Source organism: Dipodomys spectabilis, unplaced genomic scaffold (assembly GCF_019054845.1).
Source record: "Dipodomys spectabilis isolate Male_0828 unplaced genomic scaffold, ASM1905484v1 ptg000187l, whole genome shotgun sequence".
NCBI classification, from domain to species: Eukaryota; Metazoa; Chordata; class Mammalia; order Rodentia; family Heteromyidae; genus Dipodomys; species Dipodomys spectabilis.
Window position 1 is genome coordinate 2,209,696 of NW_024870864.1, and position 70,528 is coordinate 2,280,223.

General features: G+C 49.1%; 1 protein-coding gene and 1 non-coding gene across 4 annotated transcripts; both read left to right on the forward strand.

The window, feature by feature from the left end:
• Nucleotides 1–3,385: 3,385 nt before the first annotated feature.
• LOC122121400 lies at nt 3,386–3,492 on the forward strand. Its single transcript, XR_006149941.1, has one exon. It is a non-coding gene; the product is annotated as a U6 spliceosomal RNA (small nuclear RNA).
• A 19,485-nt stretch (nt 3,493–22,977) lies between these two features.
• On the forward strand, nt 22,978–37,073 carry Prom2 (prominin 2). 3 transcript variants are annotated; one of them, XM_042695549.1, is made up of 24 exons: nt 22,978–23,341; nt 23,850–23,899; nt 24,357–24,559; nt 24,654–24,774; nt 25,037–25,100; nt 25,323–25,412; nt 25,725–25,927; nt 26,280–26,354; nt 27,211–27,274; nt 27,490–27,649; nt 27,897–28,049; nt 28,784–28,907; nt 29,777–29,868; nt 30,008–30,092; nt 32,126–32,272; nt 32,752–32,823; nt 33,501–33,593; nt 33,714–33,767; nt 34,066–34,146; nt 34,281–34,349; nt 35,096–35,185; nt 35,383–35,489; nt 35,796–35,868; nt 36,074–37,073. In XM_042695549.1, exons 1-23 carry the CDS (start codon nt 23,101–23,103, stop codon nt 35,857–35,859), a joined length of 2,502 nt encoding a protein of 833 aa, XP_042551483.1. In that variant the 5' UTR covers nt 22,978–23,100; the 3' UTR covers nt 35,860–35,868; nt 36,074–37,073. The 3 variants fall into 3 exon arrangements, with proteins under 3 accessions (XP_042551483.1, XP_042551481.1, XP_042551484.1); XM_042695547.1 differs by having other exon boundaries at nt 36,885–37,073; XM_042695550.1 differs by having other exon boundaries at nt 36,889–37,073.
• The last annotated feature ends 33,455 nt before the right edge of the window (nt 37,074–70,528 follow it).

The following is a 70,528-nucleotide window of genomic DNA, read 5'->3' on the forward strand; positions in this document are numbered from 1 at the left end:
ATCATAGTGTGAAGCCATACTGGGCAGAAAAGTCTGTGAGATTCTTATCTCCAATTAACCATAAAAAAGTCAAAAATAGATCTGTGGGTCAAGAGGCAGAGCACTAGCTTTGAGCAAAAATAAAAAAACTCAGGGACAGTGTCTAGGCCTTGATTTCAAACCCAGGACTGACACACACACACACACACACACACACACACACACACACACACACACACACAAAATCAAGTGGTTTTCCCAATGATGATACCACTTTACAACACAACAATTTCAACAGGGACAAAAGTTCTAATTTCTCAACACTTTGTAATTTTTATCTTTAAATTTTTTAACCATATTGTTCATGTGAAATGGTATTTTATCGTGACTGCAATTTTCTTTTCTGGTGTTGGAGATTGAACCCAGGACTTATCTCATACTTCCTAGCTCTCTACTAGTTCATCTATGTACCCACCCCTCATTCTTCTGACAACTAATTCTGTTGTTCCGTTTTTTAATGCAGTACAGGAGCTTGAACTCAGAGCCTTGCATTCATTGGGCAGATGCTTTCGCACTGAAGCACATATCCAGCACTGTTTTGAACTGGTGCTTTTTGAGAGTGAGTTTTGCTTCCTGCCCTACGTTCACCTGGACCTCAGTCTTCCTGTCTTATGTGATCCATCATAGCTGGGATGATAATCACATACCACTTGTAGGTTAGGAAGGAGTCTTGTGAGCTTGTTGCTCAAGCAACATCTCAGCCTCCCAAGTAGTTAAAATTATGGATGTAAGCCACTGGCATCATCACTTTTTTGATGTTTATGGGGCCTGAACTCTGGGCCTGGGTGCTGTCCCTCAGCTCTTCAGCTCAAGGCTAGCACTCTACTACTTGAGCCACAGGGCCACTTCTGGCTTTTTCTGCTTATATGGTGGTGAGGAATGGAACCCAGGGCCTCATGCATGCAAGGCAAGTGCTCTACCACTGAGCCACCTTCCCAGCCCTTTACTGAATATTTTGATATCTTAATTTTTTTAAATGGTTGAGTTTTGAAAGGGTACTGAGAATTGAATCGAGGGTTTCATATGTTAAGCATCTATGACTGAGTTATACCTCCAGTGTTTGAGTTCTTTTTTTCTACCCAGTCCTGGGGCTGAACTCTGAGTCTGGGCACTGTCTCTGAGCTGCTTCTCAAGGTGAGCATTCTATTACTTGAGCTACAACACCACTTCCTGCTTTTTTTTGTGTAGTTTATTAGAGATAAGAGTCTCACAGAATTTCCTTCCTAGGCTGGCTTTGAACTATGATCCTCAGATCTTAGCCTCCTGAGAAGCTAGGATTACTATCTAGGATTATTTTTGGAGATTTTATGGACTTGAAACAAGTTCTTAGATACAGTAGTCTTTCCTTATCCACAAGGATATGTTTCAGACCACCCCGCACCCAATGGATGCTTGAAAACTTAGGTAATATCAAACTTTGTGTTTTTTGTAGCTTCTTTCTGGTATATATGTTACAAGTGTCCCTAATCCTGTGCTTTAGAGCTATGATTAAGTAAAGTAAGTGTTATTTAGGCATAAACACTGCAAAGCATCAACAGTAAATCTGACAACCAACATGGCTACTAGGTGACCAATGAGCAGATAGTGTATACAGTGTGTATACACTGAACTAAGGGGTGCTTCATATTCCATGGTGGGCTGGAATGGATTGGATGGCACAGACCTTCATCATGCAGCTCTGATCAGTATTCAAGTAAAAACATGAATTGTTTATTCCTGGAATTTTCCATTTAATACTTCCAGGTCATTGTTGAGTATGGGTAGCCAAAACTACAGAAAGTAAAATCACAGCTAAGAGAGTCTGAACTTGTCTTTCTGTACTGAGAATAATATTTCCCATCATCCAACAGTAACAAATTGTGGAGAGCAAGAATCCTTTATTTTTATTTTTTGTGGTCCGGTCGTGGGGCCTGAACTCTGGGCCTGGGCACTGTCCCTCAGCTCTTCAGCTCAAGGCTAGCACTCTACCACTTGAGCCACAGTACCACTTCCGGCTTTTTTCTTTTTGCTTATGTGGTGCTGAGGAATCGAACCCAGGGCCTCATGCATGCAAGGCAAGTGCTCTACCACTAAGCCAACTTCCCAGTCCCGCAAGAGCCCTTTATGCTGGCTCCTCTGGCCTTTACTTTGGCATGCTTTCTCTCTGTCTCTGTCTCTCTCTGTCTCTGTTTCTCTGTCTCTGTCTCTGTCTCTCTCTCCCTCTTCACTCTTCTGTCTCCTTTCCCTTCTCTCCTCTTTTCTCCTCTCTTTTCTTTATCTTGGTACTAGGGCTTTAACTTAGAGCCTGGATACTGTCCCTTAGCTATTTCATTCAAAGCTGGCTGGTACTCTGCACATCAGCTTTTTGGTGGTTAATTGGATATAAGAGTTTCACAGACTTTCCTTCCCAGGATTGAACCATGATCCTCAGATCTCAGTCTCCTGAGAAGCTAAGATTACAGGTGTGAGCCACTGGTACCCAGTTTCTCCTTGTATTCTCAGATGCACAAATATTTTTTTTTTTTTTGCTTTCTTTCTTTTTTTGTAGGTCTTAGGGTTTGAACTCGGCTTGGGCACTGTCTCTGAGCTTTTTTACTCAAGGATCGTGCTCTACCATTGAGCCACAGCTCCACATCTGGTTTTCTGGTGGTTAATTGGAGGTAAGTCTCATGGACTTTCCTGCCTGGGCTCGCTTTGAACTGCGATCCTCAGATTTCAGCTTCCTAAGTAGCTAGGATTATAGGCATGAGTGACCAGAGCTTAACCCACTTTCTTCTTTCCTTAAACCAAATCTGGAATCAGACATCCTGTTTGTGAACTTGTTCATTATATTTTCCTCCAGCATTCCTATTTTTAGTGCGGTGACTTTTAGAGAATATTTCCTTCATCTAACACTGACATGATCCTCTGTGTTAACACTTATTATCCTTCTTCTGTGGTTCGTGTAGAATTGGATGCTGCCCAACTTTCAAAATGAAAGGAAGCTTTCAAACACTACTGGTGGAAATGTAAAACTGTTACAGACACTTTGGAAAGTGGTTTGGCATTCTCTTATAAAGATAACTATTGACCCAGCAGTCTGACTCCTGGATGTCTGCCCAAGAGAAATGAAAACATACATTTTCAAACATGATCTTAGTCATGCTATTCATAGTAGCTCAAACTGGAAATAGCCCAATGTCCATCAACAGTATAAGAGGAAAACAAATTATAGAATGTTCACACAGTGAACAACTACTTGACAATAAAAAGAATAAGATACTACTACACAGGTGAATTGCAAAAACATCAGTTGAGTGAAAGAAATCAGAGCACTACAGTCTCCTGTTATGTTTCCTTTCTTATGATACTCTAGAAAAGTAAAACAGTGCTCATTTTGGTAACACATATACTAAAATTGGAATGATACAGAGAAGATTAGCATGGCCCCTGCGCAAGGATGACACACAAATTCGTGAAGCATTCCATATTTTTTTGGGTCCGGTTGTGGGGCCTGAACTCTGGGCCTGGGCACTGTCCCTCAGCTCTTCAGCTCAAGGCTAGTGCTCTACCACTTGAGCCACAGCACCACTTCCGGCTTTTTTCTTTTTGCTTATGTGGTGCTGAGGAATTGAACCCAGGGCCTCATGCATTCAAGGCAAGTACTCTACCACTGAGCCACCTTCCCAGCCCCAGCATTCCATATTTTTAGACACTATGTTGAAAACAAACTTTACAACTTCAGGCCCGCGCTTGGGGGCAGGGTGGGAGGGGGAGGATCAGGTGAGGTGGGGAGGGAAGAGATGGTAGGGGAAAAACAAAGGAGGGGGTAACAATGCTCAGTAGGAAATATACTCATGTAACTGTAACCCTGTAAAGCTGAATTCGGAAATCCTTACCCAAAAGACCACCAGAGACCATCACCAATGTAAAAGCAAAGGAGTCTTTATTGCAAGCTCAAGTTTGGTCCCCCCTTCCCCCATACATGGCAACAGTCCATGACGCTGAGAGGCCCCAAGCCCAGGGTTACAACACTTTTTATACATTTCTTAGGGAAGGCAGGGCTTTGCATACATCATAACTTCTTGTAACAAATGACTACAAACCGTGGGAAAATCATAAAACAACTCTATAGTATGATTGGTGCACTACAAAGCGGGAAAGGACCAGAAACAAGTTGTTGGTTAGATCAAGGGGGCTGAGTACTTTAAACTGGTTGGCTTGCACCACAGGGGAGCCTCAAGAGGACACATGCTAATCTGCAGGGTGTCTGGTTTAGATCCTGGTCACCGACCCCAGGAGGGGCAGTTCTGGAATTTCAGGTACCTTGACATACTGACTTGAGAAAACACCATCTGTGGTTCTGAGAATTGTTTGTGCAAGGTTTGCTGTCCTAATTCCTACCATTGGGGCTAAAGTGGGTCGAGGGTTAAGTTGCAGAACTGAGATGGGGGTCTTAAGTGAAATGGAGTTGCTTAGGTTCCTCAACCCCTCTGTACAGTATCTTTACAATAAAAAATATATATATATAAAAGTAAAACAAAAAAAAAGGTAAAACTTAGCAATAGTGACAATTACAATGTCCTGAGGGAAGATAGCCTGGGAGGGACACAGGGATTTTCTAGGTAATGAGAATATTATTTTGCTTGGGATGTGGATTGCATGAACATATATCTGACTCATGTATGTAATATATAAAATTTTGCTAAAATTTATATAAACCTATGTGAATGTGTGTGTGTGATTTGTGACTCTAAGTTTAAAATTAGATATTTTTAAAACCTGGCATGGCCATGTGTCATTGGCTTACACCTGTAGTCATAGCTATTCAGGAGGTTGAGGTCTGAGGGTTAAGCTTCAAAGCCAGCCTGGGCAGGAAAGTCTCATGAGACTCTTACCTCCAATTAACTACCCCAGGAAACAAAAACAAAACAAACAAACAAAATACCAGAAGTGGAGCTGTGGTTCAAGTGGTAGAGTGCTAGCCCTGAGTAAAAAAGCTCAGGGACAGCGCCCAGGCCCTAAGGTCCCAGGACCAACACACACACACACACACACACACACACACACACACACACACACACACACACACACAGCCTAGCCTGGTGGCCCACTGTGAGAGCCCCCAAAAGCCGATCTATGAGACTCAAAAGGATTGGGATGTTGGAATGTCTCCTCCCAACAAGAACACTCAGAATGCTGAGAGTTTCCCCAAATGGTCAATCAGTCCTGCCTTGAAGAGAATTCAGATTTCTATCCTGAGTGTAGGCTAATTCCACACCAAATTTTCTGGAACCTTGGGGCTAGTCAAAAATCTATGCTAACTGTAAGACATTTACTGCTTATACCTGCTTCTTCAGATAAAAAAAGTTATTTATCACTTGAGTAAAATTATACCACATGATTGGTGCTTATGACTTCAAGGATATTGTGACCTCACTTTCTGCATGTAATCCCTTGTACCCTACTCAATAAATATCTTGTAAAATGGACCGTGGACACCTGAAGTTGGTGGAAGACTTCAGGCCCCTGGTATTCCAAACCTCGATTCCATGATCTGGTGTCTGTTACTGTCTTGTCCCAGGTTGCTGAGGGACCTGTAATGTTGGGAAGCATAAGCTGAAAGATTGTTGTTCAGGCTCACCAGGCATAAAATGAGACCTTATCTCAAAAATAACAGGAAAGGTCAGAGGGCATTGCTGAAGTGGTAGAATTCCTACTTAGCAAGCACAAGGCCTGAATTCAAACCTCAGTACTATAAAATAATAGCAAATAAGGAAATATTAACAGCCTAGCAAAAGCTTAGAGTTAGCTGACTATATAGAATTTGCTTAACTTCAAGGGATTTGTGTGTGTGTGTGTGTGTGTGTGTGTGTGTGTGTGTGTGTGTGTATGTGTGTGTGTGTGAAATCCTGAGCCCTGGGGCTCAACCTTGGTTTTGCTATTGTTTAATTCATTTGCCTATTAAGTACTTCTCTGTAGTTCTGTTATTGTCACCAGGTGGCAGTGTTGATTGATCAATCAGGCCCCAGTCTGCTCTAAGAGAGCAAGAGACCTGTAAGGTCTGAGCAGCCGGGGAGGACTGACTTCATTGTCATTGTCATTGTCAGTCCCCTTTCAGTAGACCTATTTAATTCGTATTGTGTATGTATGCCTATCCTGGGGCTTGAACTCAGGACACAGGCGCAAATTCCTGAGCCTGTGCTCTACCACTTGAGCCACAGCTCTACTTCCAGCCTTTTGGTATAGTTAATTGGAGATAAGAGTCTCACAGGCCCTGACTGGATTGGCTTCAAACCTCATTCCTCAGATCTCAGAGTTCTGAGCATCAGGGATTACAGACGTGAATCATCGTTGCCCAGCTGGAAAACAACTTTTATGTGTTCCAAAACCATATGTAGGTTGCATCTATGGCAGCCCAAAGACCTTGCTGTAGGCTGCTGAAAGAAGAGTTCTCAGATGCTTCTAAAATCTAACCTGCTGAAATGCATGGTGTGTGACAGCATGGAATCCTGTGGAGGAAAAATGGAAAAGATTTCCTCTCAGTGGTTCTTCCAGCAGAGCATTTCTTTTTTTTTTCTTTCTTTTTTTTTTTTTTTGCCGGTCATGAGGCCTGAATTCTGGGTCTGGGTGCTATCCCTCAGCTTTTCAGCTCAAGGCTAGTGCTCTACCACTGGAGCCACAGCGCCACTTCCAGCTTTTTCTGTTTATGTGGTACTGAGGAATTGAACCCAGGGCCTCATGTTTGCAAGGCATGCACTCTACCGCTGAGCCACCTTCCCAGCCCCCCAGCAGAGCATTTCTTTGGCTTTCCCACTTCCATTGTATTGGAGAGCCCTGAGCTCCCTTGATAATTACCAACACCTACCGAGTATGTGTCATGTGCCAGGCTCAGGTTTTTGGTGCCTGGGTTTTTGGGGTTTTTTTTGTTTTTGTTTGTTTGTTTTTGTGCCTGTACTGGGCCTTGACCTCAGGGCCTGGGCACTGTCCCTTAGCTTTTTCACTCATAGCTGGTGCTCTACCACTTGAGTTGTAGCTCCACCTTTGCTTTTTGCTGTTTAATTGGAAATGGTTTCAGGGACTTCTCTGCCCAAGCTGACTCCATATCTTGATCCTTAGATCTCATTTTCCTAAGTAACTAGAATTACAGGCATGAGTCACTAGCTCCCAGCTTATTTCACACACACACACACACACACACACACACACACACACACACACACACACACCACAATCTATTCCTTTCCCTTTTCAATAATTTTCCAGACATAGGCTAATACCTGCTGCTGCTTCCTTCCCTGCATCCCTTAGTCTGAGACTGGATAGGAGAGGTGAGCATCCCAGCTTATCACCTAGTTTCCCAGTATAGCAGGTCCATAAAGTTGTTGGCATAGAAACAGCTTGAGGCCTTAGAATGGGGGAGGCAGATCAGAGCCTAAGGTAGAGAGATACTACTGACTCTTCCCTGTTTGTCAGAGGGGAAAAGGATCAGCTCATAGGAGGTGCCCTGGGGAAGAGGCTGAGGAAGTCTCTTGGGATCCTGAAATGAGAGGCTTTGCACTGGAGCTTTTTGGCTTTGTCTGAAGATAAGACTGGAGACTACATGTTGAAGGTTTGTTCTCCAGTTCATGGTGCCACTGGAAAGTGGTAGAACTTATAAGAGGTGGGAATTAGGGGAGGAGGGCATGCCTCAGAAGGGGATATTGATATTCCAGTCCCTCCTCTTTCTCTGTCTTTGCTTTCTGGCCACCATGATGTGAGTGGCAGCTTCTACTTCATACTAGTACTCAGATGTGCAGCCACATAACCAAAAGCAACATGATCAGATGCTAGTGGACTAAAACCTTCCAAATTTAGGGCCAAAACAAACTTTTCTTCTTTGTAAGTTGATTTATCTCAGGCATTACATACATACATATACCCCTCCTGATGGTCCTGTCTCAAGCAAGTTCTTCATATGTAGCACCTGGCCTGAGCTATATCCTGTCCAGCCTGCTCTGAGAATGTGAGCTGCCCAGAAACACATGGTCAACTAGAACAATGGGCAGAAACATAAGTATACCAGCCAAGGAGAGATGCAGCCAAGCAGATAGGTATTCAGGTGCCCTGGGGGCCCAAGCCTTGGTTAAGCAGCTGGCGGCTTAGCTGGTGGAAAACTATGGGAGGGCACTTAGGTCAGATTAGAAGAGCATGTCCCTCTGTGGAGAAGGCCTGTGGCACACTGGGGACAGAGACGTCCGCCATGTGCCTATGTTGAGGGGTTGAGGAGGTGTGACAGGGTTCACTGGACACAGCTGATGCCAGATTCTGACTAGCCTGTAAAGAAACCTAGAATGCTCCTAATAGTGTCTGTGGTTAGTATAGTGTGGATAATGTTTCAATAAGTTAACTCCAGGCCTCAGTGCCTTAATCCAGTAAGGATTCATTTTTCACTCTGGTCAACCTCTGATGCTAGCAGGTGCAGAAGAGGAAAATCTTCCTCCCTGTGTAGGGTCTTAAGAATTAGACTCCTCAAATTGTCTGAAGAATTAGGTTGATATAGGATAGCTGAGCAGGAGTAAAGCATGTGAATTGAATGTTTTACATGACACGAGAGCCTTTGAAAGGAAACAAAGAGCCACCAAAATGTCCATGTTTTGTATTACCTTGAACAGAAAGAGGCAATTGTAGAAAATAGACTAAGTTATGTGGAGAGGCAAAGGAAGATAAGAAGCATTTTAACAAGGTCTGTTTGTGGAGAATTCTTCTGGCTCTAATCCCTTCTTGAAGAATGTTCCTTTTCTCTGGTATGAAGAGGACATCTTTCACTGGCAAGTTTTATCTGTTGTTTCAGGAGCAAAGAGGGGAGATTAGAATTCCCTTCTGGTATCTGTTATTCTTCAAGTTGCCTTTAGCTTGAGATGATCTTTATATCCTAGTGGCAAATTTGGAATGGTGTATACTGCTATCCTTCACGGGAGTTGAAGTGTATTTGTTTGCTGTGTATCAGGAAAGGAGTTGGTTTGGCAGCTCTATCAAGATACAGGGGTCCAGCCAATGGGGATACCCCCAAGCTTGTCACATCACCATCTCACCATGTAACTCCAAGGTTCCCACTGCAGGCACAGGAACCTGGGACCTTGTAAGGGTTTAGACCTGGTTTGGCCCCAAAGGTTCATGTTCTAGAAACAGGTCCCTAGTATGGCCATGTTAAGATGTATTTGGACCCTTAAGAGATAGGGCTCAAGCTAGGTTGTTATTGGCCCCTTCCACTTTCTGACTCCCCGTTGTGCTGTTGATTCCTCTCACAGGTACTCCCACACTCTATGATGCCGTCTCCCATGAATCAACATAACCAAGGGGACCTTTAGCAGAGCCAGAGCTGTGCTGTTTGAACCAAACTTAGCTTCCAAGCTGAGCTAGCCTCAGGTATTTTATTCCAGTATTGGAAAGTGGACTAATGCAGGCCTCACACCAGCTTTTCTATGCCTCAGCTAAGTAGTAAGCACTTCTGCTTATAGCCTCTTCATAGAATTAATCATGTGGCCCCAACCCATCTATAATGGAGGCTGTGATGTGCAATCTTCCCAGCATCTGGGGAAAAGAGATGAAATGGGCTTGATGAGCCCGGAGCATTGTCTTGGCTGCAGTGGTCACCAAATAGTTGGGAAGATATATATATATATATATATATATAGTGTGTGTGTGTGTGTGTGTGTGTGTGTGTGTGTGTGTCCTGAGATTTGAACTCAGGGTTTAGAAGCTGTCTCTGAGCTTTTTTTGCTCAAGGTTAGCACTCTATCACTTGAGCCACAGCTCCACTTCTAGCTTTTAAGTGGCTACTTGAAGATGAGAGTCTCATGGACTTTTCTGCCTGTGCTGGCTTGGATATGCAATCCTCAGATCTCAGCCCCTTCAGTAATTAGGATTATAGGCATTAGCCTGGCCTTCTATATTTACTTTTACTTATTTTGGCAGTGTTGAATATCAAGCCCATTGTAAATTCAAGGTAAGTATTCTATCACTAAGCTATGTCCTTGACCCTTGGTATTTTCAGACAGGGTCTTAAAGTATTGCCCAGGTTATCCTGGAACTCACAATCCTTCCACCTCAACCTCCCAAGTGGTAAGATTATAGGCATATACTACCATAAACAGCCAAGACGGAAATTTATTGTGAGAGCATTGAGTAACCGTATAGTATTTTAAGTAGGGGAGTATTATGATCAGGTAGCTTCACCTATGAGCTGTTCATGATAGTACGGACAAAATGTGAGCCTCTGAGCTTCAGGACAATCATGACACTGCCTTGGGCTCACTAGAAAGTGCAGAGATCCAAGGGTGGTCCCCAATGTAGCAGATGCTGTGAGTCTGGAGAATTTTCTGCCACAAAGTGGGTCCCAGTGGTACCCCGATGGGAAGCCCAAGCCACTCTGAAAGGGGAACCCCTAGGGAGCCTGATGTCTTCTCACCCAGGAAGAGCCCTGTTGGACCATGGTGTAAGGAAATGAGTTTGGTGGAACCTGGATCATTGACTGATGCTGGAAGCCTCTACCTCCATGGTTGATGCCAAGATCCTGAGGCTCTGAGCTCCCAACATGCCCCAAAGCCCAGGCCTCCTTCTTCCTGCTTTGATTCTACATTGCTGCCCCTGCTGCCTGTGCTTCTCTGGGCTGCCGGCTGCCTGCTGAGACTTGCATTCACCTGGTGCTTTGGTATCTGCACTCACCTGCTTATCTAGTTCCTTTGTGCTCAGATTGCTGTCATCCCTTTCCACCAAATTCCATCCCATTGCTTCACATTGGCCAACATAGTCCCAGCCCCCCTCCCTGACTGAGCCTAGACCTTTAATTCTAGCATATTCCATATCTCTTCCTCTCCAGGATCTGCTAGGCTGACATCTATAGTCCCTATTTTTTCACATCTCCTTGTCAAAAGCACAATCTTCATTTCTGTGAGTGAGTGAGTGTGTGTGTGTGTGTGTGTGTGTGTGTGTGTGCACGTGCACGCGCGCGCACGTGCATGTGTGCATGTGTACCAGTCCTGGGGCTTGAGTTCAGGGCCTTAGCTTCCCCCCCCCCCCCAATGCTCTCTACCAATTGAGCTACAGCTCCAGTTGGAGCTTTTTGGTGATTAATTGGAGATAAGAGCCTTACAGACTTTCCTGCCTAGTCGGCTTTGAACTGCGATCCTTAGATCTCAGCCTCCTGAGTAGCTAGGATGACAGGTGTGAGCCATCAGTGGCCAGCCTGATCTTCATTTGGGCCCATGCCTTTCTCACCCAAGGCCACTCTGGCCATCCTGAAATTGATCCACAAGGCTGCAGAAGATCACACCACAGTTCTCCTATTGCACTGGCATTAGTCCACATGGTCTTCTGCCAAAGCCTTGATTTTGAAACCAATCTCTTGATTTCTCATCTTCCTCCAGAGCCAGGAGGACCCCCTCCTGTAAGAACATAGAGCCTGTCAGTAGCAAATCCATATCTCTGCCTTGGTGGTCCAGGCCCCACCTCATCAGCGAGGATGACGCTTTCTGGCCAGTACTCATACTTCCTATGTGCAGGTGGCTCCCCTTTCTATTTTATCTATGATAGTCAGCAGCGGATTGGTGGAGGCAGGCATCAACCTCAGAGGTCAGCAAAGCTAAACCTTCCTTTTGCATCTGAGGCAGTTAAAGACCTTGCTCATGAGATCAATCTGGATCCAAGCTGATTCTCTCTGTGTCTTACATCCTTGGAGTACCCAGAGTTGGCAAGCAAAGGGCACACAGAGGCTCTTGAATTCTAGCCCCAAATAGAGCCCGTGTAGCATGTTATCAGCAAGTTGCAAAGCTGGGCTCTAAAACAGGAAGAAGACTCAACAATTGCTGTGGTTTGGCTGCAATCCCTAATGGCCAATGTGAAAGTGAGGAAGAGGGGGGGACTTTTAAATGGTGATTGGAGTCTGACACTGATGGTTTATGCATATAATCCTAGCTACACAAGAGGTTAAAATTAGAGGATCAATGTTCAGAGCCAGCTCTGGCAGACAAATATGAAAGGCTTATTTCTAATTAAGTGGCAAAACATTGCAACTGGAGACGTGGCTCAAGTGGTAGAGCACTAGCCATGAGTGAAGGGTAAGAACTCAAGGTCCCAGGTTCAAATACAGCCATCGCACAAAACCAAAAGAAAACAAATGAATGGGGGCTAGGAATGTGGCTTAGTAGTACAGTGCTTGCCAAGCATGCACGAAGCCCTGGGTTCAATTCCTCAGCAGCACATACACAGAAAATGCTGGAAGTGGCACTGTGGCTCAAGTGTTAGCCTTGAGCAGAAGAAGCTCAGGGACAGTACCCAGGCCCTGATTTTAAGTTCTACAACTGGAAGAAAGAAAGAAAGAAAGAAAGAAAGAAAGAAAGAAAGAAAGAAAGAAAGAAAGAAAGAAAGAAAGAAAGAAAGAAAGAAAGAAAGAAAGAAAGAAAGGAAGGAAGGAAGAAAGGAAGAAAGAAAGAAAGAAAGGGAGAGAGAGAGAGAGAGAGAGAGAGAGAGAGAGAGAAAGAGAGAGAGACAGAAAGAGAAAGAAAAGGAAAGGAAAGAAAAGAAAAGAGGTGATTAGGCTAGAAGGGCTCCTCTCTTGTGGTGGAGGCCCTTCTCAAAAGAGAGTTTTAAATTTCAATCAGTAAAATACTACTGCAAACAATAATAATGAGTAAAGGTTTTTGAGTAAAGATTTATTGTTCTCCACTTTCCAGTGTGAGGTCCAGTAAGAAAGCTCATACATGACAACACCTCCCCCTTGAAATCCCAGCTTCCAGAATTCTGTGAAATACATTTCTGTGTTTATAAAGATTCTACTCTCAGTTGTTTTGTTATGACTGAGGGACAGAGCCAGGAGAAAGTCTCCTCCACAGAAGATGGGGGAAGGGGGTTGAGAACTGTGATGATTCATATTGATATTTAGCATGGAGCTTCCCCTTCCTCTGTGGCAATTACCCCCTCTCACCCCCAAGCCACTAGTCAGACACTCTCACACAGGGCTGGGATATAGATCAATGGTTAGACCACTTGCCTAGCAAGCATTAAATTTGTGTTCAGTCCTCGATATGTGTGTGTGTGTGTGTGTGTGTGTGTGTGTGTGTGTGTGTGTGTGTATGAGAGGGAGGAGATGGAACTGGGTACTATCGCTCATACCTATATTCCTAGCTACTCAGGAGACAGACCTGAGGATCATGATTTGCCTGCAAAGAAAAGTCCATGAGACTCTTATCTCCCATCACCCAACAAAAAGCTGGAGTGGCCGGGCGTTGGTGGCTCATGCTTGTAATCCTAGCTACTCAGGAGGCTGACATCTGAGGATCAGGGTTCAAAACCAGCTCAGGCAGGAAAGTCTGTGAGACTCTTATCTCCAATTAACCACCAGAAAACTGGAAGTGGTCCTGTGGCTCAAGTGGTAGAGTGCTCACCTTGAGCTGAAGAGCTGAGGGGCAGTGCTCAGGCCCAGAGTTCAAGCCTCACAACTGACAAAAAAAAAAAAAAGGCTGGAAGTGGAGCTGTGGCTCAAGTGGTAGAGTGACAACCTTGAGAGAAAGACTGAGTGAGAGCACGAGGCCCTATATTCAAGCTCTAGTACCAGGAAAGAAGGGGGGAGGAAGGGAGGGAGGGAGGGAGGAAGGACGGAAGAAAGGAAGGAAGGCTGGGCTGGGAAGGTGGCTCAGTGGTAGAGCGTTTGCCTTGCATGCCTGAGGCCCTGGGTTCAATTCCTCAGCACCACATAAGCAAAAAGAAAAAAGCCAAAAGTGGCGCTGTGGCTCAAGTGGTAGAGTGCTAGCCTTGAGCTGAAGAGCTGAGGGACAGCGCCCAGGTCCAGAGTTCAGGCCCCAAGACCGGACCCAAAAAAAAAAAAAAAAAAAGGAAGGAAGGAAAGAAGGAAGGAAGGAGGGAGCGAGGAAGAGAAAGAAAGAAAAGAGAGGAAGGAAGGAAGGAGGAAGGGAAGGAAGGAAGGAAAGGATTCTCACTCAGTTCTTTTAGTGGAAATTCATACAGGAAGCAAAAATATCAGCTCCCATATTTCAGATTATGACCAGAAACAAAGAATGAGAGCAAGGGGACACAAAAGAAGCCTGCCCTGACCCCAGGCTGTGTGGAGGAAGTGGCCTTGCAAGGATGTACATGCAGAGCTGTGGCTGGTAGCAGCAGATCCCAGGGCAGGAACTCAGGGCTCCTACTCCTCCACACTGAGATCATCTATCTACTCAAGCAGGACATGTTGTACTACCCTGAGCACTGAAGAATAAAGAACAAGAGGGAAAGAGAAAGCATGAATTGTGTGGGTCCCTGTAATGTTTATGCTCCCCGCCTTGCTGAGACCATGTGTCTCAGACCACCTGTAACTACATGTGGCCTGATGATCAAGTGCTGGTTGAGGATACCAAAGGTTCAAGGTCTGGGAACATCTAAGAAAAATGTTTAAAGAAAGTTACCTGAGCCATGAGTGGATGCTAACCTCTTCCAATCATTCTACAACCTGGTATAAGGATATGATGACTGGACTTCCAAGAGCCATTTTTCCTCATGAAATAATCACAAATTATAACAGTTACTTAAAAACTGCTCTTACTATCAAGCACTGCCTCCTTTACTTAGGCCCATGAGTTAACCAGAAACAACATAAAAAGCTTGACCTTTCTGCTTCCAATTTTTAGTTGTTCCCTTTATTCTGAGTCTTCCCCTCTCGTATCTTGGTTTCCAGAAAGGACAGGGCTAAATGATGACATCTTTAAGACAGGAATCTAAATAACCTCAAGAAAAGAATAGTAGATCCTCACAGGACAGACCACACCCACAAGTGGGGACAATTGCCTATAAGGAGGAGGGCCACCCAGGCACCAGAGCAGTCATCTCCACTCAAGTGATAACTGATAATTTATCTGGAACCCCTCAGTAAACCAGAACTGAGACAATCATCAACTGGGACAAACCTTGCTTGAGACTAATTATACATATGCTCCAATTCTTCCTTTATTTAACTCTTAACCTGATGCACCCAGCAGGCAGCAAAGACTTGTAATTCCAGCACTTGGGAGGCTGAGGCAGGCAGGAGAATGGAGAGTTTGAGGCTAGCCTAAACCACATAGCTACTTCTAAGATAACTTGAGCTACATAGTAAACATGGGGCTTTGAATTCTAACACCAGTACCATAAAAAAAGAAGAGAAAAGAATTGAAAAGAAGAAAGCTCAAGAAGAAAGCTCAAGTGCATGTCTTTACAGGGAATATAGGCTAGAATGTTTATTTTGTCTCTTCCTGCTGTGTGCCCATGTCATATAATGACATGTGTCTTTTCTCTGACCGTCACCACTACCTGTCTTTTTATTTTAAGCATTGGAGCAAGTGGCCAGACCTGACGTGGAACCCCTGGAGTTGGGCCTCTGGCTGAACTCCTGCTACAAAACTAGAAACCTAATGGCCAGATTAAGAGGAGATGAGTGCTGGTGGCTCACATCTATAATCCTAGTTTCATAGAGGCTGAGATGTAAAGATCAGGGCTCGAAGTCAGCCAGGGAAAGAAAAATCCATGGGACTCCTATCACCAATCAACCATCAAAAAGCTGCAAGTGGAAGTGTGGCGCAAGTGGTAGAGCAACAGCCTGGAGTGAAAAAGCCAAGCGAGAGCGTAAGGCCCTGATTTTAAGCCCCAGTACCAACATACATACATATACACGTGATAGATTATTAGACTTTGCCAGAGAACCATGCAGATAACCAGGTACAGAGAAAAAAGAAAGGTTTATTGCCAGGAAAAGGGCCGGCAAGACCCCTTCTCACAAGGGAAAAGTGAGAAGAAGCACCAGCTATTGTCTGGGGTGACCTATAGAACCTAGAAGGTTTAGGAGGGGCTCGAAGGGGCTAGGAGGTGGAGAGACTGGTGTGGACATGAGGGCCACGGGCTTCATCATGGCGGACTGGGATTTATGGCTGCTGTCTGAACAGTAGATAAGGGGTCCTGCCACTGCCCAGACCTGAAGGTCACTCTAAGGGGCTTCTGTTGCCTTATTTGGTGGTAGCTTCCCCAGAGAAGTGCCATCCCAAGGTAAAGGGGGCTGGAGGCTGATTATTTACTGCCTTTACTACATGGGCCTAGTGTTGCCTAGGAGGGAGCACACTAAGCTGTGGAGAGGGGAAAGAGTATACTAAGCTATGGGAAGGGAGCTCATTTCGCTAGCAACACACATACACACATACATGCATACATACAGTAGGGGAAGACCACAAGACCAGATTAGAGTGGGAGAAAGTGACCCAGGAGTTTGGGGCTACCTAAAGTCTGAATCCCTTTGCCATCTGACTGCTTAATGCCCTGTATTCTCTCTGAGAGCAGCTGGGACACAGGGGCACTCCTCCCAGAACACACTTTCTTCCTGTGTCATCCCTACACTGTGGGTGCTGAGCACCTACAGTCCTAGCCTTAATCTTAAGGTCAGGGCTGTCTACCTATTGGTGGCTGGAGAAGGCAGGGGCACAGATGGCCACTGGCAGGAATGGAGTTGTGACAGCTCCTCCCTCACCCTGCACAGAAACTTCAGGACTGTGGAAAGTAGGGCTACCTTGCCAGGATTGGGGCTGTTCATATGGCACAGGGCCCAAGATTCCCTGGCTCTCCGTCTTCCTATCCCACCAGAACTCACAAACATCCGAACCCCATCTATAGAGTTTCTCATTTGAGGCTTTTAGAGTGCAACACAGCATCTGTGATTCTGATGAGTAGCCCAGGCTGCTCCCTTACCTTTATGCAAGTGCTTCTCTGCTCTTGCCTCCTGTCTTGCTATCTGAGCAGCAAGGTCTCACTTCTGTGACAGTTCCCTTTCAGGCCCCTAAAAATAGTCCTCTAAACTGAGGGTGTGGGGGAGATGCATATTATCAAGAAGAAAAGGTAATGGGGGTGGTGCTTAATAGCTAAGCCGCTGTCTCTGGTTCTCAATAGCTGGCATTTCTTTAGGTAAGAGGATGCAACCCAGAAGCCCTTCCCACAGCTTTAATGTCACTCCCTTGTGTTTGGGGGACACAGAGGATCACTTAATCCATCCAACTTGTCACTCACAGGGAAACATGCCTGCATTTTACGTTTTCAATGAACAGGCATTCTGTGTGGGGTAAGCACACAGTGAGACCCCTGTGTGAAACAGCATCCCTCATGAAATGGAAGAAAAGCCTTCTCTCTCAAAGAAGCTCAGGAATGCAAGTGTCTGATTCCTTCCAGCAAAAGGTACCTGCTTCCTGAGACATGCACCATGCAGATGTGCCCGTGAGGGGTCCTGCTGCAAGGGGTGCAGGAATGTCAGGGACCTCTGGGGCCAGGCGCCTATGTCCTCTCCCATGGGGAGCCTAACACTTGACCCCCCCTTCTCAGCTGCTAGGAAGGGGAAATGCTTCTGGAAAGTGGATGAGCAGATGAGATAACCAGGTCTAAAAGGGATAGAATATGGGTGTGGAAGGGGCAGAAGAACAGAGCGGATTCACACTTCTTGGTCCCTTTAGTGTGATCTTTTCTCTGACTTGTTTGTCCCCCCTACTGGGCATTGGAGTGGCCTCTATCCTCAGCACAGGGCTGAGGTACCCTTGGTCCTGCCTGGATGCCAGCCTGTGCTCTGCCTCAGTTAATCTGTTCATAGCTGTCTCTTTAGGGAGTCCAAGTTTCAGGTTGCTGAGAGGCACAGAACAATGGCTCTCAAGCCACTGCCAGATCTTTGACCTCTTGACCATCTAGTATTATGAAGGCATCTTAGGTGTCTTACCACATTATTGACTTGTGGTCAGCTAGCCCATTTGGGTCTCTTTGTCTCCACAAACAGCAATCTAGGAACCTGTGGGTGAACCATTACAATTCTCAGCCTCCGTGCTGGGCTGTGGGTTTGAGGCCACCATTGCAGTCAGCCAGGATCCTTTGGATCCTATTTTGTCGGCAGGGCAGGCTGTGCACCCTTCCCCATGGTTCAATGCAGTCAGCTATTTTGAAGAGATAGTTTCTAGGTGCTGAAGAGAGACAGGCTCTGATCAGGGGCAGACAGTGCCACCAGAATCTTCCCAGCAGCCTTTGGAGTCTCATTTTTCAACCCAGCTGGTAGCATACAACCCAATCTCGTCACTATTGCTAGGTGGGCTCATCTGCAGCATTTACCTACCCTGACTTCCAGCTAACACAGCAAGCTACAATGGAAGATCTGGCTCCCTAAGGGTGTGTAGGACACAGCCAGGAGAAATTTTGGTTGGTAGGAGGATGTCAGATGGCATACCCAAATGTCTGGAAGATGCTATTTTCATGACCTTCCTGGGTTGTCAGGACAAAACAGATGAATGGCATCTCTGGAGGTGCCAGCAAATAACCTTTCTTTGCACTTTTTTTTTGCAGGGGAGAGGTCAGACTTGGGGCTTGACTCAGGGCTTGAGTGCTATCCTTGAGCTTTTGTACTCAAGGTTAGTGCTCTACCACTTTGAGCCACAGCTCCACTTCCGGTTTTGGGGTGGTTAATTGGAGATACAAGTCTCAAGGACTTTTCTGTGTGGTTGGCTTTGAACCACGATCCTCAGATCTCAGCCTCATGAGTAGCTAGGATTACAGGCAAGACCCACCAGTGCCTGGCTCCTTGTACTTGTGTTGATGGGAAGAGACAGGATTAAAGATGTTGCTATGGTTTGGATAGGTTTGAGTTTGTTTCTCTAGAGTTCATATGCTAGAAGCATTGTTCCCAAGCTTCTACCACCATGTTGAGGGTGTGGACTAATTACAAGTGAGGCCTTGTGAAAGGCCATGAGGTTATTGAGGGCATAGTCCTCTGAAGGGATCCATGTTGGCTTCCTGAAGTGAGTTGGTTCTTTTGAGAAAGAGAGCTATTATAAAGGAGAAAGACTGCTCACCATTTTCTGGCTTCCTGTCTGTCCATATGCTCTCTTATGTAGGTGTTTCCAATGTCATGAGACAACGTGCTATGAGACTCTGATTAGAGCTAAGCAGAAGTTCAAACCATGCTCTCGGACTTCCAGACTCTAAGCTAAGTAAGTCTTTTCTTTTCAACTTACACAGCCTCAGGATATTTGTTATAGCAACAGAAAATTAGTAGTATTAGAATAGGACCAGTGGTTTATCACCAATAGTTGCCCATTATCTTCAAAGTAAGGCTGGGGGAGGGGGGAGGCGAGGAAGAGCTTCTGTGATGCTACTAGATAGCAATAGGCCCCTCAATCTTGAGGCCCTGCAAACCAGACTCATGTTCTTTTCTAACAGTGGCCAGGGAGGGGGCAGGGGTAAGGGGCTGATGTAAGTGTCAGATGCGACCCAGCCCCTGAACTTGAGTCAAACCCTCTCCTGACTATGGAGTGAGGGCAGAGATGAGGCTCTGGGTGATGAGGTACAGTACTACTTGCAGGTCAATAAGCTTGAGGTCTGGCTTAGGCAGGAAGGTACTGTCCTCTCCTGCGGCACAGAGAACAGCAAGTCTTAAGGAAATGGTGACCCTCTGGTCCTGGGGGAACACACCTGGCCATGAAGAGGGTGGAGCGCCTGAGGGTTTAGCTGACTTGAAGCCTTCCTACAGCAGTCTTTCTGGAAGAATTCATTTAGTACTAAGGCTGCTGCTTCTAGACGCTCACCTACCATGGGGGACCAGAGTAGAGCCATCTGCATCTACCTGCAGTCCACCCACCCAACTCTGACAATTCCTGACAAAGCATACCTGCTGCCTTCAGGCCCAAGCTCAGTAGCCATACTGAAGCCATACCTGGTCTGCAGTCACCATCATGAAGGATTCTCAGTACCTTGCTAAAACTCTCACATACTTCACCTGCAGTCTCTCCTTGGGCCTTACCCTAAATTTACTACTTTGTCAGACTCATAAAATGCTCCAGGCACAGGCTGTACAGCAACGAGCCTCTTCCTCTCCATCCTACCTCATGACACCCCTCCTCTCAGGCTGTCTCTCAGCATGCACAGACTCTTTGTTTGTTTGTTTTATCTTGCATGTTGTCTCTAATTCCTGGGTCCAAAATGTCTTTCTGCTCCAACGTTCCAAATAGCTGGGACTATAGGGTTGTGTGATAGCATCCAACTTATCTCATCTACTCCTGATTCAGATTTGCATTCAGGCATTCCAGCTAAAGAATATCCTAGATTTGGGCTGGGAATATGGCTCAGTGGTGGAGCATTTGCCTTGCATCCATGAGGCCCTGGGTTTGACCACATACACAGAAAAAGCCAGAAGTAGCGCTGAGGCTCAAGTGGTAGAGTGCTAACCTTGAGCAAAAAGCAGCTCAGGGACAGTGCCCAGGCCCTGAATTCAAGCTCCAGGACTGGCAAATGCATATATATAGATATCTATATCTAGATATAGATATAGATAGATAATCTTAGATTTAAGACAGCATTTTTCAATTTTACAGTGTTGTAATGGTGTCCACAGATAATTGTTTGTCACTTTCAGCACAGTATTCAGCAAATTATATATGACACCTCTTTATCATAAAATAAGCTTTGTGTGAGATGCTGTTGCCCAACTGTTGCTAAGGTAAGCATTTAATTATAGCAACAGTTCTATTCCTTTCTCTGCCCTGTGCCAGGTCTACCCTCACCTGCTCTCCCAGATGGGTTGGGGCAGAGGGGGCAGAGCTGACCAGCCAATGTGACCATGGATTGTCCTTTCAGAATCCTGCTTGGGAAGGAAACCTGGGTGTTGGCTCCTGGCCTGGACACTGACTCAGGAAAAGTCCCATCTTCCATACTTCCACCTGTCATAAGGGGAATGGATTCCACAGCTTCATCAGCTTTCCTATGCCTCCAGGCTGAAGAAGAGACTTGGCATAGTTTTAGTTTTCTTGGAGAAATCTTAACTTCAAAGCCCAATGTTTTTATTAGACATTTATGAAAACAATAGCAGCCAGTCCATGATTGGCTTAATTATGATAATTGAGGAAAGAGAGTGGGAGGATGAAGGATCTGCTTATTTCTAGGTCCTTAAGGATTTCAGTCCTCCCCACCCCCACTCCACCCACCGCCTGTGTCTGGGGCCTAATTTCCATACCATTAGCATCCAAGTCAGGAAAAAAAAAATCCTCAATGTCAGGTGGTTTACACAGGGCTGGGCAAGGGTTGTTTCCAATTCAGTAATGATGGAAGTTAAAAAGTAATCTAATGGAGTAATTGTTTTTAACAGCTGTAACTAGAGGAGAAGAGACAGGATCAGAGTCCTTAGAGATACCAGCCTGTTTTCTTTTTTTGTGTAGGAACTGGGGCTTTAACTCAGGATCTGGGCACAATCCTTTAGCTATTTTTTTTTTCTCAAGCTAGCACTCTACCACTTGAACCATAGCTTCACTTTTGACTTTTTGGTGATTAATTGGAGATAAGAGTCTCCCAGACTTTTCTGCTAGGCTGGCTTTGAACTGCTATCCTCAGTTCTCAGCCTCTTGAGTAGCTAGGATTACAGGCATGAGTCCCTGGCACCCAGCAGAGTATATCAGTCTTTCTAATGGAAGCCTGGAATGGGGCAGGACTCGAGCACAGATGATTGGCTGGGGGCGGGGGAGGGGCAGAGTTTCAAGTGAATAATCTGGTTGGAAGGCTGTGGAGCAGGGGTGAGGTGGGCACAACCTAACGTTAGGTTTCAACAGGAGCACAGTGAACAGGGGCATCTCTCCATATACTAGGGTTGGACCTCTAGGGGAGGTATGGGTACTCTGTGGGCCACAGTCTGCTCCCACTAGACTAGTGTTAGGGTTCTCCCAACCCATTTCTCACTGCAGTCCTGATCCTCATCTCTGAATCATCCTTTGATGATATCCTGTTTCTGGTGTGCACCTCATTATTAAAACTATGTCTTCCATGACCTGTGCAGCCCTGAGAAAATTGTGGAGGCAACAATAGCAAGAGTAAAAAGTCAGTCTTCTGCCAGCCTAGCCCTGACTCAAACTTCAGTAACCTCTCTACTTCCAACTTTACCAGGGCAACCCAGAGTGTCTGTGGCTGTCACTCACCACACAAACCAGTACTTAACTAGTGTCTTAGGCTGACCTTTGGGCTTCAGGAGCCACCAAGTCAGCCTCTTTTATTAGGGCTCTCAGTGAGGTGGAGTTGTCATGGAAACGCACCCACTTCTTTAAGCACAAGTAACACATGTTCAATGCACAGAAATGATGATGCACAGGTGAACAAGAGAATTGAAAATTACCCATGATTCCACCTGGGGATGAGCCTCATCCCATCCACTGTTCTGTAGTCTATTACCTGCCCCTATTAATGTATCATGAGGATCTCTCAGGTCAAAAGAGACATTTTCATCCTGTTTTCTTTGTTTGATGGCCAAGCTTGTTACATGAGATATTTATTCCACCATGACTTAGTGGTAGCCTTTGAGACTATTTCTGATATCTTGAATAACGCTGCCAGGAACACCCTCCATCCATCCAGCTGTATTTTCTCACAGTCTGCTTAGTTAGAGGTGAGCTTCTTTTTGTGCTGGGCAGATGGGCATTTACAAATCAGAGACCTGTGGAGACGCATCTCTGGGCATATCCTTGATTAGTTCATTTAGCTGGTGGCTACATTGGTTACACCTCAATTCTCCACAAGGACTGCACCCGTCAGAGTGAATGCTTGCCCTAGATTGGCCTGGTAGGGGTCCTGGCATAACCCATGAGAACAGAACAGGCCCCAAAGGAATCAGGGAGCCTGGACCTGAGACTTTGGTCCAGGGCCTTATTAGGTGGCTGTGTTTTCCCACCTTCAAGACTGGCCTGCTAGGGCTGGACCTGGAATATAATACTTGCAATTGGGCCACATTAGATAATTCAGAGGTACTAAGGTGTCTCCCTTATGTATTTGGGGAGGGGAAAGGGCGCCTGGCTTCCTGCACAGACAGTCAAGGGCATTTGGGCCAGGCCCTGCCCCCTACCCCAGGCCTCCGCCCCTGCCCTTCCTACGCTCCCGGCGGGTGCCCAGGTAGCTCTGGAGCCCAAACCAGTCGGGCCGGTTTGGAGGGCCACTGGGACAGAGGGAGGAAGGCTGCCGAAGGATGCACGGCCTGCCTTGCGTTCGCCCGCACCCTCTGCAGCTTGAGCCAGTCTTGCCTGCCCCGCGGCCCACCCACCCGACCCCACGATGCGTGTGCCGGGCCTCATGGTGTCCCTGCTGAGCTTGGAACTGGGGCTGGCTCTGAGCCCACCCCACGCGACAGCCTCGGACTGCGGGTACCTCGGCCCAGCCGAACGTCTGACATTCACTCCGGCTGCCAGAACCCGGTGGCTGGCCCCTCTGGTCCGCGCGCCTGGGCCCTTGGACCCTCTCTATGGCACCGTGCGCCGCTTTCTCTCCGTGGTGCAGCTCAACCCTTTCCCTACGGGTGAGTGACTTCCTCCCTCCCTCCTTCCCTCCCAGGCATCTGTGCCCATCCTGTCAACGGGCACTTGGAAGGCAGGGTCCCCTGAATACCCTTCACCTTCTTTATCCCAGAAGTTCTGGGAGACCAGAGGTAGCTCCTGGAGAAGGCTCTGGAACCTTCTTCTGTAACTTTAGGCAAGCCACCTTTCCTCTCTGAGCTTGGACTTCTCTGACTCAGATGGTTAGACCTGCTCATTTTCCAAGCCCAGCAACACTAGGGATTCCCTGGAGGAGGGGAAGGGCTTCCAGGCCAGGCCGGTTCCCTGCCTTTGCTGGGTGGCAGGGCCTAGCTTAAGGCCCAGGAGGACTGCTTGCCCAGCTGTCTCCTTCTGTGGTAGCACTGAGGCCCAGTAAGATGGCACAGCGCCACGTGACATGCCTTCTCCAAGAACCCACCTTTGGCCTAGAAGTGGGCAAAGGGCAGGGCAGTGATTGTCTCCAAACCTTCAGCCTGGCTTTTTTTCTGGTAGAGTTGGTCAAGGCCCTGCTGAATGAGCCATCTTCAGTGAAGGTGGATGAGGTGAGAGTCAAGGGGCAGGTGCTGGGCCAGGGAGGTTGGGATGAGCAAGGGGGCCCCCTTCTTGTTCAGTCCAGGCCACTTTTTAGGTGCTTGTCAAGTGTGTGTGTGTGTGTGTGTGTGTGTGTGTGTGTGTGTGTATGCGTGCACATGTGCACACATGTGGTAGGGAATCCTTTCCCTTCCTCCGTGGGTGATGTGGTGACAGAATTAGGTTCAATTAGCAGTGGGATTCAAAGTGAGCCCAAATCAGCCCAGACTTGGGTTTTCTTGTCTGTAACCTGGTAATTAACAGACATTGTGCAGCTGTTTCATGGGTTCACCAAGATGCTGGCAAAGGACCAACCATATGAACTTCCTTTGCTTCAAGCGGCCCTCCGGAGTCAGTGGGGAGCTGGGACTGGCTGGAAGTGGGAAGTGGGAAACAGCACCGCCCCTCATGCCTTACTGTCCTGCCCAGGTGGTGCGGTATGAGGCGGGCTACGTAGTGTGTGCTGTGATCGCAGGCCTCTTCCTCCTGGCAGTGCCCATCACTGGGCTCTGCTTCTGCTGTTGTCGCTGCCACCGGCGCTGTGGGGGTCGAGTGAAGACTGAGCACAAAGCCATGGCCTGTGAGCGTGGCACCCTCATGGCCTTCCTGCTGCTGACTACCTTCGTGCTGCTGTGAGAGGCTCCCAGGTCAGGAGGGAGGGCTGAGCCATCGCTAAGACTCCAGGGCACGCTGCAAGCACCTTCCCTCTCTCATCCATTCTTGCAGGGTTGGCATGGTCTGTGCTTTTGTTACCAACCAGCGCACGCATGAACAGACAGGTCCCAGTGTTCAAGCTGTGCCTGAGACCCTGCTCAGCCTCCAGAGTCTGGTGTCTGATATCCCTGAGGTGAGCACTGAGTGAGCACTGAGTAACCACTTTGTCCTCATGGAAGCACCAGGCCCATGCCAGACAGAGAGCAGAGTGGGTCATCCATGGCTCAGAGCCTGCTAGGCAGAGAAGGTGTCACTTTCTCTGCATGCCTGGCTGCTACCCCCTGCTGGAGAGTCTCTGAAATGCAAAGAACTGAATTTATGGGGTCCTCAAGAAGAAAGGGGCTGCTGGGGGACAGGGAAAGGTGGCTTACCACGCTGTGGCTGTGTTTGCCTAGGAGCTGCAGACCGTGGCAGATCAGTTTTCCTTGCCCCAGAATCAAGTCTTGGAGGACCTGGATGGTAATGGTTACAAGTTGGCTAATCCCAGAGTTCCCTGCTCATACCCCGGCTTCATAGGTGGGGTAAAGCCCCCTGGGAAGCCTGTGCAGCAGTCACACTGCAACAGGATGGACAAGCCAACATTACCCTGCAGAGCCTGGGACTGGGACTGGGGGTGGGGGGTGGGGGAGAGGTCCTGAGCTCCCGAGGGGCCAGCCCAGCAGCATGCCCTGTGCTCTCCAGGTGTTGGGGAGCGCCTCGGGAACTTAATTCATAGCCAGCTGAAGAGCAAGGTGTACCTGCTGCTGGCCTCAGTGCACAGCCTGGGCCAAGGTGAGCTGGATCCGTGCCCTGCACACAGGTGGGCCCAGCAGGTGTGTCCTCTGAGGTGCACTTGCCCTTCCCCAGTCCTAGATTTTCAGCCCCACCCATGTCTTTTCTATCCCATTATCCAGGATCCCGTCTGTGGCTTCTCTGCCCACTTCCTGGCCTAATTTGCCCTGGGCAGTTTCCACCGTGACTATAGAGGTTAATGGCTATGAGTCCTTTTGTCCTGGGAGAGGGAATGAATGTTCTGCTTCCTACAAAGCTGCTGAGGATGCTAGGAAATGTGGAGGCTCCTCAGGCCAGGTGTGGGTCTCCTAGCCCTGCAGGTCTCCATGGACCACCTTCGGGCCCTGAATGCCACCACCAAGGAACTTCAAGAAGGACAACAGCACCTAGAACCAGCTGTGCGAGACCACCGGGAACGCCTGCTTGCCTTGCTACAGGATCCCCAGTGTCAGGGGAACTGCACAGGGACCCTGAGCCAAGTCCATGCTCTAGAGCTGGGTGCTGACTTCAGCCAGGTAGAGGCAAAGGACAAAGGCCTCTCAGGGGTTCAGAAGGGCTGCTGTGCCTGCTGCCCTAGGAGTATTTGGGCAACCCAGTGGTCTGGGGGGTTTCCTAAGACTTCCTTTTTCAAGCTGCCCTTCCCTTCCCCCAGGATTGGTGACCATCATCCTGGCCAAGAGCTGTCTGGGGCCCATAAACTGAGCCTTGAGCATCACATGCATTCAAGTTTTGGCTTCTCACAGCCTCACAAGGCAATAAGGGTCACTGGGGCCCCCACTTTGCACATGAGGACGCTGGGGGTTCAGAGGTGTCTGCTCTTTTCATCCTGCATAGATTCTCATCGATTCTCTCCCTCCTTCATTTCAGGTGCCCCATTTGGATGATGCCCTGTATCGGCTGAAGGATGTTCCAGAGACCAACTTCTCTAGCATGGTCCAGGAGGTTAGTGCTCATCTGGGCTCCCTGACTGCACTTGCCTGGGAATTCACAAGTGAAGGGCCTCAGTCTCTCCCCCCTCTTTTGGAACAGGGACTCAAGTGAACTTAAGACTTGAGGGCACCCCTGTCAATGGAGCCCTAGACTAGAGGCTCATTGTGCTAATACTCTGTGCTCACAAGTCAGGTGCAGGGAGGCTGGCAGAAGGGGAGGGTGCTGTGTGAGTCAGCGCCTGTGACCCAGGGCCTGCTTTGGGGAATCAGTGAGTCAGCCTTGCTGGCTGGCTGGAGCAGGAGCTTCTGAGAAGAAGGAAGTGGGAGCAGAGGTGAAATGACCATTGCTAGCAGTCATGTGTGGGATGGGTGGGAGAGACAAGAAGATGGCAGAGTAAGCCACTGTGGTCTAGGAAAGGGCTGGAATAGAAAGAAGAGGTCGGCAAGCCAGGTACTGGTAACTCATGCCTGTAATCTTGGCTATTCAGGAGGTTGACAGCTGAAGATTATGGTTCAAAGCCAGGAAAGTCCATGAGACTCTTATCTCTAATTAATCAGCAAAAAGTCAGAAAGAAAGCTGTCGTTCAAGTATCAGACCACCAGCCTTGAGTGAAAACGCTAAAGGACAAGGCCCTGAGTTCAAGCCCCAGGAATGGCACCTCCCCCTAAAAAAAAATGGTCTGCACATTGGGGAGTTAGAGTCAGCCTGGGCAAGGAAGAAGAAATCCAAAACCAAGAGAACCCAGGAATGTCTGCCCCACACTGGGAGCACTGAGTGCCGATGCCCTCCTTCTGGGCCTGGGGCTTCAGGACTTCAAGTTGAGACACCAGGAGGAGGGCTGGAGGCTCAGCTCTACTTGGTTCCACAGGAGAACAGCACCTTCAACAACCTCCCACTTCTGATTGGCCTGCAGACGGCCAATGCAGTCAAAGGTAAGGCCCTACCCAGTGCCAGGCAGCCTGCCCAACCTGCCACCACTCCTTTCCTCTCTCCCCCTGCCACACTCTTTTCTAGATGTTTGCTGAGAGGAGCAGGCAGTGGTGGGGAAGACTACCCTCCTTAGCTGCTCTTCCTCTGTGGGTCCTAGAGGTTCAGCCCTGGCTCTGGGTACCCCACCCGCAGCCTAAGCTTCTGTGGCTTTGGGCAGATCTGAAGAAGGCAGTGTCTGGGCAGCCTGAAGGTGTGAGGATGTTGGCCACAGGATTCCCAGACTTGAAGGCAACTTCTCGCTGGAGCCAAACCCTGGGGGAGCTGGAAGAGTGCAGCCGCCCCTACCTGAAGGATGTGCAGAGATACGAGACATACAGGTGCCAGGAACCCAGCCCCTCTGTGACCCTAAGTATCACTCAGCTACGCTGAGTCTTCTTCCTCTTAAACCAAGACCCCTTGCCTATGTGTCCCTGGAATCCAAAAAGGCAGTGAAGCACTGCACTTCTCAAGCCTCAGCACCAGGTTTAGAGGGTTCATCCGGCTACCAGGTCCCATGCTGACCTCTCTAGAGCTCAGCTGCCCATCCCCCCATTCTCAGTGATCCCCATATCTTCTCTGTGGCAGGTGGATCGTGGGCTGCGTGCTGTGCTCCATGGTCCTGCTTGTGGTGGTCTGTAACCTGCTGGGCCTCAGCCTAGGCACCTGGGGACTGTCTGCCAGAGAAGACCCCAGCCACTCAGAAGCCAAGGGCGAGGCTGGAGCCCGCTTCCTCATGTTGTAAGAAGGGCCTGGGAGGGGGGAACAGGCCCGCCAGGCTGGCCAGATCCATCATGCTTTCTCAGCAGCTCCTAGTGCCAGGAGATTGAGCTCAAATCAATGACCTTTCTGGGCCTCAGTGTCCTCCTCTGTATACAGGGGTTGAACTAGAGCAAGAATGATTAATATGATATACTTCCACAGCCCATTCTGGTGACAACTGTAGTATTTTCCCATTGAGTGCAGCCTCATCCTCAGAATCCTTATCCTAGCCTTCTGGCAGCACCAACAACAGGAGCTAGTAGCCTACAGTCTCCAAGGATATCACATTGAACAGGATAAGCACTACACAAAAGGGCCTGGTGAAATGGTGCGCAGAGGCTGAAATCCACCCTATATTTCATTCTCCACGCCGCACAGGGGCTGTGCGCACCTACCTCACAAAGGAACCCTACAAATCAGTGATGCCTGGCCCAAGAGTTGTTACTTCTCAAATGAATTGGGGTTCCCCTCTGCCATGGGTCTTACCTGGCCATGCCATGCCAAGCCAAGAGATCTCTGGAACAGGTCACTTCCATGGGTTTTGAGTACAGATGTGGATTGTCCTGACTCCTTGAGTAAAACAGCAGTGCCATCTGTTAAGATTCCAGAGCTAGCAAGGGCTAGCAGTGTGAGTAGGGCAGAAGTCTGGCCCAGAAAAGCCAGGCTCTACTCTCTCTCTCTCTCTCTTTCAACCCTCTCCCTTACCTCCCCAGAAGTGTGAGCTTCAGCTTCCTCTTTGCTGGCCCACTCATCCTCCTGGTTTTTGCCACCTTCCTGGTGGGCGGCAATGTGCAGACGCTGGTGTGCCAGAGCTGGGAGCGAGGAGAGCTCTATGAGGTGCGACTGTCCCTTCTCTGGGCCCATAGGCAGGTAGAGGGAGATGTGGACAAAGCAAGGAGGCTGGGAGAAAGTGGGAGCCAGAGGGATGTCAAAAGGAGAGGGGGCCAAGCATCAGTGGCTCGTGCCTGTAAGCCTAGCTTGGAAGGGCAAATTAGGGAGGATTGTGGTTCAAGGTCAGCCTGGGCAAAAAAAAGTTAGGAGGTCTTTCCTTAACCAGTAACTAGATGTGGTGGCATATGTCTGTCATCCTAGTTTCATGGGAAGTGTAAATAAGCGGATTGTTTTGGGGCAGGATGAAAAACACTATTACAAAAAATAATAAGCATGAAAAGGGCCAGAGGAGTGGCTCAATGGTAGAGTACCTGACTAGCAAGCCCAAGTCCTTGATTTCAAGCCCCGGTATCACCTACACAGAAAAAAAGAGGGGAATGAGTGAGTGAGAGAGGAACCAGGGAAATGAAGAAAGAAATGACAAGGAAAGAGACAGAAAACCACCGGTAGACTTGAAAGAAAGAACCTATGAGCCCCTGGGGGTGCTGCCCAGGCTTCTGGCAAGGACCCAAGTGGTTGCAACCACTCTGGCCCCCTTTCCTCTCCCAACCCTGAGTTTGAGAATCCTGGAACGCAGTGTGCTTCCAGTGGATGAGCTGAGATGCTGACCAGTTGGAAAGGCAGGCCACTCTCCTAGAGACTCGAGAAGAGTCCTATAAGGAATTAGGGCCTTTGAGCTGGTGATCAGGCTTGGGTAGGAGTCATAGGACCTTCCCACCCTGGTCTCTCCTGCATTGAGTAGCCCAGGCCTTGGGGAACCAAGGCAGCCTTGTCTCCTTCCTGCTTCATGCTGCATTTCTCCTTGTCACCCAAAGTTTGTAGACACCCCAGGGAATTTGCCCCCATCCATGAACCTGTCACGCCTTCTTGGCCTCAAGAAGAACATCAGTGTCCTCTTGGCCTATCAGTGAGTACACAGCATGGGTTGGAGTCTAGGGTGGAAGGAGGGGCCTAAAGGGGGGGACAGAGGTAGGTGTCCAATGAGGGTGACATAAGCCCCTATCTCCCATCCCTTGTCATTCTTCCTGGATGTTCACTTTTCCCAGGCAGTGCAGGGAAGGGGCAGCACTGTGGAAGGTCCTACAGCTCAATGACTCTTACGACCTGGAGAAGCACCTGGATATCAGCCAGGTAAGAGAATGTTCTGGAAGGTTGGAAGGGCTCTTTCTGCTAATCTACCTCCTCTGATCTTGCCCCCATGGAAGCATAGTCTCTCTGAACCTGAGAAATCTAAGCTCAGAAAAATCTGCCAGAGGCCATGGTCAGGAAAAGCTGAATCTAGCAGAGGTTGTAGAAGGAAAGAAAAGTGAGAGCATGTGTGAGTTCTTGTCTGACTGAGGACAGGCATTGGTTGGCATTAGCTGCACCAGAATGTCAGTGAATGCTGCTGAATAAGTTGGATAATGATGGTGGAGGACATATCAAACTCTCATAACCAGTAGGTGGTGGCACAGCAGATCCCACCCCTAGCCTGACTAAAGAACTGTCTGTCTGCTATGGGACTTGGACTGCTCTTCTTGGCAGAGAATGCACAACCAGTGAGAGTAGAACTTGCAGGTTGATGCAGAGCTTCAGGCACTTGTGGATACTGTAAGAGATAGTTCTAGAACCAAGGAAGAGCTTCATCAGAGAGACATACTTTGAGATTGTAGTTCTAAAAGTGCTCAGAGGCTGAACCTTTCTTCTTTGGATGCTTAAGTGTGGTAGGGGGGGAGGTCCCCAGGGATCCATTTCTAAGCAGGTGTTCTCAGGAACACCTACACCCCACTTCCTACATACCCCCCTACACACTGCTGCCCGTGTAAAGCTACCTTCTCATTTTGTATCATCCTGAAAACCTTTCCAAATCCTTTTGGATCAGCACCCCTATTCTCAGCACAGCTTATTTTGCTTAGCCTTAGCCTATTCATCTTCCAGAATCTTTGACCAGAAGGAGGTCCTTAGAGCGGGCAGTATTCTGGTGCTGGGCCAGTGATTTTGCCTCAGGACTGGTGCATGCACATGTGCGCGCACGCGCACGCACACGCACACACACACACACACACACACACACACACACACACACACACATTGTCCTCAAATTTGGTGACAATGAGTTGATGCAGAAATCAGCAAGACAAGATGTGCTTTCCAGGGCACCAGGAGGCACTGTCTGTTGTACACATCCACATTCCTACATCTGTCTGTCACTGATACCTATAGAGCTGCATAAAACCCTGCCTCTAAGCTGGGCACTAGTGTCTCAAGCCTATAATCCTAGCTGCACAAGAGGCTGAGGTCTGAGCATCATAGTTGAAAGCCAGTCTGAGCTGACTCATCCAAGAGATTCTTATTTCCAATTAACAAGGAAAAATGCTTGTTAATTCACTTCCAAAGAACTGGAGGTGTAACTCAAGTAGTAGGGCACCAGCCTTGACCAAAAAAGCCCCAAAAGAATATAAGACTCTGAGTGAAAGCCCCAGAACTAGCCCCACCTCCTCTGAGAGGTATTAAGATTCCCCCCCACTCCCACACACACACACACACATGGTCACCTCCACCTCTAGGAAGGCAGCCTAGAAGCAGTGAGCAAAGTCGGGCTGCATTCTCTGATTTGCTGGGTAACTTCCAGCAAGTGAATGCTCCAGTCCCTCATCCATTGGCCACTGAGGCCAAAGTCTCAGTTTCAAGCTCTAGGTCCTTAAGGGACTTTCCTGAAAAATGTGATTGATTTCTGGCCATTCACTCATTCACACAGCCCACACTCTTGTACCTTGCCACCATATGGGAGCCTCTGCTCTAGATCTAGGGTTTGGGGGCAGGATGGTCAGTCAAAGTTCCCAGTATGATGGAGCTGACAGCAGTTAGCAAGTACAATAAGCAAAGAGAGTCAAACGCTATGGAGGCCCTAGAACAGGGGATATGAAAAGCTATTTCATATCAGGTGACTGTCAGGTAGGATCTGTGCCAAAATCCAGTAGCCAGACTGAGACCGGAAGAAGGCTGGGTCTTGAGGAGGAGTGAGAAGCAGAAGGGTCTGGGAAGCTTTTCTGAGGATAGAGGTTAGGAGCTATCCAAGGCAAAGGGACCTTGAACAATCAAGAAGAGGCTTGAGGGGCTTGAGGATGCTGGCCTGGGGGAACATTTCTGGGGTTCTAGCTCAGCAACTTGTCTTCTCTCCCCAGTATGCCACAAAAATGCAGCAAGAGTTGAAGGGCTTCAATGTGGAAATAAAAGATCTGGATCTGCTGAGCCCTGAAGCTCGCCAGGACTTGGAGGCATTGCAGAGCAGTGGGATAGAGAAAATCAGCTATCATGACTTCTTTGTTCAGGTCAGCAATAGCCACCTGAGGTACCCTGTATAGTGGTGGCAGAACAGAGGGGGGCCACCCAGGAACTGGGCATCTCTCACCTTGTTTCAGCTGTTAACCTCTCTCTTCCTGGGATCTCATCCTGGTTGGTTGGGAATGTGCCCAGATCATGACAACCACCACCCCTCCCCCTCATCCCCACCACACAGGGTCTCCCCAGCAGCTCATGTCGCTGTTCATGGTGCTGAACCCACAGCTGCCAAGAATGCTAGTAGCAAACTGCCTCTTGCTTGATTCACACCAGATGTGCTTCAGGGATTTTGGTTGTTATTGTTGTTGTTTCCTTTTCTATCCCATTGGAAACTGTCTGAAATGTTTTACAGTTCCAGTTCAAATCAATTATGACCAAAATGTCTTCATAGACAGGTAGAGGAATGCAAAGGCTGGGAAAGGCAGAGGTGGCTGCGGGAGATGTCAGAGTTTATCTCCTCTGCCCTCAGATCCAGAAGCCTGTGGTGAAGACTGACATGCAGCAGCTGTCCCAGGATTTGGAAAGACTGGTTCAAGCCCAAGTGAGAAGGGAACAGAGACTTCACCTGACAGGAGTCCTTGGATAGGAAGAAGAGGGATGCTTGGGTTGGGGAGGGGATGAGAGAAGAGATGAGATGGAGAGGCTCGCCAATTTCTTGGGTTCTTTGCCTTCCTACTAAGCTTGAAGACATGTCCGTGTCTGTTTGGACTCAAGCTCTGCCACCAGTTGGTTGCCTGGCCCTCTGAAGTCATTTAGCATCTCTCAGCCTTCATTTTTTTCATCTATTAAGAAGACTGTCCCCATCTCAAAAAAAAAAGATATAGTAGTTGATCTAACATCACTCAGCTGGGCAAGCACTTCTTTTTTTCACATCATTTGCAGGCTCTCCTTGAGGACATTGCAGTGAATCAGTATGACAGCTGCCCTTCAAGGGATGAAATGGCATTTTGTATTTGCAAATATTTAGAGGTTCAAAAGCTCTCATTGAGATATGAGATCCTACATCAGCCCTGTATCCTGGGTAGGCCAAGGAGCATTCTCCAGTTTCAGTGGGCACCACTGGGGACTAGTGCTGTGTGGTTGGCTTTGGGGCACCCACCAAGCCAGGGGAAGATGTAGAACTTGGGCTAAGGTGCCCAGAACCCAGGAAAGCCCCTGGAGCTTAATGGTTTTCTTCCTTTAAGAGTAGCACTTTCCACCTCCCCTGTCTGCTCTCAGGGCAATTCTATGCTGGGACAGCAGCTGCAGGAGGCAGCCCAAGGGCTCAGAAACCTCTACCATGAGAAGGTTGTCCCCCAGCAGAACCTTATAGTAAGTTTGGAGGCCCTGGGGAGAGGGCAATAAAAGAGGAGAGAGGCCCCTGGGCCACTAACTCCACTTTTTTCCCTCCCGTGTCCCTGCTCCTAACTAGCCCTAATTGCTCCTCCACAGGCTAAGCTTAACCTCAATGCCAGGGCACTGGAGTCTGCTGCCCCAAATCTCCAGGTGGCTACTGGGATGGGGAAGATGGGGAGGGCTCAGCACAGGGAGGAGGGAAGTAGGAACAGCTGGTTTGGTATTGCATCTGCCCTGGGGTTGCAGGTGGAGATGGGACTAAGAGAGTGGATGGATGGCAGATCCTTGGGGACCTGGATCATTAACCTCTAGGCCCTCAGGCCTGTCCTTCCTCCGCTAAAACGACATGCTTGGTACTTTATGTTGGATGGATAAATGGATGGATGAGCAATGAGTCACTGCTTCCTGAGCAGGACACTGTGTTAGAACCTGTTCTCCTCTCCTCCAGCTGGAGACCACAGCCCTCCTTGGCAATATCACCGTCCTAAGAGGAGAGCTGCCTGTCTTTATCAATCACATCATGGAGAATGTGAGTGGGGCTGAGCGCTGCCTCCAAAACAGAGGAACTTGGGGCTTTCACTCCAGGCTTCTCCAACCTCCCCTCCCTGAGGCTCCCAGAGGGTATGGACTCCTGCCAGCCCAGGCCTCTTCTCTTTCCCACAGGCAAGCAGATGTTTCATGACCCGGGAATTGGGCTACTTCTCCCAGTATGTGGCCTGGGTGAGAGAAGAGGTGAGTAGAGGTACAGACCCCACCTGGCCTCTACCCCTAGTGGACCAGCTGGTCATTCTGCTCTTCCCATCTCATGCCTCCTTTGGTGATGCCCTAGGCCTTCAGGATTAACCCCAAGCTTGGTTCTTCTAACCCCTGCTCATTGGCTGGACTCTGCATAACCTACCTCTGCTCCTGCCCCTCTAGGGGGCCTCCATGAACTGGGGTGGTCATGACTCTCTAGAAGGTGCTGTCCATACCTTGCTCCCCTGTCCTTGCCTGGGCTGCCTCCCTTTGACCAGCTTGTCTAAGGCCAGCTTTCAAAGATTACCTTCTTTTGTGGCCCCGTGCTGACCACTGCTGTCTTGGCATCCACACTAGTGGATTCACTCTATGCATTCATGATGTGTGTGCTGTGCACATGTGCAGACACATACAGAGCATGTGAGGTGCGTGTGTACATGTTGCCTCTCCAGGTGGAGGGACTTAATGCTGTGCTAGGCACACAGCAGGGCCATAACATAGGTGCATAGGTACAAAATGCAGTAGCTGAGCAAGGAGCCTGTGAGTGTGTCCCTGTCTCTCGTGTCCCTGTATCCATGTGTCTCTGTGGGGCCCTGCTGTTCTGTATCTGTATAAAGTATGGGAAGGCCCACAGCTGTGTCCCTGGGCCTCTCGGTGTCCCTGTCAACCTCTCCTTGGAATATGGGGTGCACAGCTGCATGCTGGGTATGTCCACATGTACCTGGCTTATGTGACTACCTCAGGTGACTCAGCGAATCGCTACCTGCCAGCCCTTCTCTGGAGCCCTGGACAATGGTCGTGTGATCCTATGTGACATGATGGCTGACCCCTGGGTGAGTGTGGATAGTGAGTCTTATTCAGGGGTCAGACAAAGCTGGGCTAAGGGCCACACATGGCCCCTGCTTGGTTCCGCCTCCAAGTCAATGCAGTTGCAGTGGGGGCAGTGGGTACAGAGTGGTCAGGAAGACTCTGTGCCTTCTTGCCCACTGCTGCCTGGCCAGGTGAGCTGATCTCATATCCCGCTGTCCAGAATGCCTTCTGGTTTTGCCTGGGGTGGTGCACCTTCTTCCTGATCCCGAGTATCATCTTTGCTGTCAAGACCTCCAAATACTTCCGTCCTATCCGGAAACGCCTCAGGTGAGGGGCTGCCAGGACCAAGGGAGGCACTGGAGGAGCAGAACATCTTTCCCACATTCAGCGCCCGCCCCCCACTGCACTGCTTTTGAGACTCAGGCAGAGAAGGCTGGTGGTCTAGCTTCGAAGGGACTTAAGCTCTAAGGAGCACCAGGCCCTATCCCACATCCTACTATAACATCTCTACCCTGGCATAGCCTCCTGGGACTCTTCCTCTCCCCTGGAGGGTTTGCTGAAATAGGAATATCATAGCTCCGGGTTTGCCCATGTGTTGGGGCTAGGAACACATCTCATTCTGTGATACCACAGCTCCACAAGCTCTGAGGAGACTCAGCTCTTCCACATCCCCCGGGTCACCTCCCTGAAGCTATAGAACCCAGTGGTGAGTTCCCTCAATTCCTCAGTGCTGGGGGGAAGGAGGGCTGACAGGGTGGGAAATGAAGGAGCTGGGATCTGGGGAGGGGGGTCTCCAAAGCTCAGAGGGCAAGAAGGTTTGGGAACTTGGTGAGGCATGAAGGTTAGCAGTGCTGCTTGACAGGCCTGAGCCTTGAACCTCTATCACCTGTTTGCTTCTTAATCCATAACAGAACAAGGCAATGCCCAGGTCAGCCTATCCTCCCTCCTGGACTCAGCCTAGACCAGAGGACATCTGTAGCTCCTGCCCAAGAGCCCAGGCTGGCCTCCAGGCCTGACTTGTCCCTGGACTGCAGCTTACCTACCCCCATCTTACTTGTTTCTTTTCCACTTCTTGCTACTTGGAATCTCTTTTCATTCATTCCCACACCAACACTTAAACTTCTGCTGAGTCTATAGAGCCAGCAGGTGTTTCTATGCGTCCAGCCCTTTCCTCCTTGCTACAGTACATCAGCATCAGAAGGGATCTGTTTCCTACCTACTGGAAGCCCTTCTCCAGATCCTTGGAGATCCTTGGTTGTGTCCTGTACTTCCCTGTCTCCTTCCACTTTTCTCTTCCCAGACCTCCCCCCCCCCCCAGACCCATGTTTCTTTCCTTCAGGGCAGTCATGTTCTCCCTTTGTCCACTCTTTACTGGGCCCAAGGACCCCCTCCTACCCAATCAAACTCATCAAGCACAATCTCCAAAGTTGGAAAGCTGCTATTGGCCAGCTCTGGACTGGCTTGGGCTCTGCCTCATGTCTACCCTACACACCACACACACACACACACACTCCCACCCCTGTCCTCCACTGCCACAGTCTTTGACCCTCTGCATGTCCCAGCCTGGAGATTTTTTTTTGTCCCTAGTAGAGTGAGAGATTTACTTGATAGTTGCACTTTTATCCCAGGCTAGAAATAGTAGTGTCAATCCCAGCTCCTTTATGAGCACTGGCTTCCAAATTGGGGCGATCATTACCAGGGTTCCCCTTGTCTCCCCTGAAGGTAGCATCTTCCACGGATGGTCCCTACGAGCTTTCCCAGGAGTGGTCTGGTGGCCAGAACTGCCTTTTCTATCTATACATGTACCCTGGGGTCACTCCTACATGCCAGATGCTGAGGTCCAGAAAAGGTGAAGAGGAAGAAGAGGAATGGATAAATCTCAGTTCCATTAAAGTGTTCTCACTTCTCTAAGCCTTGGTTTTGGTCCTTGAAGCCAGTTCTTCCAAGTTGGGGTTTTGTATACAGTCGGTGTTTAATGAGTGTTTATGGAGAGAAGAAACCTAAGGCTGCCAGGCATTGAGGATTATCCAGCAATTGGAGTGGCACCTGTCTAGGAGCATGCTGCTAGGAGCCACAGGCCTGGATCCACTGCCTCTTGCATCTCTCCCTTTGTAAGATGGAAAACTAAGCTTCCCGTGTGTGTTGTAAAAAATACTTCTAACAATGAAAAGAAAGCTCTAGGGGTCTAGCACTAGGCAAATAATTGATGGATGGGAATTGCTGTTTGTTCTATGACACAGGGCCAGGGGTCTGGAAAGATACAAGGGAAAGGGGGAAAACAGGTCCTTCCCAAAGGCCAAAAGCCCTTTAATATGGTGGACTGCTAAGTTTCAGGCTATCTATATTTAATGCATCATAAACAAGCAACACATATTCTACAGGAAATTAGGATGGTGGTTCATGAGATATTGGTACTATGCAAGCACATTTTCAAACAAGGATCCTTGAATGCAGTGTGCCATTACTTCTTACTTTTTCCCAGAAGGCAGTTTATTGTTTCTTTTAGGATTTGGATTTGTTTTTTGCTCAATGGGTTGTTTCTTTGTGTTTTGTTTTGGCAGTTGTGACTCCCCTGTAGACTTGTGCAGAGGAAGTGGTACCCTGCCTTTTTAAACTGCAATCAATGGGATTTAACTAACTAAAGGAGAAACAATTGGGAAAAAAGCATTTCCACTTCTCCATCAGAATTTCTTATCTTTTATCTGTGTGAGCATATTAAGCATACTTGTTTTTAAACCTCACCTCCTTATGTGATTGGAACCCCAGTAATCTGTTCCTAATGGGTATTTGTGTTCCTTAGTGTTAGTTTGTCTTTTCACATACCAGTAGCTTTTGATTGAGCTTTGGTACTCATTGAATCCAAAAGCCTGTGGGGATAATCTGAAGCCTAGAATGAAGTTTTCTTCCCACATGGAAGTATCTTTACATCTAGTCAGTAGGTCTGGATTGCTTTAACACATTTAACCAAAGAAAGGATTTATATCACTTGAAGGCTTAGCCCATTTCAGTTCATTCAAACTTCTACGGTGAAGTCCAATCCATGAAAGATGCAAGCATGCTATTCTCATGATGGGCCTGTCTTTTAACCCCAGAAATTTAAAAGCTCTCTGCTCAGCATCTTTGCTGTATCTTTCTTGACTCAGCAGACCCACAACAGTGGGACAGAGCCCCAGATGCCAGGCACATGTTCCTAGGTTTCCTTCTTTTCTCCCATGTTGGCTCTGTGATTTGTCACTGCGTATTTGCCCCATGATCCCTCAAACAGACTTAAATAAATACATACAATAAACATACGCATATGTAACTTTAAAAGGCACATAAACACTTAGTAGCAGATTTTAACATACTCAGCTAGGAATTTGATCTATATTAGCTTGTCCACTCTTATCAGAAGTAGTAGTCCTAAGAAGACAGCACAAGATTCCTGAGATGGGCAAAATGCTGTAGAATGTCTGTGCCACTCATGTGCTTTCTTTCTCTGCCATATTTCTCTTCTAACGAACTTTCCTATCACCTTTATTTTAAAAAAAGAAGAAGTGCTCCTAAAAATCGATCTCTGGGAATTAGAAATCAACTGCCACTATAGGTGTAGCATCCTTCCTTGAATCCTTGCTCAACTCACTAGGCACTGGCTTTGCAAAGGAGTTTGTGCAGAGGGCATTGCCATACGCATTGGTCACCTGGGTGAGTGTGGGACTACGCAGTTGACAAAGGGACAGAAATAGTTATAAAGAAAAACAGATCACCTGTTTCCCTGATTTGAAAATGTTGGGATATAATATTACAATATTAATGCTACTTCATACTTGCCACAGAGCCTATATGGTCAAGTCCTACCTGTTATCATGATAGTCTCTACAGGGGATAAATCATCATCTGTGATTGACCTGTGAAGCTTTGAGACTGGTTCAAGGTCATATAGTTGGACTGGGTCTCCTTGTCCTGATTCTAACCCTGGAGGTTTCCTCCTGCAGCCTGTCTTCATTCCCCTTGGGCATTTGGGAGGGAGGCTGCCCCCAGAGAGGTTTGACTCAGATGCCCTTTGCAGTCCCTGCAGAAGAAGGGATGACAGATGGGGAGCCCTGGGAGTTCTGCCAGATGCTCCACCTGGCTACTCTGCAGAAGTCCCTTTGGCAGATTTTACCAAAGAAACACCACATGGGCCAGGGAATCTGAGGTCCCAGGTGACCTTAGCAGCTCTAGCTGATTCAAAGTATGCAAAAGGAGTGCCACATGTCTGGGCCTAGAATAATGATGAGTGAACACGTATGCATTGAACTATAAGTATAAACAAGGAAGTGTGCTAAGCACTTTACATGAGTTAACTAAAAGGTAGGCATTGGCCAGGCACTATGGCTCATGTCTATAATTCCAACTGTTTCAGAGCCAAGAGAATCTAGGTTTGAAACCAAGCCAGGCAAAATGTTAGCAAGACTCCCATTTCAACTCTTAAAGCAAGGTGTGCTGGTTTACTCGTGAAATACAAGCTACTTGAAGAGGTGAGCTGAGCCCAAGAGAGGAGGTAAGAAGCCCTCTCTTAACTTTAAACCAGAAGGACAGAGGCTTTAAGAGGGCCAAGAGAGCTTCAGTTCCCTGCATTCTAGATATACAACAGCTTAATGCCTCCTGCAAAATCTACAAGGTGGGGGGGGGCAGAGATAAGGAGAAGGCTGCTGTTATAGTTTATTAGACTTTGCCAGAAAACCACGCAGTAAGAAAAGTTTATTGCCAGCAAAGGGATGGGCAAGATCCCTTCCCACAAGAGAGAAGTACTGGCTATTGTCTGAGGTGATCTATATAACCTACAGGGGCTAGGAGGCAGAGACCTAGGTGTGGATGTGTGGACCAGGGGCTTCATCATGGCAGGCTAGAATTTATGGCTGCTGCCCAAGTAGCAGAGAAGGAGGTCTTGCAACTGCCCAGACTTGAAGGTCACTTTAAGGGGATCTTGTTGCCTTATATGGTTGTAGCTGCCCCAAAGGAGTGCCATCTCACAGTAAAGGGGGTGGGGGTGGAGCCAATTATTTACTGTCTTTACTAAATGGGCCTAGTGTTGTCTCCAAAAAGAGCATGCTAAGCTTTGAGAGAGGAGGCTACTGGGCCAACAGCTGCTGGCTCAGATTAGGGTGCTTGTGAGAGCCGGTGTGGTGTTGCTTAGTTCCTGTTCCTGGAGAGGGAACAGACCTCATCCAAGAGAAGATGGACCTTCCACTGAGCACTGGGAGTTCTTTGGTCTCCCAGAGAGACCATGTAAAATACCCTAGACAATGGGTGGGGGACAATAGGGAGGTTCCTCATTCCTCAAAGATTCTTGGGGTGCCCACAGAGAAAGAGGTAGAACCAGCAACCTCTGCAGAACCCAGATACAGCATAGTTGAGGGCTGATCACACATGCCCCTGCCCAGCGGCCTCCAAATCAGGAGCATGGACAACCCACAGGCTTGGAGGAGGACTGAGACCTAGCTATGTGATGGGAAGTAGTGGACCAGGATTGTTCCCCAACTCAGGCTTCCATGGGCTATGAGAGGGCCAGAGCCTGTGAAAGGCACAGCTGAAGCAGCCTCAGGTGTTCACAAACCCACAGCTGTGCCAGCTCTGCCTCATGTGGCACCTCTGAGTTTTGCAGCCTCCAGAGGATGGCTTTTTTGAGACCACAGACATTTTTCAAGCTCCTGAAAAGAGAAAGCTATATATAGTTGGTAGGACTTCCATGCAGAGAGGACTTGCTCACGGACAGGGGTTGGGGAGGGGGTGAAGGTCTCAAGAGCATTTCTCCTCTACTTCCATCTCTCAGCTCTCAGTCAGAGCCCAACAAAAGAAGGGGGCCTAAGCCAGGTGCCAGGGGCTCACCCCTGTCATCCTAGCTACTCAGGAGGCTGAGATCTGAGGATCGCAGTTCAAAGCCAGCCCAGGCAGGAAAGCCTGTAAGACTCTTATCTCCAATTCCCACCAGAAAACCAGAAGTAGCACTGTGGCTCAAATAGTAGAGTGCTAGCCTTGAGCTGCAGCACCCAGGCCCAGAGTTCAAGCCTCATGACTGACAATAAAAAAGGGGGGGTGGGGGGGGTCTATGGAAAAGACATGGGGCTAGGAGCTGCACAGTGTCAGTTCGGGGAGGAGAGGTATGGGAGGAGAAATTTCAGACCTTGGGCCTGAAGTGGAGTGGGTCAGGAGCAGAAGTCAAAGATGATCCAAAAGCTCTCAAGATTTATGGATGGGGCAGCATGAACGCCCTACCCAGATAAGAAGAAAATAAGGACCTGGGCTGCCTTAAAGAGTTCAGCACTGCCTCTTCAAATCTGTCACTTAGCAAACAAACTCTGCCTTTGTCCAGACTTGACATTACCCCCGCTCCCCATTTTTCCTTTTCCAAGCTTCCTGCCAGCTGCAGCTGAAACCCATCAAGCCAAAAAGCTTGCCCTAACCCCACGCAGGACTCCTGCAGCCTGTCTTAACAGGCGTGCTGGGTCTCACATACCTCCACGGCCTGTTCGGAAACTCCAAAGACTGTCTTCTGGGGGGAACTTTGCCACTCTCAGAATCACAGCAAGATCCCCTGCTTCCACCTTTTCTGATTCCTGTGCTCTCCAGAGGTCCCAAGGGACCCGTGGAAATACCTAAGGCCCTGAAAAGCAAAGCGGAGGGGACTGAAGGAAGAAAGAGATGAGGCTGATCAAGGGTGAAGCAGAGGTCCTGGCAGGGGTACACATAGCCATCTCTCTTTGTTTTATGGGTGATACCCTCCCACGTGAGGGCCACACTGAAGGCTCTCCAAAGCCCCAGGGCCTGCTGGGTGCAGCAGGGGAAAGTATGGCATGTGGCCTGGTCTTCATTCTGGGGAAAGCATTTCTGAGGAGTGGAAAGCCAGTAAAGGTGCCAAGCAGGGATTGGTGGCTTTCCAGAGGAGGCAATGACTTGGGGGTTGGGGGGTTGGGGTGCTCTGCCCCAGCTCCAGGCCAGGCCACAAATAAGTGCACCTGGATAAGTTCTACACTGATGCCTGAGCTACATGTAGATGTGTAGCTGGCTAGTGGGACACTCACACAGCTCCCTTTGGAATGAAAGGAACTGCTCTTGTGTACTGGCTTTGTCACTGTGGCTGATGATTTGGGCAGGTTCTTTAACTTTTCTGGGGTTCACCCTCAGTGAATGAGATAATGACACTTTTCTCCAAGGCCACTAGGAAAATTCAAAATGCTTAGCACATCTCTCCTGTAAAAGCTTGCTCAGAGTAGAGGAAAATGGCTGACCCCAGCCTAAAAGGTGGATGGGCTCCCAAAGAGTTTAGCTCTGGGTCCCTGCCCAGTGTGAGACCTACACTAGTCCTAGTGGCCAGACGCCTGGGCTCTTATCCCCTCTGGGGACAGTCTTTACTTCAGTGAGCCCATGGACCTGACCCTTTTCTTCCCCAGAGAACTAGAGCTAATTGGAAGGCTCAAAAATGGGAGTGGGGGGAGCGCACAAGCGCTTCTGTGCCTGCTGTAAAGGAGGGGGTGGTTCAGGGCTCTGTTTCCATGGGAACCACTGGCACAGGCTGGCTCCTCGGGGCACCAAAAAGGGAAACTTGGCTCCTAGGTGATTTCCCTAAGGACTAAGAAAATTCCCAGGAGCCTGTCCTCCCTAGAGGCAGGAAGAGCCCCTTCCCAGAGTTTCCCAGGGCTTTTGCCTGCTTCTGCCATCTCCCTCCATGCCCTCCCCCCGCCCCCTGCTCCTCTCCCCAAGATCTAATGCGGTCCCTCAGCTACCTGAATGTGGTCCCAACTCAGAGCCAGAAAGAAATGACACTTAGGAAGAAGTGTCAAGAGCTCATGCTCTGGAGAAGCAACCCCCCCCCCCCCCACACACACACACTGAAATGTCTGACATTGCAGGGACCCAGGTATCACCCTAGTGACGTAGCCCCAGGGGATTCCACTTTCTCTGGACAGCAAGCCCCCATCTGTAAAGTCACAGCAGAACAGTGTCTCTAGTGAGGACACTCCCATGCCAGGGATAAGTGTCCCAAGTTCAGCCTTCAGGTATCTGAGGGTCACACCACCTTGTGTGGAGAAGACACGGAGGCAGGAATATGCCCCCCCCCTGCCCCTCATCTTTCCCAGTGACCCTTGTGTGTGTGTGTGTGTGTGTCTGTGTGTTAGAGCAGGGAAGACCCTAAAGCATTAGACATAGGCAACTGAACTGGCTAAGAGGCCAGGATTAGGAACCCTGTAGAGAAAGCCTGGGAGAGGGTTGGGATTGAAAAGATGCAAGGCAGATTTGCATATGCATATGTGTGTGTGCATGTCCACATGAGAGAGAGAGAGAGAGAGAGAGAGAGAGAGAGAGAGAGAGAGAGAGAGGAGGGGGGAGGGGGAAGGGAGAGGGAGAGGAGAGGAGACAGAGCTGGAGGGGCGGAGCTAGAAGCCACTAGGGAGGGAGGGAGGGTGGAAGGGGTGGGCAGGGGGCGGAGGAGAAGCGCAGTGACAATTGCGTCTGGGTCCCAGCAAACATGAGGCAGCTGGCAGCCAGGCTGGGCAGTCCAGCTCGCTTGCACTGCAAAGCAGGGAGGTCGGTGACAGTCCCATTTAGTGACCAGGATGCATCGGGCCAAGGTAGGCTGGTGTGGCTGGGGTGCTGGGGTGGGGGGTGGGGGTAGAAGGCAATGGGGCTCTGGATATTGTCCTGGACTCCTCCTCGTTGTGGTTGTGGTACTTTCCCTTTGACCCTATCCCCTGCTGTCCCTTATAAAGGGTGGATTTTGGGAAAGTGAATGTTGGGGTACCAGAGCTGGGGAAAGTAGTCTCCTTCCTGAGGGACCCCCCCCCTCCATGGATGAATGCAAGAGGCTTTGGGTGTTCATGAAAAACAAACTGGGCCAAAAAAAGATTTGAAGTCAGCTCTGTGCTGGTCCTGTAGTTTAGTCCCTGGGACAAGGGCCAGATCAGTCACTCCTGACCCTGGAGCCCATGACTAGAAGGGTCACAGGGAGAGGGGAACACCGAGAGGAGGTATCATGTGCTTGGATACTGGCCAATGTCTGCATCTTTCAAGCAATCAACTAATTAAATAATGTCCTCTTGAGACCTTAACAAGGACACACAATAGTTCCCCTCTCTATGCGGCTGTTGCGAGGTTGGAAAGGGAGGAAGCAGGAACAATATCTGGCATAGAGTTGGAGAAACAGTGATGAGGGAAGGGGAAAGATAAAGGAGAATGAAATGAGGAAAAATGAGGGCAAGATAATTTGTCCCTTAAGCCAGAACAGACCGTCAGAAAGTGGCCTGGTGTCCTGTAAGCAGCTTCTATCCACGATAGGCAAGCTTTGGAAAAATGAAGAAGCACCAGGATTAGATTTGGCTGCTTATAACTAAACACCCCAAATATAGTTGTTGGAACAGGTCAGTTGCATTTTTTTTAACGTGTGCAGAAGTTCAGAGGAAGGCAATATACGGCAGGCATGGAGATCCCACCCCCATCAGTAGGACTCAAGATCCATCTGTTTCACTGGCTTCCATCCACGAGGTTACCTTAAGGTCCAACATGGCTGCTGGAGTTCCAGCCAGCACATGGGGACAGCAAGGAGGAGAAAGAAAGAAGAGCAAAAGGATCTAAATGAAATCAGGATCTTGTGCATTAGACACCTTGCAGTCTCTCCTCTCAAGAGATAGGTTCTGCTTCTGTATGTCTGTCTGTCTGTCTCTCTCTCTCTCATACTAGTCCTGGGTCTTGAACTCAGGACCTCGGCACCATCAGCTTTTTCTCTCAAAGCTACCACTCTACCACTTAAAACACTCCTCCACTTCCCACTTTTATTGGTTGGTTAATTAGAGATCAGAGTGTCATGGACTTTCCTGCCAGGCTAGCTTTGAACCATGATCCTCAGATCTCAGCCTCTTGAGTAGTTAGGATTACAGGCATGAGACTCCAGCACGTGGCTTCCTGCCTCTCTTTCACCTGTGAGAACATACAGTCCAGAGAGGGCTTTGGGCCATGCTGCCCCTGAACCTGGGCTGCCCCTGCTGTGTCTGGTCCATAATTCAGCAGTGTCAGGAGGAGCAGCAGAGGGAATAACACAAAGCTCTTTGAGCACAGTGGCAGGGCTCATTGTAAACTTCCCTTCCCTTTATAATGGTGGGCAGGTAGTCCAGTGTCCCCAGAAACTGCCAGGCAGACAGGGAATATTCAGAGAAACTTAGCACTGTGTCCCAGGCTTATGCAATGCTCTCACATCACACATGCCATGTGCTGCACAGGTTGTGGACATCTATAGGCTTCAGAACTCTTCTTGTGAGCAGGCAGGGATTTCTCCAGTCAGGCTGCACACATGTGCACACATGTCCACAGCCAGAGACAGCTCCCCTTACCTTGCTTCTCCTCTTCTGGCCCTAAGTTCTAGAGGTCACCCTGGGAGCTTGGCTACCACTACCCCTGCCAGATGGGCCTGGTCAGTGACCCAAGTCCTGCAGGTGCATGTGGCCAAGTCATGACCATTGTGACCTTCCCCTGACCTCTACTTCTACCTCTATCTCTACCTCTGCCTTCCGGACCCTGGTGAATCTTACATCCTTAGGCCTGTAAGTGACTTTCTGGAAGTGTCTAACCCAGCCAGGGACAGGAGTGGACACCACACCTGAAAGGACTGAGACTGGTAGGGACAATGGTCCTAGGGGAGGCTCTACTGGCTCCTCACCTAGGGGAGGTTTGGAAATATAATCTTCCTGCCTGAGACTGATGGGTATTCATACTTGTCACTGTCAAGGCCAGTGGTTGCCTCCAGTTCCACCCCTGGCTTCTCCCAACACTCCCCAGTCATCCATTCACTAACCTCACTCAACCCTAGGAACTAGCCCTGAGTCTGGGGTAGGTGGCTGGCCGCAGCACCAGGCCTCCCACAAGCACTTAGACGGCTGGGACAGACAGGAAGCCGGGCTCCCCTGTAGTGGGTGTGGGCCATGCCTGGGGCTTCAGGGTGTGCTGACTTTAGGGCAGCTAGGAATCTCTCTAGCCTGGTTTCCAACCTTCTTTCAGGACACTGATGAGAAGTGAGCCCCAATTTGCTTCTTGTTTGCAAAGATAGTATTGAGAGTCTAGTTTGGCCAGATGAGGGAAGACAGTCTGGAGGATATCAGGAGCCCTTGAGGATTATCTGCCTGGGGCCTCATGCAGACACAAAGCAGCTCCTGGTACTGTCCCCTCTCTAGAGGTAAGAAGACAGGTGGATTTGAGATTGTGTCCAGTGTTGTAGCTGGGACTGGAAGCCTGCTGTGTCTCCTGCTCTGTCTGACTCCACAGCCCAGGTTTCTAGAGGGGTTTTCAGAGAAGACTACAGGGGAAGGTGCCTACCTTTCCCCAGGCAGAAAGGAGATGCTTCATTCCAGCCCTGGGGCCTAGCTCTGTGGATCTCTGTATGGCCTGTTAAACCTCCTGAACTGGCTAGTATAAATGACAAAAATGGGCCTCCACCCCAGACACACCTCTTGCATTTGTCACATGACTGAACTACTGTCTCCTCTCTCCGGGCTGCAGATCCAGAGGTATGAAGCCTCCTTTTGCCATGACAGCTTCCATGAGAGTGGAGTGGTGCTTTGCTGATTTGAGCACCCTACTTTGCTAGACCTCCAGATCTCCCTGGTAGGAGTCCCTAGGAACAGCTATGGCATCTGCAAGGGAGAGGGGTACTGTTCACGTTCCAAAGCAAAGGAAGAAGAGGGAGAGGAGCTGGCACATGTGCTTTGTCTGGGGGCCCAGACCCAAGCAGGAAGAGGGTGAGGTATGAGTGACTCACTGCGCTGCCCCCGCCAGCAAGCAGCCCCAGCTGACTGATGTTTCCCTGAACAGGTGCATCTGTCAGCTGTGATCAGCCCACATTTGAGAATACCACAGAGGTGTCATGTGACAGGGAGAGAAACAAGGGGGAGCTGAGTAGACTCTGGAGGACAGTGTGAGGGGCTTGTCCCACATCTCAGCTAGCCCAGCCTCCTCTGCAATCTGTCAGCTTCCTGACCCACACTCAGTGAAGCAGAGCAGCTGCTGGACTCTGCTGGCCTGGCTCCAGCCCTCCTGTCACCCTTACCAACTCTTCTGTCTCTAGCACATGGACAGTGGGCGATCTCAGGAGCAGATCTGAGTCCCCCTGACCCCACTAGTCATGAATAGCCACTGGTGTCATGTGGTGCCATGCCTATGTCTAGATCTGTTGTAAGATCCTCTCCGAGGATGGGAACTCAGAGAAACAGCACAGGCAGACGAATTCAGCCCATACTGTGCCCCACTCTGGGCCTTAGCCTCTCCATCTGGGCAGAAGATATTCTTACAACCTCTTTACAGGTTTTAGCTGGGCTCAGAGCCTGTGCTGACCAGTTGGTGGCTAGCAATATCATAATGGGGTACCTTGCAGCTCATACTCATACACAAAAACCAACAAGCCCCTCACCATATACTCCTATCCTTACCATTTGGTGCTGAAGATCTCTGTCAGGAGGAAGTGGCTAGGGAGGACTCATGGCTGCACCAGCTTAGCTGTTAGTCCGGGCTCTTAATCAGATAGTGCTGGGCTCTGCCACAGCCCCTTCATCCATTTTGTTGTGTGTCCTCAAACAACTTACTTAGCTCCTCTGTGCTGTGTTTGCCTCCTCTTACTAAGGGAAATACCACTAACCTCCTAGAGGACTGAGATCTTCAATCAGTCCATGTTCATCCATAAATGGTGGACATATGAATGTTTGTAACTTCTGGTTACTGAGTGGAGCCTGGGAAAGACACCTGACACAGGCTGTGACCAGTGGGCAGCTCAAGTCAACCCTGGGTTAGTGGGACATTCTCCTTATCAGAGGCAGAGGACCTGTGTCCTGGGTAATTCTGCACCACCTGACACAGGGCTAGGACAGTTCTGTTCTCATTCTTCTGCTCCAGAGCTCTGAGGGGTGAGACCTAGGCACACATGCGCACATGAGAGAGAGAGAGAGAGAGAGAGAGAGAGAGAGAGAGAGGAATGTGTATCTGCTCACAAGATGAGTTACCTGGTCCTACCCAAAAGTGGATGGAAAAACTCAGAGTCTCCAACCCCCAGGGGCCTGCACAATAACCTCCCTCCTACTTCTTGCCATCTGTCCCCAGTGATGGAAATAGAGGAATGACAACAATTGGGTGCTGTGTGAGGAAGCCTGCTCCAAGGAAGTCCCTGTAGATGGGTGGGGGAGGGGCGGGAGAGTGGCAGGGCGGGGGGGGGGGGGGGGGGGGGGAGGAGGGCAGGGGGAGGGGGTTGGGGATAACAGTTCAATTCCACATCTGATCTTTCTGGGATATTCCTAGCTGACTCAGGCTCTGGTCTCAGGGAAGCTGTCCTGGAAGGGAAGGGGGTTGAGAACTGAAACCCCTTCTCTTCTTACAGACAAGGTCCAAAATTTTCTCTCTGGTGGGATCAGCATTCTAAGCCTTAGCTGCACTTCCAAATCCAGTTTGGAGAGGCATAAAAATAGGCCTGAAACAAGCAAATGTGCCACTCCCCCTCCCCAGACAGGCAGAGCCTCGGGGAATCTCCCAGGTGACTGATGGGCAGCCAGCTGAGATCAGCCAACTAGACAATCCCTGTAAGCCTCTGGCTTGTCCTTACCTCAGCACTGGCAACAACGTCCTGTCTCAGGACCTAAATTAGAGTGAAGAACAGTGATCATCTCCTGTCAGGACCTTTGAATTCCTCCCCTCTCCTAACCTTATGAGGCCACTTGCAGATGAGGACACTGAAGCTCTGAGAGGGTCATAACTATAATGCCGGCCAGCCCAAATTTCCCAGCCCGAATTTCCCTCATCACACCTCAAGCAAAGCATGGCCATTACACCAGCATCTGGTACATCCTGGCAGCCCTGTTTCCCATCCATTATCTGGGGATGCTACGAGGCACTTCCTCCTAGGAACTAGCCTGGATCCTCTGCCCTTGCCAGTCTGGGGCTTGAACTCATGGCCAGAGTGCTGTCTCTGAGTTCTTTGACTCAAGGCTAGTGCTCTACCATTTGAATAACAGATCCATTCCTGGCATTTTTTAAGGGTTTAATTGGAGATAAGAATTTCATGGAAGCTAGGCACTGGTGGCTCACATCTGTAACTAGCTACTCTGGAGGCTGAGATCTGAGGATTGTAGTTCAAAGCCAGCCCGGGCAAGGAAAGTCCATGAGACTCTTATCTCCAATTAATCAGCAGAAAGCGGGAAGTGGCACTGTAGCTGAAGTGGTAGAGTGCTAGCCTTGACAGTGTCCAGGCCCAGAGTTCAAGCCCCACATCCAACAAAAGAGAGAGACAGAGATAGACAGAGAGAGAGGGAGAGAGAGAGATGAAGGGGTAGAAAAGGAGAGAGGGAGGGGGGGACGGAAGAGAGGGAGATAGGGAGAGAGGGAGAGAGGAAAAGAGGAAGGGAGAGTTTCCTGGACTTTCCTGCCTGGGCTACCTTGGAACCGAAATCCTCAGCTCTTAGGCTCCTGGGTTGCTAGTATTACAGGTGTGAGCCACCAGCACCCGGCCAGTCTGGGTATTTTAATAGAGGCTTGCCAGACATTGTACAGACTCCAGCCATGACCACTTCCCCACTCCCTTGCACCAACCTGCCACGTGTCTCTGCCCAGCTTTCCTTGCTGTACTCTTTGGGGTTGTCTTCAGCCATGATGGGCTAAAGTTGCTCAAGGGTAACCTTGCTGCGCCCAAGTGTCCTGACTCACCAGATGGGCCATGATCTTAGATCAGGGGCCGCTGCTTTGTGGTGGCTTAGCCTTTTAGGAGAACCTGTTGGAAAGCCATGAAGTGAGATGTCTGGGCCATAATCAGACTTCTCCCTGAGTGTGACGAGAACCCTGATGGGGTTGTATTTCTGTCAGGGAAGGTATAGTCATGAGGGGCAGCTTGCCTCTTGTCCTCTCTGTGAGGACAGGTTTCTCAGTAACTGGGGTGCCACCTTGCTCTTCCATTGCTGCCCACAACAAAGGGATCTGAAATACCTGGCACACTACAGCTCTACCCCAGTTCTACTGCCTCTGCCGAACTCAGCCACCTCACCTCTCCTAGACTTAGGACACCCCTCAGTTGTCCTTCTGCTTCATTGGCATTGGGTCAGCTTTCTAGAGCAACTATTAGCTGGGACTTAGGTAAGGGTAGAGGACAAGATGTGCCCTGAGGGAGAAAGCTGCCCACACTATCTGGCTGATAGGTGTGAGAACCTTCTAGAACAGGGCTATCAGGGGAAACACAAGACAATGTACAGGTGTCATTTAAAATATTCCCAGAGGTCCATTAAAGACAGCAAAAAATAGGAAGTTATTTTTTATTATTGGGATAATAAATTGTATGTAACCCAATGTATTATCTTTTCAACATCAGTTCTGAACTATTTAACACTCTTGAGAGTAAATATCTAACGTGCTAGGACGTAAAACTGCAAGTTTATCTGCACAAATGGTGTGTCTCAGTTTGGACAGTCATATGCTCAATGGCCACACGTGGTGAGTGACCACTGTGTGACACCACTCAGAAATAAGTTTTTGCAGCTCTGTACTCCATTTTCCATCACTACTGCATAAAGAAAACAGGTTTATTTAGTTTTGAGGGGAAATAGTGGTACAGCATCTCTGGCAAGGAAGCCTTTTGGCATCACACCATGGTGAGAGGTATAGAGATTGGTGTATGTGTGTGTACGCGTGTGCTAGCCAGTATTAAGGCTTGAATTCACAGCCACAAGCTCTCCCTTAGAATTTTCACTCAAGGGTAGTGCTCTACAACTTAAGCCACATCTCCACTTCCAGCTTTTTGCTGGTTCGTTGGACACAAGGGTTTCACAGACTTTTCTGTCCGGGCTGGCTTTGAACCTTGAGCATTAAATTTCAACCTACTGAGTAGCTAGGATTACAGGTGAGAGCCACCAGGGCTCGGTTCCCTCCTCCTTATAAAGTCAGTAAGACTCAATCGCAGAGACTCTGCTCTATGGGCCAAATATAACCACTTCTACAGGTTCTGTAAATATCATAGTCCAATTACATTTCTGTCCTCAATACTATTACCATACAACTTTAGGGATTAGACTGCTGCATGACTTTGGGGAACAAATCACATTCAGATGAGAACAGCTACCTGCATCTTTGTTGCCTTGGCTGCCTCCAACTATGTGATTGTTTATTTTTTCTTCAAATGAACTAGCACTTATTTAATTAACCCATTGGTGCTAGAGATAGAACCCAGGGCCCCAACCTGGCTAGGCAAGCACTCTACCACTGAGCCCTATTGCCAGCCTTCACATTTTGAAAAGTAATTCCTTCTATGGAATTTTATTTATAAATTTAAATCCCTTAAAGATGGAATCTTTACGTCAGTAGTGTACATAGAAAACCCAGAACAGTCTCTGAGGTATATGGCAACACAACAATGTCATGGAAACAGCAGCAGTGAGTTCTCACTTGCCATATGTCACTTGCTAAGGCTTAGGGCTGAGGCCACACTTCTGCACAAGGGAGGGCTCTGGAGAGCTTGAGGAACACTGCCGTGGAGCCAGTGACCACTGTCCTATCCCTACCCCACCCCATACACCTGATGCTGAACAAACTAGGGTTGTTCCTATTGTGCAGCAAGGGACATCACACATCATAGGGATCCCAGGGGTGTTTCATGAGTGGATTGAGGAAGAGCCTGTTACAGGATTGGGTTCAGGTGGATGATTAGGGTTATTCTGAGGAACCTCCAAATTTGGGGTTTGATGTGAGTACTTTCTTACTATTAAACTCAGTATAGCACGTGGAATGGGCACCCTACGAGGGGCACATTTTCTGTCTCTTTCTTACGCCCATAGGCCAGGGGAACTTGGAAGGAGGCTGAGACCTGCCCCTGGCCTGATGGCGTGTGCAGGTACTCTGCGTCCCAGCTCTGCAGTGATTCACACAGAATGGCCCTACAGGCCACCTGCAGCCTCTGCCCTTGAGGGAATATTGCGAACCTCTCTGGGGGCTATTGATCCCTAGGACCATATCTGGGACATGGCTCAGAACACCCACACGGTTGGATATGCACCAGGCATTGCCTGGGACCCCAGAGCCTACATCCTCAGCTTTCATTAGTCTTTGCCATCCTCCCTTGGCCATGTCCTGAGGCTGTGGACAATGGTGACTCCATCATCCCTGACAACATTGCAGGCATCAGGCAGGAACAGGAGAGAAGTCAGGAACAGATAACAGCAGGAGCTTTCATGCAGTCATTCATGAATATTTACTGAGGGCCTTGTGTATACATTTGCTTTTTTTCTCTTTCATTTTTTAAATTTGTGAGTGTACACGTGCACATACACTGGGACTTTGACTCAGGGCCTGGGCTTAAGCTTTTTTGCTCAAGGCTAACACTCTACTGCTTGATCCACAACTACACTTCTGCTTTTGTTTTTGTTTTGTTTTTTTTTTTTTTCTGGTTAACTAGTGATAAGAGTCACAAGGACTTTGCTGCCAAAGCTGGCTTCTAACCATGGGCCTCAGATCTCAGCCCCCTGAGTAGCTGGGATTATAGACATGAGCCTGTAACCTGGCTTGCTATATGATTCTGTCACATGTATAGCCATCACTACAGTCAAGGTAAATAACACTTCCATCCTGCAAAGGTCTTCTTTACAGCCATGCCTTCATCCCTACCTCTGCCTCTCCTCTGTCCTTAACTCTGGCCTTCTAATCTCTTTTCCATTTTCAAAATGCTGTCATCTCAAAATGCTGTCATCTCAAAATGTCATCTCAAAATGTTATATAAATAGAACCATACAGCGTGTAACCTTTTGGGATTGGCTTTTTTCAGTCAGCAGGATGTTCTGGGGGTTCATCCAGGCTGTGGTGTGTGTCAATAGCTCTTGTAGGGAAAGTTCTATCATATGGATGGACCACTCTTTGGTTAACCATTCATTAATACACTGAAAGGGCATCTGCATGTCTCCAGATTAGGGCTCTTACAAATACAGTTGCGATGAACATTCATGTATAAGCTTTTTCATCTCTCTGGGACAAATGCCCGGTGATGCCGTTGCTGGGTTGCATGGAAGCTATATGTTTAGTTTGCTAAGAACCTGCCAACCGTTCTCTGGAGTGGCCAAGCATTCTACACCCCCACTGTGGTATGGGCAGGGACGGGGTAGTGGCCCAGTTTCTCCACATCCTTGCTGGCATTTGGTGTTGTCAAATGTGGTTCACAAGTGATTTTCACTTGCATTTCCCTGGTGGCTAATAGTGATAGGCATCTTTTCAAGAACTTACTTGACATTTCTATGTCCCCTTTGCTGAGAAGTTGACACACATGTTTTACCACGTTCTTCCTGAGTGGCTTGCTATTCTTTTCTGTACTTTGGGGTGTGATGGGTCAGGCTCTGTCAGGCGAGAAGTTGACACACATGATCCCACAGGACTGACCTTCTTAGGGGCAGAAGGGACAGAGAAAATGCACTGGAGAGCAGAATAATGGGCTATGTTTTTTGTTTGTTTTTGTTTTTTAAAATGACATGTGCTGTGAAGAGCTACAGTAGGTGCTAAGAAAGAGGTACATGGGCTGACTTCAATTGGAGGGGGCTCCCAGTGCCTGATGCCTGAGTGGAGCCCTGAGCATCAAGGGGACAAGTGTCTAGTGCAGGGAGCAGCAGAGCCCCAGGCAATTATGTGGGAACAAGCTGATAAAAGCGAGATGGAGGTGGCAAGATGGATTTGATTGGAAATGTGACAGGGAGCCGTTAGGGGTTCCAAGGCAGGGGACTTAATTTATGTCTGAGGCTCTATGTTGTCCCAGCATTCCTTGATTCTGTCACATCCCAGCATAGAGGCTCTGCAGAGTAAGGGGGCTCTAGGGGTCACCATTCAGACTCCCTCCCCTCAGTGCCTGAAAGCCTTGGAGTCAGGAGGAGGTGCCTGGAGTGGCTATTTAGCATTCCTCAGCAGTTCCATCAGACCCTCTCCCAGACAGACAAGTGTCAAATATTCATGAGGATGACCCGCAGTCACCCTCTCTCCTCATGCCCTCCCCCACAGTCTGATGGCCCCAATGCCACTGGCCTCCCTTTCTGCATGGCTGTGTGGACAGGCTGAGCCCCTCTGCCACCCTTCTCTCCCTTTGCTTTGGAGCCCACCACTACCTTAATAGGGAGAAGGTCACAGACATCACCCGAGGGACTCACAGATGGCCAAGGAACCCAGCTCACAAGCCCCAACACCCTACCACCCTTGCTTTCCACCAGGGAGAAGGCCAGGAGGATACCTTCACCCAGCCCAGCATCAGGACATTCATAAACAGTTACTTTGGGGAGATAAGGTCAAGGATCTTGGAGATCTGTCCCCCAACTGGGAAGACCTCTTTCCAAGCCCTATGAATAGCCACTTTGGAAGCCTGTAGCCAAGCCTGCTCCAGCGTTGCAATCACAAGATGACAGGGAGCGTGTCCCTGGTATGTTCTAAAACATTTCACGGGATTAATATCCTTATCTGTCAAATAGGGTACAATTGCCCACCTCATGGAGCTGTCAAGACAACAAGATAAGCAGGGGGTCTCTGCTGCCCTGTGGGCCTCACTCCAGCCTCTTCAGGCAGATTGACCCACTGTGGGATGGAAGCAATTGCTCTCTCCACCCCACACCAGAGCCTGGGCCTCGGGCTGTGTGAGAGAGTCCTCAGGTCTAAGCTAGGGCTCCACACAGAAACCCCACTATCCAGCACAGGTTCTGGGGTTCAAACCCATTCCATTTCTCCTCAGCTTTCAAGATGAGCCTTCAGCTAAGAATTCATAAAATAATGAAGCACCAGCTACCCATCTTACTCCTGTCCCCTCCTTGACCCAAATACAGATTTATTCATTGAAGCCATTTCTCTTCTGAATAAGATCTTTAATAATGGAGAAGATGCTATCTGACCGGGCAGGGCAGGGCATATGCGCGTGTGTGTGCACGTGTGTGTGTATAAAGTGTGTTGGACCTCTCTCAGCGCCCTGATCCCTGACCCTCAGATCTCCCCACTTCTGTCCATTATGGTGGTCTGTCGTACCCTTGCTGCAACTCAGGGCCCCAGTGATGTCTCTCACCTCTAGGCCAGCCTTAGAGAAGGGGAAGGATATGGGGGTGTTGCTGAAGATATGTGTTAGGGATATGGGGTGACAACTGAGTCAAGGACTAAAAGCTGGGACCTGGATGGGAAACCTGAAAGCAAGATAAGGTGCTGAGACACTGTCCTGTCTAGCAGCCACTTCACCAAGAGCTGACCAGGAAGGACTGGCTGAATAGTCAGAACATGATGGGGAAGCATCTGGAGGTTTCTGTAGGTAACCAGAGCCTGCAGGATGCAGAGAACACCTCCACGGTTTAGGGAGGTGATCTTACGCACACACACACACACACACACACACACATACACACACACACACACACACACACCCTTCTTTTTATCCTTAAAAATGATTATTATAAAAGTGATGTACCTAGAGGAGTTACAGATACATGTCAAGTAAAGAGTACATTTCTTTTTGGACCATGTCACCCCTTTCCTCACTCTCTCCCAGTTTTTCCCTCCCCTCCTCACCTACAGTTGTATAGTTCATTGTCAACATAGTGTCTAGTGAGTACCATTGCTGCTTTTGTTCACCATCCATTTCCATGCCTCCCCTTATACTCCCAAAGCTATATAAATGAACAAACAGAACAAAGAAGACAAAAACAGCAAAAAGAAAAAGGCTCTTGTTTCCATTTCCTGGAGTTCATTTCAACACATGCTATTTTGTATGATCAGATGCACATAGGCATTGTGTCTTTCTGTTCCTCTCCTAAGAGTGTCCTTCTTTGGTCTCAATGCACAGCCCCTTCTTGCAGCGGGCAGGAAGAAAGAGCCAGATACTTGCTTTCCCGTTCCCCTTGCAGCCAGGGAGCAAGTGCAACCAGAGTTTTGATTTTGACCCTAATCCAAGAACTCCACAAAGATGGCCTTGCAGTAGCTTCCCAGTTCCTGGGGCAGGAGTCCTATGCGGCAGTAGAGCTCCCAGGCCTGCAACTCTGGGATAGGTCATGGGCTACTCAGCAGTAGCAGTCTTTTCTCATCATTCTATTCTGGTTGTCCTGACTGTTCCTTACCACTCCTACCCCCACCCTTACCCCTGCTCCCAGCTCTTTGTCCCTTCTAGAGGGCTGGAATTGGCCTAGACTCCCTGAAGCCCATTCCCTTTCTGTTTAAATTCCTATCCCTCGAACACCCACGTGGTTTTGCGATGTCAGCTCTTCAGAAACCACCCATGGCATATCTGTTTCTTTCTCTGAACAACTGAACACTTTCCAGAACTATGTAAATGTAATGCACACAAAACTCCCATGATCCTGGAAGGATATCCCAAACACAATACTCGGGTGGCCTTCTCTGCTGGCTAGGAAGCTAACCTCTCAAAATGGCAATTGCCCATGATGCAATTGCCCAGACACATCTGTTTCATAGCTGCCTGTGCAGGGCGCTGTGAGGTAGGGTATAAAGGCAGCAAATCAAATGTGACAGATGCCCAGAGAGTCCACTTTGGATGGCCAGGGCACACCTGCCACCAACTGGGTACTGAAGATGGTAGGCAGTTCCGAGCCAGAATTTTTATAAAAAAACAACCTCCCTACTCTGATTCCTCTTTGCCATGACCACAGGCTGTACTTTCCTGATTCATACTGGCTCAAACTCAAGTCCTATCATCTCTTCATAACCTCCCAGGCTCCCTCCCTCCTCCAGGATTCCTCCTGTTGGTCATTTGAGTTGTTTCTTCAGGTCATTGCACAGCTTAGGTGGTGTGTTCCATCGATGCATGGCTCCTGCATGGTTAGACAGCCTTTCATTTATCACCTGCTTACCTTTAGGTAAAAGCTCAGGCAGAATGAGGGTCCTGGAGCCAGGCACTCATGCCTGTTATCCTAGCTACTTGAGAGGCTGAGATCTGAGGACTGAGGTTTGAGGACAGCTCAGGCAGGGAAGTCTGTGAGACTCTTTTTTTTTTTGGGGGGGGGGTCTGGTCGTGGGCCTGAACTCTGGGCCTGGGTGCTGTCCCTCAGCTCTTCACCTCAAGGCTAGTGCTCTACCACTTGAACCACAGCGCCACTTCTGGCTTTTTTTTCTGCTTATGTGGTGCTGAGAATCAAACCCAGGGCCTCATGCATGCAAGGCAAGCGTTCTACTACTGAGCCACCTTCCCAGCCCGTCTGTGAGACACTCTCCAAAAAGCTGGAGGTGGAATTCAAGCCCTAGGAAAGAGACTGGGGGGGGGGGGAGGGTGGCAGGGAGGAAGGAAGGAAGGAAGGAAGGAAGGAAGGAAAAAAGGGGGTGTCCCTGGGAGACAAAGGGTGGGGGAAAACTCACCTTTATTGTATGACCTGTGTGGATTTGCTCTCCCCTCTCTGAACTTCAATCAAGTGAGAAGTTTGGGCTGTGGGCTCTAAGGGACCACCCACCTCTGAAAGCCTGGCCTGTGCCAGGGTGGGGGCATTAATGCAAAAGTCTGAGTTCACTTCTGGCTTTGCTACTTGGGACCTCCATGGCCCTGTCTCCTTTCCAGGTCCAATCCCACACCAGGACTAGAGTGCAGAGACGAAGAGACCTGTGGAGGGCTGGCAGGTGGCAGTGTGGGGGGAGCAGGAGGTCACAGGAGTCACAGACCTTGTTCTCCAGACAAAACTGGCCTAGCAGAGGAGACATGACTTTGCCCAAGATGTCAGGATACCTGAGACAAACTGGAGGTCCTCTCCAGGGACTCAGGAATATTCTACCTGTTCCTACTGCAGGAGACGATGAAGGCATCCGATGGCAGCCTCTTGGGGGAACCCGGACGTATACCACTGAGCAAGAAGGAGGGTGTCAAGTGGCAGAGACCTCGGCTCACGCGGCAGGCCCTGATGCGGTGCTGCTTGGTCAAGTGGATCCTGTCCAGTACTGCCCCACAGGGCTCAGGTAAGACGGGAGAACAGGTCAAGAGAGCAAGTGGGGGATCTGTTCTGAACTCTGACCTTTCTGGGGCCCAGTCTTGGCCAAGCTGCTGCTGTCTCTGGTGGAGATATGTCTGCATTTAGCCACATCCATCTCCTACGGAGTACTTGTTCCATATTCAAGGTTCTGAGCTCCGGTGGGTAGTGGGAGGGCAGAGCCAGGCTTCAGGCTCTGCAATGCTTAGCACCCAACTGCTGGGTCACTTGGGGCAGTTCATGTACCCTTTCTACATCCTCTATTAAAAGGGAGCTCTGAACCAGCTACCAGTGACTCACGCCTATAATCCTAGTTGCTTGGAAGGCTGAGATCTGAGGATTGGGTTTTGAAGCCAGCCTAGGCAGACAAATCTAAGGAACTCTTATCTCTAATTAACCAACACAAAGCCAGAAGTGGAGCTGTGGCTCAAGGGGTAGCTTTTTTCAGTCTTGAATTGAAAAAGCTAAGATACAGAGTTTGTGCCCCAGTTTTGGCACAAAAAGGGGAAAGCCTCTCTGCCCACTCTCCAGGCACAGTGAAAGATGGGCGATGATGCATGCCAGGCCTACAGTCCTTCCGGGGTCCTGCCCAGCGCACCATGGTGTGGTCAGGACCCTGGCCTTCTGGAGTTGCTCATGAGGAATTTGGCAGCAATAACTGCCCTGCTTGTTGGTGGGTATATTTGATGTTGACCATCTTTGGTGAGAGAGCAAGAGATGAGGAGATGGGCTCATATGGCCCCCAGGATCTCACACTCACATGTGCACACGCCTCACATTCACACCCACACATGCCTACCATGCACTTGGGCACACCCTCCCATCTTAGCATGCCATACACAATCTATACATGCCCCTCTGCCACACACACTCAGGCTCACTCACAAGGCATGCCGAAAAGTCTGTTTCTTTTATATAATGCATCCTTGACCTTGAGAGCTGCATCTTATTTATTGTCTCGGATGCTGGCTGCCGGGGATTTCCAGGAGCCTCTGTCTCCTTGTCTAGAGAACAAGCACCCTCAGCATCCCAGGCTTTATGAGGGTCATGCATGCACAGAGGGCTGGGCAGGGCAGAGGGCAGTAACTGTCAGCCACCTTAATGGCCCATGTGTGACATACCCCATGAGGTGACAGGACTGCTATATGGCAAGATCCCATCTTTATCTGCCAACCCTACTTCCGGATGGAGTAGCTCATCTGCTTCTCTGTCAATTTTGGTTGATACCTGTTCTCCAAACCTTTTCCATGTCCCTGAAACCTAGCACATGAGTATATATGGGGCTCCTTTTAAGCCCCAAATTTCTCTGGAAGAGAAGATAGGAATGCTGGTGGCCAACACATGATGGCACATCTCCATGCGCTCTGGAGCAGGATGGGGAATATCTCGCATTTTCTATCAGGGTTGAGAACCCAGAGCAAATAGCAGCCACAACTTCTGCTGTGGCCTCTGACTATGTCTAAGGGACTCAGATCCACAGCTTTGTGTTCCTTGAAACTCAGAGTTGCTCCCGGGGTGAGTCTTCCTGAGTATTCAAGGGGACATTGGAGCCGAGCTCTGCTTTTCCTCTTGTAGATCCCACAGACACCCAGCCTTACCTCTGTGTCTCTCTGTCTGGCAGGCAGTAAGCTCAGGAGGGCTGGAGCTAGTATTTCTCCTGGCTGAGCCTTTCTTTGCACCTGTGACAGCAGCAGCTGTGCAGAGTGTGAGGGACAGGGAGAAAAGCCAGCCAGGCAGATCCGTTCACAATATAAGCAGCAGCACACCAGTCTGCTCCGCCCAGCTCAGAGGATGTGGCTTTCCCACGAGGGTGGGGCTCTTGTCAAAGGCCGTAGAGGGTAGGGCCAGAACTGAGCGGGTGCAGGGCAGTCCCATCCAGCCTGTGTATTTGCTGGGATGGACCCATTGCAGTATCCTCACACCAGGTACTGCAAACAGATACCAAGGACAGAAGTAAGCATTGGAAATCTCATCAGCCTGTTTAGAGTCTATATTAAGAGTTCATAGGCACTAGAAGAGATCATAGAGCTCAGCAGGACCCTTGAGAATTGTCTGGGGAAGGTCCCGCCCTTCACCTACTCAGGGTACGCCCCCTGTGAAGTGTCTCTCAGGGACCTCATAGACTGAGAAACTAAGAACCCTCTCTGCCCTTGTCTGCTTTGGGTGTAGCTTCTGTCCTCTTCTCAGGTCTAATACATCCTGTGCATATCCTTCAGGGAGACCTACCCATTGCAGCTCTATGGGGCTTTGTGTGCATGTGAAATGCTACCCTGTGCACAGCTGAGGAAACTTTCTGCTCTTTGGAAGCCAAGGACTTGGGTGCAGGGAACAATGAGTTCCATTCAGTGAATCTCCATCCTCTCCCAGCAAGGCCGGCAGCAGTGTCCTGCACTCTCAGTGCCTGTGATGGTTGGGCAGCCCAGACACTGCGCCCTTGTGGTTAGGGTTTTTCCATTCAGTGGGAGCAAGGCCAAAGAGAGACACATGTCTGGGATGGCTGAGAGTAGAATCTAAGGCTCAAACTGGTGTCCCTAAAGCTGATAAACTGGGACTTCAGTATGGAGTAGGTGGGATTCAGGGACCTAGAGAGTAGAGGGTTGTTCCAGTTCAGCTGTGCCTGGGGGCAGAGGTGGGTAACTGAGTTATGAAGGAGTAGAAATCAGAATGGCCTCTAAGATGAGCAGGCCCAGGAGAAGAGAAGCAGAGGGCAGAAGCACCCATCCTCAGCCCAGAAGCTCAGGGACCCTTTTCTCAACGATCTACACCTGGAACTCTGGCTTGCCCCACCTGTCTCCCAGCATCTAAGGGCCTACCTGGCAGGATGACTCTCTGGGGGTGTGGCTAAAGCCACCAGACCTGCTTCTCAAGTCCGGCTCTGTATTAAGATTGAGGACCTAGATATCAGGGAGTTGAAGGAGACACTGTAAGGGCACCTAGGAGCCTGGGCTCCAAAATTGTCCCAATGTCACTCCTATTTCGTTCTGGGGTTTGGAATAAATGTTAGGCCAGCATACACTGAAGGGGAAGGCGAAAAACTCTCTGTCCCTGGTGCTGTGGCATGGATTTGACCATCTTTAGTCCATTCCAGAGTCCCTGGGGAGTAACCCAAACCATCTTTCAGGTGGGGGGAGGGTAGGGGCGGGAGGAAGATAGGAATAGAGGTCATCATGCTCAACTTAATAGATTCACTGATTGGTATCTTTCCTTTGGGGAAGTCTGGTATCTAAGTTCTCCAAAGTATTAGAGAATTTGCCAAGAGGCTAAAACACTGTTAAGAGTGCAGTTTAAGTAGTAGAGTGCCTGACTTGAAAATAAGGCTCTGTGTTCAAAGCCCAGGACTACAAACAAACAAAAAGCAAACAACAACAAATCCAGCCTGGCACCAGTGGCTCATGCCTGCAATCCTAGCTACTCAGGAGGCTGAGATCTGAGGATCACAGTTCAAAGCCAGTCCAGGCAGGAAAGTCTGTAAGATTCTTATCTCCAATTAACCACCAGAAAACCAGAAGTGGTGCTATGGCTCCAGTAGTAGAGCTGAAGAGCTGAGGGACAGTGCCCAGGCCCAGAGTTCAAGCCCCTGGACCGACAAAAAAAAAACACCCTAAACGAAGGCAAAAATGCTGTGTGTGTGTGTGTGTGTGTGTGTGTGTGTGTGTGTGTGTGTGTGTTTGCTTTTTTTCCCCCTTCTCTGGTCTCTGGGTCATTCTTTGACTGGAAGGGAAATGGCATATTTTATAGCATTTCCAGTGTCTGACAAAACAATGCCTGAATATCACAGCCTGTTCTGTGGCTCCTCTACAGTCCTGTGGATTGGTAACAGAGTAAGGATGGAAGGTGTGAAAGCACTGGCCTTTGGCCACTCTGTTGCTGCCCTTGGTCAGTAACAGCAGTGAGGGACACCATGTGTGGTGGTGTTGGCAGTATTAGGACAGACAGGCAAGAGTCCAAATAGCAGTCAGCTCAGCAAGGATGGATGTGGCTCTTTCCCTGAGAGGCTACAGGGAGCTGACCTGCCACCTGGTGGCTGGCTGGTTACCAGAAGCCTGCTGCAGCCAGCTCAGCAGCCTAAGGGACATTCTTCTCTCAGTCAGCTGAGATAAATGGCACTTTGTTTAAAAGCAGGTGCTGGATGGCCACCTGCCAAGCATCTCTCAGTTCCTTGTCACCACTCCTCCAGTCTTGTCCATGCTACCTCCTGATCTCTGAACCAATGCTTAACCACCACCCGTGGTCCACAAGAGCATGTTCCTCTGCCCTATCTCCTTCCAGGCTACATGGCCCTGGCCACCAGATATGCAGTGTTCTGCTCACCAGGAAGATGGTCCCTCCTCCACTGCCGTTCCTCTGAAGGGCTCCAGTGTCTGCTTGGAATTAGGGCAAACATTTCTTGACCCTCTGATTCTAAACCTTGTGTAATTTGTTGTTGTTGGTGGTGGTGGTCGTGGGGCTTGAACTCTGGGCCTGAGTGCTTTCCCTGAGCTCTTCAGCTCAAGACGAGTGCTCTACCACCTGAGCCACAGCACCACTTCTGGTTTTCTGGTGGTTAATTGGAGATAAGAGTCTCATGGACTTTCCTGCCTGGGCTGGCTTTGAACCTTGATCCTCAGATCCTCAGCCTCCTGAGTAGCTAGAATTATAGGCATGAGCCATCAGCACCTGGTTACCTTGTGTAATTTTTATAGCCTTCTCAAAAGATTTGCAGGGTTTCCTCATGGTTGAGGAAGGGGCAATGTGGCAGGTGTTTGGGAGCTTGATTGTGTCTCCTGGATCTCTGGTTCCAGCCCTGCCATCACACATCTGGACAATGATGGAGAGTTGTATATAGGCCCCTTGGCCAAGGTGAGACATGGATGCTCAAGTCCTCATTGGTAGCTAGGGGCTCACACCCACTTTGAATCCACAATCCCTATACCTCTATGACAGCTCAGGAGTGAGCTGTTAGATATGGCTCTGAATATTGGCCTGTTGTGTAGAAATAAGAACACCAACTCAAAAGGCACTCGCAAGGCAAAGTTTACTTCTGCAAAAGAGTGGTCCATCAGACAAAAATCTGGCAAGCCAGCACACAGAACAGGTAGGCTGCTCCCTTTTTACCCCTAATGCAGCAGGCCCTCCTTCTGCTTGGATTGGCCAAGCTCAGGTTCACAATCGGATAGGCTAATTTGAAGAGAGAAAAGTAACCATTAAAAGATTTTAAGATAAGATTAACTATACACAAGCAATCTCAAAACATCCTCACACCCACTTCTACTTTCTTGAACAATCTTGAGGTGGATCTTAATCCTATTTTGGAACAACCAGTGAGGACAAAAACCTTACCTTCAAAAATTCTTTCTTGTCCCAAAGCAGTTCTTCTTTTCCTCTTTTTTATTCCGGTCGTGGAGCCTGAACTCTGGGCCTGGGCGCTGTCCCTCAGCTCTTCAGCTCAAGGCTAGCGCTCTACCACTCTTGCCACAGCCCCACTTCTGGTTTTTTTTCTTTTTGCTTATGTGGTGTGAGGAATCGAACCCAGGGCCTCATGTATGCAAGGCAAGCACTCTACCACTGAGCCACCTTCCCAGCCCTCTTTTCCTCTCTTTACATGTAGATGTTATCTTAACAGGATAATCAACAAGGGCCAAGCCACCTGCCAAAAGCAGAAACTTTTCAGAAAAACAATTATCACAAGATTGACAGAAAGGAAGCAATGCACTTTGCTAGAAAAGATGACTTTTCTCCCAGAGCCAAAAGAAGAGATCTTTGCTGAAAAAATATGGCTTGGCTCACAACCAGAGAGATCATGGGATTCTCCTGTCAGTACCTACATGTCCCCCACCCCAGAGCATTGCAAACTTACCCAAGAAGCATTGTGCATCACTGAATGCACTGGGTTATTAGGCCCCAGGGAAGAGCTGCTTGTCCCTAGCCTTTGCCTATTGATTGCATTCAGTAAAGAGCTTCAGGCAGCTAAGTACCTCGTGGCACACAAGCAGGCCCACCCAACACTGCACCTTTTTTGACTGGCAGAGGTTGTATGGCATAGCATTTCCTCTTTTTTTACTTTGGAAGGGACATTTTGACTTGGCTGCACTTGCATGTAACAGAAACCTCAAGAAACAGTGACCTTATCTGGACTAGAAGTGGCTGGCATCAGTTTGGCAGTTTGGTTCCTTTGCCCTTTCCTTCATAGTTACCAAGTGATTGCTTTGTTTCCAGCCATTACGGTCTAATTCTAAGCAAAAGGAAGGAGAAATGTGGTAGAAGGGAAAAGTGGTAGTGCTTATGTAAAAAATCTCTAGAAGATTTCTATTTATTGATAAGGACGAAAGAATGATAGATTTTTTTTAATTGGTTACATTTTCACTTCCAACAGAATTTGAATTCTATAGGGGAAAAGCCAGAAGAGGAGTATAGAGTGAGCATTCTTGTAGCTTGAGGACTGTTTGGATTACTAGAAGCCTACATAGTGGCCAAGGGACATCAGCAAGCTGTCCAGCACACAGTAGCCCAGTAAATGGCAAGGGGTATCAGTTCCTGCCCTGGTCACACACTTGGTCAGGTCCACCTCCTCAGAGGGACCTCTTATTACCTCCCCTTATCCACCCTACAGAGCTACTCCATGGGCTGAAGTGCCAGGTCAGCAATTAGAGGTCAGAGGTCAAGTGGAAGCTAAAAGCCAGTGCTCTACCCCTACTCTCCCAGGAGGTGGGAAGGAGCTGGGAGGGAGTAGGCTGCTTCCAGCTCCAGAATGAGCTCCAGAATGGCCCCTTTGCAGTGAGATCACACCTAGAGCTGAAAGTCACAAGAGTGCCACCTCCTCCCTCCCCTAGATGCTGGGAGCTCAGAAGCAATGCCCTTCCCCTCCCAGACCCCAGCCATCCACCACCCTTACTGACAGTGAACTTCTGGGTCCTGGAGGCTGAGGAGCAGGGCACAGGAAAAGGCTATCCCAGGGCAGCCCCTAGGCCACTCTGGAGGGCCTGAGCTGGGTGTCAAGGGACAGCTAGTCCTGGAAAGGAATAAAGAGACTAGAGAGACGAGGATAGAAAGGCCTAAGGACAGACAAGAGAGTCAGAAGAGACTCTGACCCAGAGACTCAGAAAGGCAAGACTGAAGTGGGTGTGAGGAGGAAAGTTCTAGAACAACAAAAGGCACTGAGCGTCAGGCAGGAGAGTAGAGGAAGTGAGTGGGGGGATGGCTGGACACAGCGAAGCTCCTGGCCTGAGACTCCAGGAGTGCCCACAAGGCTGCAGAAAGCACCTGGGCAACATCATCACCTTCTTCTTCCGCTTCATCTCCGGGAACCTGGCTCGAGGTGAGGGATACGTTGCTGAGGTGGGGCTGGGGCTGGGCACTGGGCCATCATCTGGGGCAGGGATGGCAGGGGAAGCAGCTGTGGGATAGGATGACTGGAAAGGCTACCCCCACCCCCACTTCTTGGAGTCCTGCCCTGCCTCACAGTGACCTATAGGCAGCAAGGGCCAAGCTAGGGCTCCCCAAGTTGTGAGTAGGGGGTGGGAGGTGAAAAGGAAGAAGTGTGTGTGTGTGTGTGTGTGTGTGTGCGCGCGCGCGTGCGCGCGCGTACACGGTGGGGGGGGGTGGAGATTGGCCTCCTCTTTATGTGCACAGACCCAGATCTCCTGGCTGCGAGAGAGGAATGGGAGACTCTCAGGGAGTCCCCTGTCTGCCTGGCCTTGTGCACATTAGCTCCACTGTCCTGGCCCCATTTCCTGCCTCCTCCCTTACTGGGGAAACCTCCCCCCCACCCCCCCACCCCCGGCCTTCACTTCTCTTCCATGAGAACAGTGCGGCCTCTGTGATGAAAACTGAGGGGAACCAGTGAGTGTGTACTGAGAACTGTCTTCAAAGCCCCCATCCCCTACCCAGCTGGAGGGCTGGCAGAGGAGCAAGGCAGCCCCCAGCCTGCACTCTTCAGGCCCCACTGTGGAGGATCTGGGGGCAGGTGACTCCATAGTAAGCCACTTCCGCTCAGCTTCCTCTGCCCCTCTTTCAAGGCTGAGCAGGACCACTGCCAAGGCCTGGCCTGGGGACCTTGAGGCAGAACCTGCCTTGGAGACCCGGAGTGTCGTCGGTAGGATGCTTGGGAAAGGGTGGTACTGGTGGGTTTCAGATCCTGAGAAAGGGCAACCATCAGCCACTCAGGGCCTTGAACAAGGACATCAGGGCTCTTTTGTCCTGTCCTCATACTGGAGGGATTCAAAGGGACTCAGGCTAAAGCAATCACATGATCCCCATAAAAATAAAATCCTTAAAACAGAGAGAAGAGTCTGTGTAGCCATGTGACACAGAAAACCACTTAGGCTGTGGGAAAAAGTCTACCAAAGTATAGTGACCTACTAACAGCTAATGGATAGGGCTGGAATAAACCAGCCTCTTCCCTTCTCTGGGGTAAAAGCCTTGACCCTAACTTCTTCCCTGCCCTGTCCCAGTCACCCACAACAGGGCCAAGTCCCATTAATATTCAGATTAATAAATAGCACTTGAAAAAGAATAAAGACATAAGATTGAACATAGGTGCAAATATCTCATGGGGGTAACAATGGTTTCAAGTACTGAGAAGCAATGCTAAGTCTCCAGGGCTGAGAGGCAAGACTCTGCTTCGATAGAGGTCTGCAGAGGGAGTTTAGAGTCTAGGACAGTTTGGCCAGCTCAAGTGGCCTAGCCTTCCAATTTGTCCGATGAAAGGGAACCTTGTGACCAGTTGTGATATTACTTAGCTGTGCCTCCCCTCTCTGGGAGGTCTTTTGGTGGAAGAATGGAATTTGAAGATAGTGGCCTAGGCCTACTTCTCTGCGAGGGCTGAGGACAGAGCAGAGGGATGTAAGTGAGGTCATGACCAGCCAGGGTCACGACCCGACCAACCACTCCAGCAGCTGGGCTGCCCCCACCTTGACCTCTTCCAGCTGTGGGTCAAATACTCCAACCCTGCAGTTCCCTAAATGTGGTGATACATTGACCACTATGGTGGCCGATGGTGGAGACGGAAGCATCCATGGGTGGGGGAAGGAGAGAAAACTTAGATAAAGTCAGTCTTCCCCTGAATACCCTTCAGAGGAGTGAGAGGGCTGAGTCACAGACAGAGCCCATTGCCTTCATGCAACCTGCATGGCAGCTTATACCTCTCTGTGTTGCTCTTGGCTGCTGAGACTTTCACCCAATTCCAGCAGAAAAAGTCACATCTAATACTTGGCTGTTTCCATGTGAGGTGGAGCCCTGTGCTTTGGCCCAACCCCCTGGTGCTCCCAGGGGAGAGGCCAGGGTGGGGCAGGGCAGGATCTGCAGGGAGGAGGCTGGAGCTGCAGGCAGAAGGCTAGAGGCTGTTACTTACAAAACCAGGCACATCTGGCTTGAATTATCAAAGCGTCATTCTGATACGTTAAAAATATCTTGCTGCTACAAATAGACACAGAGTGTGTGTTCAGGTTTTATTGAACTCCTAAATGACAAGGAAGGCAGCAAAATGACAAAGCTGATTCAGAAGAGGAGGAAGCTCCAAGAGTGTGAGTGAGGGGGTGCAGGGAGTCCAGAGACATGCAGCTCAATCAGACACCTGTGAGGAGAAACTGAGAAAGATCCAGAGTAGCAGGGGACCCCCCCTCCACCTGCTGCCCCTTGAAGGGTCATCTTCTTTGCCAGAGTGAAGAAGAAATCATTGCATTTCATTAGCTTTTCAGGCTGCATTTGAATTGATTAGACCACTCAGTCTTCCTCCCAGGAGTGTCAGGTGGGCATATTGGGCAAGGGTCTGACAGGCCCTCACAGGTCACAATATGCTCTGGCTTTATTGCCACAGTTTTTAGACAGTAGCTCATCTCTGCCACTCTATGTGAAGCAAATTGCTTCTAACTTCTCTGAACCACAGTTTCCTCGGCTGTGAAGTAGCCTTAAGCATTATTACATCCTAAGACATTTGTGCCAAGGGTGCGGGAAAAGATCTGCCCAAGTAGCTGGCCTTTTGCTTCTGTACATGGCCAGAACAATGGCTGGACTGGTGATTGTGGAGATAGGCTTCCTGGCCCTGAGCTGGGCTTCCCCTTTTTCTGGGGGAAAAGGCCCCCAAGTTTTTCAGGCCTCCTTGTCTCCCACCCTGCTAAAGCTCTCTTGACAAGCATTCCCCCAGCTTCCCACCAGGGGGCAGCAGGAGCCAACACTGGTCCCCCTGGATGGTTTTAGCCACTTAAGCCACAGGCTCTGAATTTTGTGACTCCACTCTTTACAAGTTTAGGGGCAGAAGGACACAGGGATCTGGCATTCCCAGACTGACCTATTTTACTCAGAAGGCATCAGGGTTCCTGATACTCTAAGGTCATGCCTCTCCTTGCTTCCCAGCTGCTCTGCTTCCTAGGGTTCTGTGCCCTTTGGAGTAGCAATGTCCTTGTCCCACATCATCCCTAACTTGGGGGTGGGGGTGGAGATGAGGGTCATTAGGTCCTAGGAAGACCACTTAGGAAGACCGTTTTCTGTCCTTTACATCCATCCAATGTAGAGGTCATGGCTCAGATAGTGTATAATCCACACTCTGTACCATATGTGTGTGAAGAGGCTGGCCTCAGTTGTCTAGTTGAGGGATGCTTCCCTGGACAGAGCCCAGGGCTCCCAGCCTCCAGGTGGGGAGGATCTCAGAGATGAAATGAGAAAAGATGGTAACAGGCCAAATCAGTAAACTAAATGTGTTCCCTTTCTAGGACTCAACTTTTCCATCTGGAAAAATGCTGAGGACAATGGATAGTTAGGGCTTTTCAAAACATTTTAATGCCTCCAATGTTGTAAATGAAATGCAAAGAGTTTTTAAAGCCCAGAGATCATAGCCAAGGACGTCTGCCTGTCCAAGGCTGAGCTGGGAGATTGGAGGGGGCTTCAGTCGCTGGCTGAGTGACAGGTGTTAACAGGGATGAGATGGGGGATGGCGTTCCGGCTGGATCCCATGGAGGACATGTTCCTCTGACTCTGGTCAGAACAAGAGGAAGCTCTCCTGGTGAGGTTTATAGACCTGGGTCCCCTCATTCAGGTGGCTGGGAGCTGCCCTTATAGACAAGGACAGCCTAACATTTGGGTCTAAGCTGTGACCAGAGTGCTGGGACCAAAGGAAGGAGTGGAAGATGCTCAGCCAGGGCGGATGAGTGGGAAAGTGACTGAGTGAGTGAGTGACAGGAAAAGCGAGCACCAAGGAAGAAATGGCTGGGGAGTGCTGGCCAGCTGGACGAAAGTCCATGAACTCACTACACCACACTAACTTTCATGAAAACAAGAACCTAGTGAGAGGATACATTTGCAGAACTGTCACGAGCAGTGTGGAGTCTGGTTCAGAGCAGAGGGATTGCCCCAGAGTCCAGCTTCTGAGCACCTCTGTGGCCAGAGGAAGCAAAGGAATGTCCAAGGTAAGGAAGGAATTGGAGTGTGTGTGTGCTCTGGGCAGAGAAGGTGCTAGTGCCCACACCAGTACTTTCAGCCCATCCTATAGGATAGGGGCTATCATCATCTTTACCTTCTTCAGGGAAGAGGCTTACAGTGAGAAAGTTCCATCCATCCATCTGTCTACTCATCTACACATGCATCCACATCACATACATACATACATACATACATACATATATACATACATATCTCAATCAGTACACAGCCAATGCATCTATGCAGAACCTGTCACAGAGCAGTCCTTGAGGTCAGTTGACAAGGATGAAGACTTCAGAAAAGCCTTCCTCTTCCCTTCCCACCTTGCAGAGCCCCTTTTGATCTCCTCACAAGTAAATCATCCCCAAACATGTCTGCAAATCTATTGTGCTTGGTCTGACAGGGCCAGGCCTAAACTGGGGATAATGAGGGACCTGTTGACGGCCTTTACTGGTCTGAGCCTCATGGCTTCTGCACCCCCTGGAGAGAAGCGAGTTCTAGTTTATTCTTAGGATTTTCCTCTAACACACCCATGAATAACCTCCCCTGAGCTTCCTTGGGACATAAAAAAATCCTCCAGTGACAGCCAATGCCATCCTTTCCCCCAACCTATGAGCCCTCACCTCAGATCTGCAGAGTTCTCATAGATGGGGACACTGAGAACAGAGATGTCTGAGGAGTAAGTCTGAGAATTCCAGAACAGGGCTCTTTCCTTTACTCCACATAGCTTCAGTGTCCTAGTTCACAAAATCCAAGGGCATAGGCCAAGAGCTGGGCTGCATCTCAGAATGTGTGTGTGTGTGTGTGTGTGTGTGTGTGTGTGTGTGTGTGTGTGTTGTAGAGACTGCTATTTCCAAGCACTGATCTCACAGGGGAAATGATTGAGGTAAGTCTGTGGAGAGGCTGGGAGCCACTGAGGGCAGGCTTAGCTCTGTGTGTGTGTGTGTGTGTGTGTGTGTGTGTGTGTGTGTGTGTGTGTGTGTGTGTGAGTGAGTGGTGTGTGTGTGTGTGTGTGTGTGTGTGTGTGTATGTGGTATGTTCACC

Bases quoted from the DNA above. Each gene is read 5' to 3' on its own strand.
- Prom2 (XM_042695549.1), top strand. From the start codon at position 23,101: ATGCGTGTGCCGGGCCTCATGGTGTCCCTGCTGAGCTTGGAACTGGGG. The intron at 24,560-24,653 runs GTGAGAGGCTCC...CCATTCTTGCAG, and splicing joins CTGACTACCTTCGTGCTGCT to GGTTGGCATGGTCTGTGCTT. The intron at 26,355-27,210 runs GTTAGTGCTCAT...TTGGTTCCACAG, and splicing joins TCTCTAGCATGGTCCAGGAG to GAGAACAGCACCTTCAACAA.